The 72,089-nt window shown below is 36.5% G+C and overlaps 2 protein-coding genes and 1 pseudogene across 8 annotated transcripts; 2 read left to right on the top strand and 1 right to left on the bottom strand.

Annotated features, from left to right (window-relative positions):
* Nucleotides 1-19,464: 19,464 nt before the first annotated feature.
* On the bottom strand, nt 19,465-34,679 carry LOC125648173 (phytanoyl-CoA hydroxylase-interacting protein-like). 7 transcript variants are annotated; one of them, XM_048875119.2, is made up of 4 exons: nt 24,914-25,673; nt 24,767-24,818; nt 21,661-21,708; nt 19,465-21,525 (listed from the first exon to the last, which is right to left on the bottom strand). In XM_048875119.2, the coding sequence occupies exons 3-4, from the start codon at nt 21,668-21,670 to the stop codon at nt 20,855-20,857; spliced, it is 681 nt and encodes a 226-aa protein (XP_048731076.1). In that variant the 5' UTR covers nt 21,671-21,708; nt 24,767-24,818; nt 24,914-25,673; the 3' UTR covers nt 19,465-20,854. The 7 variants fall into 7 exon arrangements, with proteins under 7 accessions (XP_048731076.1, XP_048731080.1, XP_048731077.1 ...); XM_048875123.2 differs by lacking the exons at nt 24,767-24,818; nt 24,914-25,673 and adding an exon at nt 34,587-34,679 and having other exon boundaries at nt 21,661-21,687; XM_048875120.2 differs by lacking the exons at nt 24,767-24,818; nt 24,914-25,673 and adding an exon at nt 34,587-34,675.
* Nucleotides 34,680-35,011: 332 nt separating this feature from the next.
* LOC130046894 (uncharacterized) lies at nt 35,012-37,728 on the top strand. The gene is made up of 2 exons (XM_056140409.1): nt 35,012-35,741; nt 35,999-37,728. Exons 1-2 carry the CDS (start codon nt 35,168-35,170, stop codon nt 36,076-36,078), a joined length of 654 nt encoding a protein of 217 aa, XP_055996384.1. The 5' UTR covers nt 35,012-35,167; the 3' UTR covers nt 36,079-37,728.
* A 13,744-nt stretch (nt 37,729-51,472) lies between these two features.
* Nucleotides 51,473-54,194, top strand: LOC125648172 (putative nuclease HARBI1; annotated as a pseudogene).
* The last annotated feature ends 17,895 nt before the right edge of the window (nt 54,195-72,089 follow it).

The raw sequence follows: 72,089 nt of genomic DNA, 5'->3' as shown, positions 1-72,089 counted from the left end.
GGCCCGCTTTTGATAATAAAGCGGACGAGGAGGTTGACTCATTATCTTTGGCTCCCAGTAGTCAAGAGGCATCTTTTCTCAGTGATAATTGCCTATCTCCGGTTCCTTCAGTCGATGAAGTTGGGCTTTCTCAGGAGCAACTTCCGGTAGAGAATCTCACTCTGAAAGCTAAAGTGTACGCAATTCGTAGAGAATTGTCAGGTCCCGATTCTTTAGTTTCTCCTCCCAGGAGTTCTCACAAACCTTCTGATTTTCAGTCCTGCTCTGGTCTTGTGAGAGATTCTTCTAAGTCGTATGCTTCTTTTCCCGAGTCTAGTCATTTTAAATCTGCATTGGCTTCCATTAATTCTCATCTTGTCGACGATCAGATGTCCTCCAATAAGGCATCTAATTTAGTTAGACAAAATCTGGCTTTTAGTACATCTTCTTTCCCTGGTAAGGTTAGAATGAAGTATTTTGATATTCATGATGTTTCCTTGGGAAAATCTCAACCTGTTTTTGGTAAGACTTTTTCCAATCTTCTTGGTGCTAAGTCTTCTGAGGGGGTCAAGTTATCTCAGACTTCTTATTCTAGGTCGGAGAACAATCTTCGGGGTGTTGCCGCAGCTTTACAGTATGCGGAGCACTTTCTTGCTGCTGCAGGTGCCTCTCTTAAAGATAAGGGCGAAGAATTTGATGATGTTCGTTCTTTTCTTCTCCAAGTAGATAGATGTCTTTGCACTTCTCAGCTCTTGAATCTTGGCACTATTGCCAATTTTTCTTTAGCTAGGAGACAAGAGATTCTTCAAAAATCTAACGTCTCTGAGTTTCTTAAAGACAACCTACTTTTTTCTCCTCTTCATAAAGAGCAGTTATTTGGCATCTCTTTACGCAAATTACAAGAGGAATTACACAAAGAACCTCCTACTGTTAAAGTAGATGTACAACTCAACAATGGTAGTTCTAGGCGTGTTTCTTGTTCTTCTAAATCAGACTCTTCTAGAAGTAAGTTGCAAGGTGCTACTAAATCTGGCTCTTCTCTGCAAGGTTCAAATAATCTTAAGAGAAGTAATGAGCATCGTTCTTTCCCATCGGCTTCTGGATCTAATAATAAAAAACCCAAAGTAGCCAAGGGTAAGAAATCTCAGTTTTGATGCCTCTCCCCCCCCCCTCCTGTAGCACAATCCACTCTTTCCGAGGAAGTAGGTGTTCCCTTTCCTCATCTTCCTGTGGGAGGACGCCTCTCTCTTTTTCTTCCTCATTGGTCCCGTCTCATTTCGGACAAATGGGTTCTTTCTGTGCTACGGAGGGGTTTAGAGCTTCAATTTCGAGAACAGCCTCCTCTCTCTGCGGTTCCTCTGGAATTTTCTATGACCAGAGACCCGTGGAAAAATCTGTTGTTACAAGAGGAAGTGTCTCTACTTCTCCAAAAGAATGTATTGGAAGAAGTAAGTCCACCTCTAGGTTGGGGGTTCTACTCTCGTCTCTTTCTTGTACCCAAAAAGAATGGACAAATGAGACCTGTGTTGGACCTCTCTTTTCTGAATCAGTATCTGGTGATTCCACATTTCAAAATGGAGACCAACAGGTCGATCAGAACCTCTCTCCATACAGGGATGTGGACGTCTTCTTTAGATCTGACGGATGCTTATTTTCATGTCCCTATAGCTCCGGCTTATCGGAAGTTTCTTCGTCTGGTCTGGGAGGGCAAGGTATATGCCTTCAGGGCAATGCCTTTTGGCCTATCTACTGCTCCACTAGTGTTCACAAAAAATTTTCAAACAGTGGTTGCGTATCTACACTCCCAGTCCATTTTCATCCATACATATCTAGACGATTCTCTGATCAAGAATTTTTCTTTCAACCTTCTTCATCAACATACTCATCGAGTTATTCATCTTCTGTTGAAGCTGGGTTTCCTTATTTCTTGGGAAAAATCAGAGATAGTTCCCAGTCAGAGTTTCATTTTCCTAGGGGAACAATTTCGAACAGATCTTGGGATAGTTCTTCCTCCAGAGGAGAACTTTCTCAAGCTTCAGTATCTGTTGGATCAACTACTTTCAGCCAAACAGGCTTCAGCTCGCCAGTTTCTACAACTGATAGGTTTTCTGATTTCTCTGATGGACATAGTACCTTTAGGTCGTCTTCATATTCGCCCCATTCAGTGGTATCTTCTGGAATTTTGGGTACCAGCCTCACAACAGTGGGAAGCTGTTATTCCCATTCTTCCCAGATTGTATCCTCATCTTCTGTGGTGGTCAGTGAGAGAGAATGTTATGATAGGTTGCTCGCTAGACCCCCCAGTTCCTTCTATGACCCTGTTTACAGATGCTTCTCTGACAGGCTGGGGAGCTACCCTGGAAGGCAGAGAGGCATCAGGTATATGGTCCGGTCTCCAGTTGACAGAACACATCAATTTACTGGAGATGAGGGCTGTTCTTCTGGCATTGAAACACTTTTCCCAGGTTGTTCAGGGTCAATCTCTGATGATAGCCACAGACAATACAACAGTAGTGGCTTATCTGCAGAATCAGGGCGGCACACATTCTCAGTCTCTTTACCTTCTGTGCAAAGAAATTCTGTTGTTTTGCCGTTCCCTGGGAATTCGCTTGTCAGTCAAACATGTTCCTGGCAATCTGAATCTAGTAGCGGATGCTCTCTCAAGGTCACTGCATCCAGTGAATACAGAATGGGAGTTACATCCAGCAGTCTTTCAGGAGATCTGTCTCAAGTGGGATCGTCCTCATATAGACCTCTTTGCTACGCATCTGAATTGCAAACTGCCAACGTTTGTCTCTCCGATTCCAGACAACAAAGCTTTAGCAGTGGATGCAATGTCTTTCGATTGGAAGGGGATGTTTTCTTACATGTTTCCTCCTTTTCGCCTCCTTCCCAAGATTTTACACAAAATCAGGGTAGAAATTTGCAAGACCATTCTTATTGCTCCAGCATGGCCAAAACAATCTTGGTTTCCAGATCTTCTTCAACTGTGTTGTGCGAGACCAATTCTTCTTCCTCTCAGGAAAGATCTTTTGTCTCAATTCAAAGGCAGGAAAGTTCATCAGAATCTTTCCAACCTCCATCTACACGCATGGTTACTGTCAGGGAATCTCTCAGACAGGATGGCTTTTCTGACAGAGCAGCCAAACGTATCTCTAGTTCAGTCAGAAAATCTACAGGAGCAATTTATGACTCTAAGTGGAACATCTTCTGTTCTTGGTGTTGTTCAAAGGAAATTGATCCTCTCGCAGTTACTGTCCAACAGTTAGCTGAGTTTTTAGTCTATCTGTTTGAAGACAAAGGTTTCTCTCCCTCTACTATTAAGGGCTATCGTTCAGCTTTATCTAGAACTATAGCTTTGTCAGGAGGTCCTGATTTTGGGAAGAATGAGTTCTTGTCCCTCATGGTCAAGAATTTTTGTTTGGAACGACCTAGACAACGTAGGTTGGTTCCATCCTGGAATTTAGCTTTGGTTCTTAGGACTTTACAATTTCCTCCTTTCGAACCTTTATTTTTAGCTCCCTTTAAGTTTTTGACCTTGAAGTGCTGTTTTTTATTAGCTTTAGCTTCTGGTCGTAGAAGGAGTGAGATTCATGCTTTCTCCATTGCAGATTCTTGTCTCAGATTTTCTGCAGATAATTCTACAGTTACTCTGTTGACAGATCCATCTTTCTTAGCCAAGAATCAGTTATCAGACAAAGGTTCTGGACCTATTGTTATTCCTGCTCTACCTAAATCATTAGGTAATCAGGATTTATGTCCAGTGCGTACACTTCAGAAATATATTTCTGTTTCGTCAACGCTCAGACCTTCTGGTTCTACTAGACTTTTCATTCCTATTAAGAAAGGTCTAAGTGATATTTCGACTAAGACTATTTCTACTTGGCTTTGTCAGACTGTTAAGATGGCTTACTAATCTTCATCTCCAGAAGCCTTGTCTCGTGTTCAAGTTCAGGCACATGAAATTAGAGCCTTGTCTTGCTCCTGGGCTATTTTCAATTCCTCCTCTATGTCGGAAATCATGTCAGCTGGTTATTGGAGGTCTGATAGTACCTTTTATAACCATTACCTTAGATCTATGCCCCTTCATAGTGACAGTTTGTTCTCGCTTGGACCTCTAGTTTCAGCTCAAAAAGTGGTTTTTCCTCCTAGTTGTCAATCTCAGGGGGATTCAGCTCTACTTTGAATTCTGCTTATCTAAATTTATAAAGGTAACGTATTTATTGTGATAAATTCTAAATTTTTAGTATTAAAATTTGTATTTGTTAAATAAATACTTACCTTTATAAATCAGAGGTCCCAACCCACCTCCCCTTCATCCCCCTTCTAATTTTTTGTTTTATGTCAAAGAATAGATGATACCGGATGTTGGTTTCTGAGCATGTCAGAGGTGGCGGGTCACGAAGGGTGCTTTTTTGTTTACATGGTTTTTTCCGATACAAGACTACAAGCAGGTGAATATCTAAATTTATAAAGGTAAGTATTTATTTAACAAATACAAACTTTAATACTAAAAATTTAGAATTTATCACAATAAATACGTTACCTTTATAAATTTAGATATTCACCTGCTTGCAGTCTTGTATCGGAAAAAAACCATGTAAACAAAAAAGCACCCTTCGTGACCCGCCACCTCTGACATGCTCAGAAACCAACATCCGGTATCATCTTTTCTTTTCCGCCGTTGTGGAGTGCAGTCACGTTTTTCTCGAGGAGGAAAAGAATTTTTTCTACTTGCTAATTTTGGCTAAGTATTGCATGGTAGTTTTTGTTATTACTTTATTACATTATTAAGCATTATGGCGAATGAAGGTGAAAATGTTAAATTACCTTTTATTGCTGTAGAGGGCGAGTACTGGGACTCTGTTGACTCTAGAAGTTTTGGTCCCATGGAATCTGACCCTTTTCTTTCTTATGGGAATGTCATGGATTCCCCAGGAATTCCTCCTACCCCGGTTACTTCGGTAGGTCAAATTAGAGCTACATCTACTATTACGCGACCTCCTGGTAGTCCGGTGGCTAGTTCTCGCCCTGAGAGTTTTCCTTCGGGTAATCGTAGGGAGACGTTTTATCGGTCTAGGTGGCCAGCTAGATTTCCTCATCCCATGTATTCTGTGCCACATTATCCCTACTCGACTCAACCTGTGTGGACAGGGCAAGGTTTTGTTAGTAAACCAAACTTAATTGAGTCCTCCAATAAGGACGAAATTAAATGTTTGGTTTCCTCTATTCAGAAACTGGAGGCTTCTCTTTCTTCAAAATTCAAGACAGTGGAACGTAGACTAAATTTGATTGAAAAAAGCAAATCAGCTACGTCCCCCACTGTTCCTGGGGCTGCTCTTGTCACCCCTCGGCCCGCTTTTGATAATAAAGCGGACGAGGAGGTTGACTCATTATCTTTGGCTCCCAGTAGTCAAGAGGCATCTTTTCTCAGTGATAATTGCCTATCTCCGGATCCTTCAGTCGATGAAGTTGGGCTTTCTCAGGAGCAACTTCCGGTAGAGAATCTCACTCTGAAAGCTAAAGTGTACGCAATTCGTAGAGAATTGTCAGGTCCCGATTCTTTAGTTTCTCCTCCCAGGAGTTCTCACAAACCTTCTGATTTTCAGTCCTGCTCTGGTCTTGTGAGAGATTCTTCTAAGTCGTATGCTTCTTTTCCCGAGTCTAGTCATTTTAAATCTGCATTGGCTTCCATTAATTCTCATCTTGTCGACGATCAGATGTCCTCCAATAAGGCATCTAATTTAGTTAGACAAAATCTGGCTTTTAGTACATCTTCTTTCCCTGGTAAGGTTAGAATGAAGTATTTTGATATTCATGATGTTTCCTTGGGAAAATCTCAACCTGTTTTTGGTAAGACTTTTTCCAATCTTCTTGGTGCTAAGTCTTCTGAGGGGGTCAAGTTATCTCAGACTTCTTATTCTAGGTCGGAGAACAATCTTCGGGGTGTTGCCGCAGCTTTACAGTATGCGGAGCACTTTCTTGCTGCTGCAGGTGCCTCTCTTAAAGATAAGGGCGAAGAATTTGATGATGTTCGTTCTTTTCTTCTCCAAGTAGATAGATGTCTTTGCACTTCTCAGCTCTTGAATCTTGGCACTATTGCCAATTTTTCTTTAGCTAGGAGACAAGAGATTCTTCAAAAATCTAACGTCTCTGAGTTTCTTAAAGACAACCTACTTTTTTCTCCTCTTCATAAAGAGCAGTTATTTGGCATCTCTTTACGCAAATTACAAGAGGAATTACACAAAGAACCTCCTACTGTTAAAGTAGATGTACAACTCAACAATGGTAGTTCTAGGCGTGTTTCTTGTTCTTCTAAATCAGACTCTTCTAGAAGTAAGTTGCAAGGTGCTACTAAATCTGGCTCTTCTCTGCAAGGTTCAAATAATCTTAAGAGAAGTAATGAGCATCGTTCTTTCCCATCGGCTTCTGGATCTAATAATAAAAAACCCAAAGTAGCCAAGGGTAAGAAATCTCAGTTTTGATGCCTCTCCCCCCCTCCTGTAGCACAATCCACTCTTTCCGAGGAAGTAGGTGTTCCCTTTCCTCATCTTCCTGTGGGAGGACGCCTCTCTCTTTTTCTTCCTCATTGGTCCCGTCTCATTTCGGACAAATGGGTTCTTTCTGTGCTACGGAGGGGTTTAGAGCTTCAATTTCGAGAACAGCCTCCTCTCTCTGCGGTTCCTCTGGAATTTTCTATGACCAGAGACCCGTGGAAAAATCTGTTGTTACAAGAGGAAGTGTCTCTACTTCTCCAAAAGAATGTATTGGAAGAAGTAAGTCCACCTTTAGGTTGGGGGTTCTACTCTCGTCTCTTTCTTGTACCCAAAAAGAATGGACAAATGAGACCTGTGTTGGACCTCTCTTTTCTGAATCAGTATCTGGTGATTCCACATTTCAAAATGGAGACCAACAGGTCGATCAGAACCTCTCTCCATACAGGGATGTGGACGTCTTCTTTAGATCTGACGGATGCTTATTTTCATGTCCCTATAGCTCCGGCTTATCGGAAGTTTCTTCGTCTGGTCTGGGAGGGCAAGGTATATGCCTTCAGGGCAATGCCTTTTGGCCTATCTACTGCTCCACTAGTGTTCACAAAAATTTTTCAAACAGTGGTTGCGTATCTACACTCCCAGTCCATTTTCATCCATACATATCTAGACGATTCTCTGATCAAGAATTTTTCTTTCAACCTTCTTCATCAACATACTCATCGAGTTATTCATCTTCTGTTGAAGCTGGGTTTCCTTATTTCTTGGGAAAAATCAGAGATAGTTCCCAGTCAGAGTTTCATTTTCCTAGGGGAACAATTTCGAACAGATCTTGGGATAGTTCTTCCTCCAGAGGAGAACTTTCTCAAGCTTCAGTATCTGTTGGATCAACTACTTTCAGCCAAACAGGCTTCAGCTCGCCAGTTTCTACAACTGATAGGTTTTCTGATTTCTCTGATGGACATAGTACCTTTAGGTCGTCTTCATATTCGCCCCATTCAGTGGTATCTTCTGGAATTTTGGGTACCAGCCTCACAACAGTGGGAAGCTGTTATTCCCATTCTTCCCAGATTGTATCCTCATCTTCTGTGGTGGTCAGTGAGAGAGAATGTTATGATAGGTTGCTCGCTAGACCCCCCAGTTCCTTCTATGACCCTGTTTACAGATGCTTCTCTGACAGGCTGGGGAGCTACCCTGGAAGGCAGAGAGGCATCAGGTATATGGTCCGGTCTCCAGTTGACAGAACACATCAATTTACTGGAGATGAGGGCTGTTCTTCTGGCATTGAAACACTTTTCCCAGGTTGTTCAGGGTCAATCTCTGATGATAGCCACAGACAATACAACAGTAGTGGCTTATCTGCAGAATCAGGGCGGCACACATTCTCAGTCTCTTTACCTTCTGTGCAAAGAAATTCTGTTGTTTTGCCGTTCCCTGGGAATTCGCTTGTCAGTCAAACATGTTCCTGGCAATCTGAATCTAGTAGCGGATGCTCTCTCAAGGTCACTGCATCCAGTGAATACAGAATGGGAGTTACATCCAGCAGTCTTTCAGGAGATCTGTCTCAAGTGGGATCGTCCTCATATAGACCTCTTTGCTACGCATCTGAATTGCAAACTGCCAACGTTTGTCTCTCCGATTCCAGACAACAAAGCTTTAGCAGTGGATGCAATGTCTTTCGATTGGAAGGGGATGTTTTCTTACATGTTTCCTCCTTTTCGCCTCCTTCCCAAGATTTTACACAAAATCAGGGTAGAAATTTGCAAGACCATTCTTATTGCTCCAGCATGGCCAAAACAATCTTGGTTTCCAGATCTTCTTCAACTGTGTTGTGCGAGACCAATTCTTCTTCCTCTCAGGAAAGATCTTTTGTCTCAATTCAAAGGCAGGAAAGTTCATCAGAATCTTTCCAACCTCCATCTACACGCATGGTTACTGTCAGGGAATCTCTCAGACAGGATGGCTTTTCTGACAGAGCAGCCAAACGTATCTCTAGTTCAGTCAGAAAATCTACAGGAGCAATTTATGACTCTAAGTGGAACATCTTCTGTTCTTGGTGTTGTTCAAAGGAAATTGATCCTCTCGCAGTTACTGTCCAACAGTTAGCTGAGTTTTTAGTCTATCTGTTTGAAGACAAAGGTTTCTCTCCCTCTACTATTAAGGGCTATCGTTCAGCTTTATCTAGAACTATAGTTTTGTCAGGAGGTCCTGATTTTGGGAAGAATGAGTTCTTGTCCCTCATGGTCAAGAATTTTTGTTTGGAACGACCTAGACAACGTAGGTTGGTTCCATCCTGGAATTTAGCTTTGGTTCTTAGGACTTTACAATTTCCTCCTTTCGAACCTTTATTTTTAGCTCCCTTTAAGTTTTTGACCTTGAAGTGCTGTTTTTTATTAGCTTTAGCTTCTGGTCGTAGAAGGAGTGAGATTCATGCTTTCTCCATTGCAGATTCTTGTCTCAGATTTTCTGCAGATAATTCTTCAGTTACTCTGTTGACAGATCCATCTTTCTTAGCCAAGAATCAGTTATCAGACAAAGGTTCTGGACCTATTGTTATTCCTGCTCTACCTAAATCATTAGGTAATCAGAATTTATGTCCAGTGCGTACACTTCAGAAATATATTTCTGTTTCGTCAACGCTCAGACCTTCTGTTTCTACTAGACTTTTCATTCCTATTAAGAAAGGTCTAAGTGATATTTCGGCTAAGACTATTTCTACTTGGCTTTGTCATACTGTTAAGATGGCTTACCAATCTTCATCTCCAGAAGCCTTGTCTCGTGTTCAAGTTCAGGCACATGAAATTAGAGCCTTGTCTTGCTCCTGGGCTATTTTCAATTCCTCCTCTATGTCGGAAATCATGTCAGCTGGTTATTGGAGGTCTGATAGTACCTTTTATAACCATTACCTTAGATCTATGCCCCTTCATAGTGACAGTTTGTTCTCGCTTGGACCTCTAGTTTCAGCTCAAAAAGTGGTTTTTCCTCCTAGTTGCCAATCTCAGGGGGATTCAGCTCTACTTTGAATTCTGCTTATCTAAATTTATAAAGGTAACGTATTTATTGTGATAAATTCTAAATTTTTAGTATTAAAATTTGTATTTGTTAAATAAATACTTACCTTTATAAATCAGAGGTCCCAACCCACCTCCCCTTCATCCCCCTTCTAATTTTTTGTTTTATGTCAAAGAATAGATGATACCGGATGTTGGTTTCTGAGCATGTCAGAGGTGGCGGGTCACGAAGGGTGCTTTTTTGTTTACATGGTTTTTTTCCGATACAAGACTGCAAGCAGGTGAATATCTAAATTTATAAAGGTAAGTATTTATTTAACAAATACAAATTTTAATACTAAAAATTTAGATTTTACTTTTACTTTTATTTCTGGATTTCGATCCCGATGTAAATTATTCACCCGTTGTATTTGACCACGCCCACTTTATCTTTTAGCCAATCACTTTAATGACAGTTTCTATTGTCTAATTTGCTATATAAAGCCATGCAGCTTACTATTCGTCGAAGCGAGACAGCTGGCCTTGCTAGCTACACTTTTCCTTCCATTATTCCTATTTTAGAATTACGTTTTGTTCGTTTACTTTGTCCCTTTTTACTCACTAAATTATTATATTACCTTTAGGTTGGGAGATTTCTTGATAGATTCTAGGCTAGGCTTTTGGAGTGTGTATTTGTCACATTCATACTGGTAATAAATTTGTAGAGTGTTATTTATCTTATTTTCATTTCTATTTGAATCTATTTCAAGTTTAAAATCAGTGTAGTTGGGTCGTTTCGGAGTCGCCACTATCAAAATAAAATAAAACAACCACAACGCGAAGTACAGACTATACGAACGCCAGACCTGCTACAAGTATATGTGGTGTGAAATTCAAAGAATGCAATGAAAATGAGAAATGTGTTGAAAGAGACAAATATCAAACAATCGGGCAAGAACCATACCTGTAGCATAATAACAAATGGCCAGTGAATAAATGTGCCAAGTGCATGACAAAAAGCCTTTTCTGCATAATTATTACTAAATTGCATTGGCGCCAAATTGCATGTTATGCATGGGTGTTGCTAAAACGCGGAACGGAAAATGAAACGGAAGACGGAACGGAAAACGGATTGATTGATTTGCTGTTTTCCGATACACTCAACAATTTTTCATTTATCTGGTGACACCCAGTTTTTATTGGTGGAAGAGAGAATCCAGATACAATGTACCTGGGAAGAGACCACTGACCTTCCGAAAGTAAGTTACATGTAACTGGGAAACTTTCTCACTTACCGACCAGAGGTGAGAGGCCGTGTGCGTTTGAGCGCGATGCTCTAACCACTCGGCCACGGAGGAAAATATTGTAATACAGGTGCAATAATGTTATGAGGAGGTCAGCATTTTGCAAAATTAAAGGTTTATCATGAACAAGGGAAGCAGAAATTACAGAGAGAGAGAGAGCGGTAAGTCATCCACGGAATCCACCGAAAATCGGAAGAAAATACTTTATTATGATTAAAATCTAAATTGTGGGAATTTATTTATTCATAACGAATTTTCTATTTTCGGTGCTGTTAATCTTCTGAATGGGAATTGTTTGAAGTGCGCTTTTAGCTGTTGAAAGGATGATCATATACCTATTTAGAAATACAATTACCGCTGCATAGAATGTGTCTTTATCAATAGAAACCACGTATGAACTTACCCTATGTTTCCCAAACATACAATATCATTAAACTGAATGTCCGATAACAACTGAATAGCCGATAACGCGTTTACCCGTGAGACTGGTGCATGTAATTCCCAATAGTGTAATTTTTGGGAGTTGAACTATGTTCAATCTCCCTGGGTCATCACGCACTTTTCTGCGCAGTAATTTGTATTGATTTGTATAGTGGTCGTCAGCGGGGGTTCTGTGTCAGCTGATTTACTCCTAGGTAAATCAACATAAACTTTTATAAACATCCGCCATTAAATAATCCATGTAACTTTTCTGAATTAATCTAATTTTGATAATTGACATGTAAATAAATGCAATGATATTGTATTCAAATCAATTTGAATACAAGATTTCGATCAAATTGATACTGATCGACATAGAAAAATAAAAGATAAGGTTGAAAATTGTCGTTTGTAGCACAGCGTCACCTATAAACATTGATAGGGAAACGAACGACAACTGCACACAAAGCCCTATTGACACCGTGGCGCGAAATATGGTGCGAAACCTCAGAAAATTTACAAGAAATAACTCTACAACATTGTGTATGTGTATATATTTGGGGTTTTTTTAATGAGATATAAAAAAAATGCTTGATGTTACATGTAGATTGAATTAAAACACGTCATTCCCAGTCAACAACTTTCGATTGGGATCGGAATACGAAATAAATTTTTTTATATCCGGTGGCAAAGTGAAACTGCTTCATGCTTCAAGTTATTGAATTACGTAGTAATTGCACGTTACACATTAGAGAACTGTTCCTTTTAATAAAGAAAGTCACAAAATAGATACAAAATGAGTGTACCTTATTCATTACTGTTACCGAGCTTTCGTCGACTATAATCTCGAAATGGCGTGTTTCGCTGCGCTTGATGATCTGACGGTAAGGTCCACATTTTCTACGTGAGTAGTGTGATATTTGTTTATGAATTTTTTGCGCATACATGGTATGTCTCGGCTAGGAATAATGGAAACTTTCTCACCTATGTATGTAAAGACATATTAATCTCTATTTTTAAAAATGTAGAACACTTTTATCAAATGACAATGTTTGAAAACGCTTAGAGCCCCGATGTCAGAAATTCCTTTTCCAAGACATCAATATGTCAAATTCATTATCCTTTTTGAATAGTATGTACCATATTTTGTACCAGTTATCCATTTTGAATCCCCTATTACAATGGGATTTTGCTGCACTCTGTAATGTTTGAGTGGATGTCATGAGTGTGTGTCAAACAGAAATTTTAAGAGCATGGGATAAGGTGCTGCCATGTATTACTTCACTATCAAAGTTTAACCCAGTTGCCACAATGTTGAATTTATGCTGCAAAAAGGATTGGAAATTGCTCTGGTCAAAACACATTGTTTATTTGTCTACAGATGAAAGAGACATGAGGATTATCCTTCACAAACTGAAAAAAAAAGTTATGGATCTTGTACATGTATAGTTTATTAATCACTATAGATTTCCAGCATCACAAGTCTGATTCCACTATATGCTTTCCATACTGTCAGGTTCATTCACCCCCTGTTTGAGCCACAGTATAATATCCCAAATACCTTGGCAATAAATAACATTATTTGACTAGTGTTTCATTTTTAGCGGAGTTGCCATGAAGTCGAACTCGGCTTATGATCTGATGAAGTGCCTTTGGGCGGGCAGGCGGGCACGCATCAACATTTCATTTCCGCACCATAGCTCTTGAGCAAATTATAGGATCTCATTCAAACTTAGATGGATTGTCACCCTCAGTAAGATGAGGAAGCCTATCGATTCTGGGGTCACTAGGTCAAAGGTCAAGGTCACTGGCTATAAATAGACTGAAATTTGGAGAAAATTTTGTTTTCTGCACTATAATTTTTTAACAAATTATAGGATCTCAATTAAACTTAGATGGATTATCGCCCTTGATGAGACAAAGAAGCCTATTGATTTTGGTCAAGGGTTAAAGTTCAAAGTCACAAAGGATTTAAGTCGGCTGAAATTTATGTACGCAAAATTTTGCTCCCTGCTTGATAATTCTTGAAAACTTTTCTGCCGGTTCCCTCTATGTCCATTCCTTGCGCAACTCGGCTTGTGCATTTCCGATGCCCGACATTTTTAAATTTTTTTGCATTTCATTTATTTTGAGTTATTATACAATTATTTACCATTCCATTGATCCTCTACAGGACTGTAGTATACTCGGGTGACAGTTTAGCATATTGGACTACCTTTTCAAGTAATGAATCCTTAGAATTAGCTATAACTAGGATTAAACTTGAATGTATATATACAGGGGAAAAACTTCTTCATAACTGCAAGGCATTGATAACCATATTGATTTGAATGTTTGGGCCATAATATGTGGTCACATTTTTCATGAGAATATAAAGGGGTGAAATTCTAGAAAACAACAACACGACTTCAGTTACTCGAGGAGCGTTGTGGCCCATGGGCCTTCCATTATCCATGTTTGCTGTTGTAACGCTTTGAAAAACAACAACAGTTGATTTGTGTCTAAAATCATGATAATATTCAGTCATTTATCCCCCTACCCTTCCAATACTATCTTTTCTAACTGAATTTCCACAATGTTCAACTCCCACGAGTACTTTAAGTACTTTGATTATACGAGGTAATCATAAGATAGCAAAAACATGATTGTGTAACATCAGCTGTACCAGTGCACCTACATTTGTACATCTTGCATTTCTATTTTTAGATGTTGTAATGCGATAATGAATTAGAACAATGAATGAATGAAGAGGATAAGAAATATGTTATTCGAATTTTATACAGCTGTATGTATCGCCAATGTAAATTTCTTGAAACCACAGCAAGGTTGTTTTTATTTCTCATCTGCTATATTTCAGTGATAAAATTTAATTAATGTTTATCTTTTAATTAATGTTTATCTTTTAATTAATGTTTATCTTTTAATTAATGTTTATCTTTTAAATGCTAAATCAATTCGAAAAAGAGACATTAGAATTGAAATTCCAATCTCGGCATAAATCCTACGGTTTTATATAGATCCGTTCTCATGTACAAATGTTCCATTCTCCATACTACCCATAGTCCTCTGCGTCTCCTCACACAGAGAGCAAACGACCTCTGGCTGCATGAAGTTTGTTCCATTCTCGTCAAGAATTATTCAGACCTCAACAAGAAACGTTCCATTCTTTTCAATAATCATAGAAATCGCCCAGCGTTCCGTTCTTGTGGTAACCTCTCAACATCCGGGAAAATATCTCCAACGAGACGTGTTTATTTACACAGAAAAACATTTTAATCTGTATGAAGCATAAATAGATCAGAAAACAGACAGCCTATATACTGTCCACAAGTACAAGGTCATAATGCAACGATAATAAGGAAATTGTAACAAACATTTACTTAACACACGAAGTGCGTGGGGTTCGAAAAAATTCGTACTATTGAAAAGAACAAAAAGATACATATTTGTCAAACCTGTATTGACGATCTGATCCGGATTTCGATAATTTCGAACTAAGTGTAACAAACATAAGAGGCCCATGGCCACATCGCTCACATGAATAACTCTGGGCCTGCCGTTGTTCATTTGTTGTGAAATTCAAATGTTTTTTTTTTGATAATTTTTATTCCAATGAAGAATTTTGACCCCATATTATGGCCCCAACTTAGCCTCAAAGGATCACAACATACCTGAAAATGAATTCACATAACACAGAGATGCCTCACCACCAATATGACTATCATGACCTTGCTGTTCTGATCTGATCTGGATAAGACCAAGGTCACAAGGTCAGATATCATGGTATGATAAGAAAGACCTTGCCATAAGACATCTACATACAAAACATGAAAGCTCTATCTTAAATAATTCAAGAGATGTCAAATAGGTCAGATTATTATCAAAAGTAGGTCAGACTTCCAGGTCAAGGTTTCTAGACCAACACCAAAGTATAGCAAGGTCTTGCCCTCACAAAGGTATATACAAAATATGAAAGCCCGACTTTAAATAGTTTCAGATATACTTAATAGATTATGTTTTCTTAAAAGTAGGTCAAACACCGAGTTCAATTTTACAAGGTCAAAGGACATGGTATGAAATGAAAGATAATGTCATATGAAATTTATACGCAAGATATGAAAGATCTATCTTAAATTGTACAGGACATATTGAATAGGTCAATTTTGTATCAAAAGTAAACCAAACGTCCAGGTCAAGGTACAATATCACATATTATCGCATCACATGAAAGGTATTGCCGTAAAGAATGTATATAGAAAGTACGAAAACCCTAGGTTAAATAGTTCAAGAGATATTTTCATAGATTTCCCCTATACATGTATATATCAGCATCTCCTATTGTGGCGCCACCCTACCCCCGGGGACCATGATTTGAACAAACTTCAATTTTCTATATGTCAGGAAACTCTCATGTAAATTTCAACTTTTCTGATCCAGTGGTTATTGAGAAGAAAATTGTTAAAAATGTTCCCAAATATATCTGAATGTAAATCTTTGATCCTCTATTGTGACCTCATCCTACCCTCGGGGACCATCTCTCTCTCTCTCTCTCTCTCTCTCTCTCTCTCTCTCTCTCTCTCTGGATACTGTTAGTGATTGTTATCACATCAGTGCCGCTATGGTATCCCTCCATGTCAAACGGTCTTTGGCTATATTTTCGGCCTCCTGATATGTTAGGCCCGCAGTTGTAAAGTTTCTTGCCAGCGTGTCTCGCCATCTCTCCCGCTCGGGGACCATGATTTGCATAAACTTGGATCTACTCTATGTCAGGAAGCTTTCATGTAAATTTCCACTTTTCTGACCCAGTGGTTCTTGAGAAGAGTTTTAAAGACTTTTCCTATTTATTCGCATGTAAAAATTTGATCCCTTATTGTGGCCTCACCCCACCCCTGGGGGCAATGATTTAAAAAATAACTTGAATTAAAACTATGTCAGGAAGCTTTCATGTAAATTTCAACTTCTCTGGCATAGTGTTTTTGATCCGTTTCGACCTCTCATGCAGGAGTTTGCTCCTCTATTTGAAAAATAAATGTTATATGGAGGGTCCATAATTTGTCAGGCGAACTCCTTCTGCAATTTTCTAGTGAGGGCCTTCTTGCTTTACATAGTGTTGATTTGTCATTGAAGATGTGCATGTGGCAAGGGTTTTGATTTCTATTAATTTTCGAGAAACTTCTTGAACTTGGGCCGTTTTAAGGAAATATTACATAGGTTTGTATCTCCAACTCCTTCCACAGTTTTCAAGTGAAAACCTTCTTATTTTACAGAGTGTTTGTATGGGCATTTAAGGCGTGAATATGACAAGGAATTTAATTTTCTTTAATATTTGAGAAAATTACAGGCTGTTGAACTTAGTCTGTTTTGAGGAGCAAGAAGCCCACAGGCCTTATCGGTCACCTGAGTACTAGTTCAAAGTATCACTTGTCCCAAGAGCTATGAAATCTAGAAAAAAATATCCTATTCTGAACATCTAAGCTAAATTCTGATCTTCGGCAACAGTATAAAACAAGATGTGTTCTTAAAACAGCTTCAATGCCCTCAAAAGTGTATACACTGATAAAAGGCTTTACGTAATATAATATATGTACTAACATTAAACGATATGACTCATGTGGACCCATCCTAGAGTCAAAACTCTGGGGTTGCAAAATTCACCATTGTTTGTACATTCTTTTCTGCTATTCCTAAATATGCATTTAGATTTTATATGGCATCATAAAACTTCAAGAAGTCCTTCAAATCATTATAATAATTTTGGCACCACCCTGAAACCAAAGCCTTACCTTACCCCTAGAATCAGGAAATTTACAATTTTGGTAACGGGTTACCTACTTCTTCTAAATATCCATTTAGTTTCAATTTAGTATCAATGACATTAAAACATGGATCATTATATGTTTGGACATACACATTATATCATAGACCTAATGCTCTACATCTATGATTGTATATACCAAGTTTCGCCCTACCCTGGAGTCAGAACCTCTACCCTGGGGGTCCTGAAAGTTACAATTTTGGTAGAGGCCTTCCTGATCTATATCATTATGCATTTCATTGTTCTTAAAGATATGCAGTTGTAGAGAATAATATTTTTGAAAAAAATTGTAAATTTTGGGCAGTTTTGCCCCATCCCTAAGGCCCCAGGGGTGCAGGAATCCTGAAATTTACAATTTATGTCCCCTTGTCCTAAAGATGCTTCATACCAAATTTGAAAAGAATTGGAATGATACATGTAATTATCAAGAAGTTATTCTATTGTTCACACATTTAATAACTGACCATTTTGGCTCCACCCTGATACAAAAACCCCTACCCCTGGATCATCAAATTTACACTTTTGGTAAAGGACTACATGCTCTATTTAAATATTTATTTATTGTCAATTTAGTATCAATAGCACTAAAGAAGATGTTATTTGTTTTACATATAAACACTATATACCAAGTTTGGCCCCTCCCTGGGAATCATGAAATTCACAATTTTAGTAGAGGCCTTCCTGCTCTAAATCATTATGCATTTAATTTTTGATAAAGATATGCAGGTGTAGAGAAGATTTAGGAATATTGGTCAATTTTTGGCAGGTTTTTTTTTTGCCCCATCCCTAAAGCTCTGAGGGTGCAAAAGTCCTCAAATTTATGATTTATGTCCCCCTTGTCCCCAAAATGCTTCATATCAAAAAAGAATTGGAATGGTAGTTATCAAGAAGTTAAAAAATTCTATTGCTCACACATTTGATAACTTACCATTTTGGCCCCACCCTTATACCAAAACCCCTACTCCTGGGATCATCAAATTTACAATTTTGGTAAAGGACTACCTGCTCTTTCTAAATATTCATTTACATTTTATTTAGTATCCAGGACACTAAAGAAGATGTTATTTAAGTGTTTTAACATAAACACTATATACCAATTTTTGTCCTGTCCTGGGATCAGAACTACTACCCCGGGGATCATGAATTTACAATTTTGGTAGAGGCCTTCACTATGCATTTAGTTTCTCTTACACATGTGCGGTTGTAGAGAAGAATATTTATGAACATTGATTAATTTATGACAGTTTTTGCCCCTTCCCTAAGGCTCCAGGGGTGTAGCAGTCTTGAAATTTACAATTTATGTCCCTCTTGTCTCAAAGATGCTTCATACCAAATTTGAAAAGAATTGGAATAGTATTTATCGAGAAGTGAACAATGTTCAATTGTTAACACACGATGACGGACGACAACCAATTGCAATATGTCACCTGAATTTACTCAAATGACCTAAAATTACATATATAGAAAGTATAATATACATATACATTTTGTATTATGATTTGTCTCTATCTCCTCCCACAGTTTTCTTATTTTATGGTATGGGTATGCAAGATGTGCATGTGGCAAGGAATTAAGAAATGAAACTTTATTTATTTATTATTAATTCTTTATTTGATGTATGCTTAGCGCATTGATGAAAAACTTTTCCGTCCAATTTTTCGTTTGATACATGCATCAAGTAAAGAATTATAACTTTTATTTCTTATCATTTAATTATGTTTTTAAAATAGAAAAACAAATAGTTTCTCAAATCAAAAAGCTTGAATTAACGTTTTTGAAATGGCGCGTAGGAATACCTATACGTAATTAATGAAAACAATAACAAAACTGCCTGTGCGTTCAGGTCAGGTAGAGTTACTGTACAGAATTACATGTTAATTGATTATACACCAAATTAAAGGTACAATGGTTAAAAGATGAATTAGATTTAAAGGAGGAGAACAAGAGGTGACTGGATGTATGCTGCAATGCATTCGAGGAGACATTGAATACTGGTTGTATCGAATGCGACTCGGCTCCATTTTAATATCAAGTAGGCCTTAAAAGCTCAACACCTCTTCATCTAAATTGCCCCCGTTGACTTAGCCCCATATAACGCAGTTCAAAGTTGCTGCTTGTTCCATCATGTTATCGAGCTTGTAAAGCAAAAGATACATACGGAACTCGTGTAGTCTGTCTACTTCTACCAGTCAGTGTCCTACGTCATCAAGTTGACTATTCTGACAGGTCATCACTAGGCCTATGTGTGTTGTTTCTTTAAATTAATTTGTATTTCAAATTATTGTTTATTTGCAGGTCTATTCATCAACGAATTGTTTGTAGTAAGCTAAGCAATAAACTATTGTTTATTTGCTGATCTAGTCTTTAACGAAATTTTTGTAGAAAGCTGCCCCAGCCAATTGATTTTGTATATTTGGTTTATTACGTCATTTGGCTTCACGATGATAATAAATGAGATATGAACAAAAGCTGTTTTGTTATTTTATTTCATAGTTAAATTGAATAGTCAGTACCAAATACTGAGCTGCGGAATTCCAGAGCTTTTTCTCTTATGGGTATTCTTGGGTTTAAATAATACAACATTCTGCATCTTTTGCAGAATTCATTTATAAAGTTTTTGATGGAAATTACACGACTTAACAGAATATAACAGAAAAATACAATGATATAAGTCCTCCGACACACACGAAAAGTGACCAAACACTCGTCTCTTTATGGGTTTCACAAGTAAACGGTGGCTCATACTGATTACATGTACCTTCGATCCATGAAAAAATTATAATTTACCGATCGGTTCTAGGGTGTAATATGATGCTTTCTTTAGCGGATATTTGTTTATTCTCTTAAACCAATATTGGTACATGGAGATACAATAGTAACATACATGTATGTAGATTAATAAATAAAACTAGTCAGAGGTACAATATATAAAAAAGAGACATGACAAAAAGTAATTCTAACTCTAGAAATCAAGGAGGACAGGACGCATAAAATATTTCGAAATAAAAAGTTTTTATGAGTTTCACAATTAACCAGTGGCTATTCACTAATCACCTTCGGTCCACGAAAATATCTCTCAACTGATTCGATACGCAAGAGCTTGTTCTGCGTATGGTCAGCTTTTAAATCGAGGCAAGCTATTGACAAACAAGTTGATGGTACAGGGGTTTCAATAGTCTCGATTGAAATCAGCACTTCGCAAATTCTATGGTCGTTATAACGATCTAGTTCGTCAATACAACCTATCATTGGGTCAAATGCTGTCTGGCCTATTTCATACCGATTGTTAGGCCGTTCTTGGCACACTGATTTTGACTACGACGGATAACTCCATTTACCTGATCAGGATGTAGGGCTCACGGCGGGTGTGACCGGTCGACAGGGGATGCTTACTCCTCCTAGGCACCTGATCCCACCTCTGGTGTGTCCAGGGGTCCGTGTTTGCCCCACTCTCTATTTTGCATTGCTTATAGGAGTTATGATATTGATTAATGTTCGTTATCGTCACCTTTCATCTATAATATTTACCGATAGGTTGTATAGTGTGATGCTTCCTTTGACTGGATATTTGTCGAAGACAGAGATATTCAAAAGAAAGAGTTACACTTCCAGTCACTCCACCCAAAAATAATGTGAAAGCAGATCACAGGTACATGTAAATAGAATTGTTTTTAATTCATTAGCAGCAATAAAAAATTTATAGGGGCCAGTAAAATACCAATACTTTCCTCACGCGATTATCATCATACTATTCATGTTTTCAATACATGTTTTTAAAGATTCCGAAACGGTACCAGAAGTGAGTACGACCAATACAATACTGCGTGACCCCTAAGTGAATACCGTTCTCTGGATTTATAAATTGCAAATGTTGCATACATCTTTTTTGGGGATTCCATTTTTGCGACTGCGTCCACGACCACGTGACTGGACGTTCATCAACCGCCCCCTTCCAGTACTCAGCAAACCTGGAATATTCAACTTGTCAGTAAAAAATAATTCTACTCGGACACCAAGGGTAACATAAACGGAGTTTCTTCCTCTGTGATTATAAAGAAACAACAAAGGATTATCGAAAAGGTCAAGTTGATAAAGGTCATGATTCCTGCAGAATATATCCTGCTTTGACCCCTCATTTGTCACCACCAATGTCGCATAGTGATTGTAGTAGTGACAATAAAAATCTGCAAAATACAAGTTTTTCGATTCGTTCAGAAGAACGCCAGCGTCTACAAACAGACGTTTGTTTCCAAAGTAAGAGAAATATGGCGGTCGTTTGCTCTTGCGATCAATTCCACAACTGAAGAAGAGACCTTTAATGTTTCCGTTAATGGCGGACCTCTTATCGCCATTGAAGTCTTTCATGTAAGGGATCATGAAGCCTCTTTTCTTTTCAAATATATCCTTCCAGTAATGCTCGGGTTTGTCCCGCCACATCTGAGGTAGAAAGGCATATCTGTCGTCTGTTTCTTCTGCAAAATCTACACACCTCTCGTACAGATCATAGATTTCATCTGCTGTTAGATCTAAAATATTGAATTTACATGATGGTCTGGCATCAAGTAGTTGATCTAGGTATATTTCAACAATATAGCAATAAATCAAGGAAATTGATAGTGTGGACACAATATTTCCTCAACAGAAATTAAAATGAAACTTACAATTAGGCATGACAGGGTCTCCAAATTCTAAAAATATACATGTACAACCTGTAGATGGAATAAAAATTAATTTAGCTTGTGTTCAGAATAAATATCAGAGAATATATAAGTAAACTATTTATTTTTTATTCAAATCTACACGAGAAATAAAATGAATATAAATTTTACAATCGTGTAGTAGTGGGCTTGTCTAAGAAAAACTAAACATTTTCTGTGCTACATGTTTAATGTGAGGCAGTCACATGATCAAATCCAGTGAAGCCCAAAGGGCTTGACAGTATAAATTTGATTACGTATTGCACCTCATATCCCAATAAAGTTTTTAAATTGGTCGAGATTTTAAGCTTCGTCCTAACCTTTATCATTTTGTGTGCTACATGTTTAAAGTGAAGCGATGATATTATAAATTCCAGTGAAGCCCAAAGGGCTTGATAGTAAATCTGATTACGTATTGCACTTCATATCCCTTTGAAGTTTTCAAATTGGTCTATATTTTAAGCTCCGTCCCAAAATTTACCATTGTCAAAGTTGAAAGAGTCTTGGGGGATTGATTTACATATCCATTAAAGCACCACAATAGTTCCTGATATACTCGATAGGTTAAAGTGTATATGTTTTCTTAAAAGTATGTCAAATTCTGAGCTGGAGGTCACAAGGTAAAATATCTTGCCATAAGAAATCTATATACAAGATATAAAACATCTACCTAAAATAGTTCAGGACATATTGAATAAGTCAGATTTTTTAAAATTAAAAGAAGGTCAAACTTTCAGGTCAAAGTCATAAGACCACACACCATTGCATCACATGAAAGGTAACTCACTTGAGCTTTCAGCTCAGGTAAGCTAAACAGGGAGATTTTTTTAAAAATTGAAGGATTTCGAACGGTACGCAGACTAGGGTTACCGAATTCTGGTGCTGAGCGGTTATCATTGAAAAAATACTACTGACCTAACTTTCCTTTGTACCTTAGCCCTATGTTTTTCATGATCGACGTGCCTGCTTCGAACCGCGGCGTCTATCACTCTGCGACGTTTGACTCCTACAATCTTATTCTTTTCAGAACGTTGTTTACATCACCAAAAATCGTTTTTGAACAAATAGGTTAAGGAGGTATGCTACACCAGAGAAATTTGTTGTGGATGAAAAGTGGAGGATATGTACAACAATATTTTGAAGTTGAAAATTTTCAAATTTACTTTATTTTGTCAAAAAATACAGTTTTAGTAGAAGGTAATCTGAAAAAAATTTAAAACCCCGCTGGACTCGAACCAGCGACCTACTGAGCTACTCGGCTATGTATTTATATGGAAAAGGAAAAGTCAAATATTGCTGATATCGATTTTTTCATCCATATTTTTAAAGGAAGTCAGCCATTATGACGATGTAGAGTACGACCTTAAACACGTTTACCTACGTAAACGTACGCGGATAGATACACCTCAATACACAAAATCATATTCAATCACAAAATACGAAATATTTAATATTTCCTGAAAAGTTGCAAGTACGTCATCCTATTCGGATTTCATGATATCCTGGGTGTTGGGGGTAGCCTTGACAGAGCAATAATACTAATGCAACAGATGTGTATTGTAAAACAGATTTTTAAATGTGAATTGACATACACACCTCCTCTACATAAATAAAGAAACCCTTCCTCTACACAGATAAGGAAGACAATCAATGCAGTGATACATTTTCAACGGTGACTCAATCTTCTCCAAACTGCAATGCCTTGTGAACATTTAAGGACGTCGTAGCGGCCCGTAATTCATAATGCTTACTTCCTTGCCATGGTATGACAGGACGTTATTGACCAAAACTGGCTGTGCTTCATAAGTAATATCTTTGGCTGTAGGTATTTGACGAATTATGTTTAATACAGCGTGATACAAAACGATACAAATGTTGCATGAATGGGATATCATTTTCTCAGGTACAGCAAAACACATCGAGTAATATGCATGTAACTTCAGATGGTATATCATATAACAAATATATTTAAAAACGTAACAGACTGCGCCTGTGTTTATATCTCTACATTCCCCTAAATCGTCAACAAAGAGTATATTTAGTAGTTCCAAAACTCTCTCTCTCTCTCTCTCTCTCTCTCTCTCTCTCTCTCCATGTAGTGTCCATTTTTAATAACTGGCCTTTTTTGTGCGCCACCTTTTTGATATCATTAGTGTTTTGTATATTGACTGTGATCAATTTGTGTAATTTACATGTTTATTTGCTCATTTACAAACCTAGTCATTAGTAAACGGTTGTTTGTATTAAGTTGTCCCAGGCAATTTTGAATATTTTGGTCTACCTATTACGTCATTTGTTTGAAATTGGTTTATTACGTCATTTGTTTGATCATGATAATAAATGACATGTTCACTTAAACTGTTGTGCTATTTCATTAGACACTTCAATGATTATCTAGTAACAAAAACTGAGCTACGGAATGCCAGAGTCTTTGCTCTGGCATACAGTGAAACTTCTCCAAACCGGCCCCTCAGAAAACCGGTTCTCCCTGAAAATCGGCCGATTTTCGAAGTTCCGGCAGAAATCTTAACATTTCCTTACAAAGAAAGTCTGACAAAACCGGACACCCCTGAAAACCGGACATCGGCCCCTTTGTAAAGTACATGTACACTGTATATGGGTTTTTCTAGTTCAAAATTGCGGAATATAAATGAAAATTTTCAGTCGGTGTGCATGTCATTGTATGCACCGACATTCAGTCTAAATCTAACATTGCATAGTGTTGCTGTTGTAAACACATCAAATGTGTTTGAATATCCATGTATCTGGTCTAACATTAAATAGTGACCCCGTTAAAAAAACGACCCCAGGGGTCATTTCTTAACGTTACAAGTTGACCCCGATCAAATTCTGATCAAACGCGGTCGTTGAAAATGGACCAAGGTGGAATTTTGATCAGTAATGTGGTCATTTTTAACAGCTACTTAAATGTTACATATACATAATGTAATTGTTTGAAATGGATTGTCAGAGAGAGAGAGAGAGAGAGAGAGAGAGAGAGAGAGAGAGAGAGAGAGAGACCCAAGAGATCATTAATTTCCGTGCAATTCAATCACTAAAAAGAATTTACTCTGTCTTTTCCTTTCTCTCTCTTCTCTTGGAGCTGAATCTTATACTTCAATCTAATCAAGATAAGAATAAGGACATTGAAGATTTTTTTTCAAATTTAAATAAATTTATTTATAAGCCAAAATATCAATCACTAAAGAGAATTTACTTTGTCTTTTCCTTTCTCTCTCTTCCCTTCGAGCTGAATCTTATACCTCAATCTAATCAAGATAAGAATAAGGAGATTGAAGAATTTTTTTTAAAAATTTGAATAACGCCATGATCTTCCTTGAAAGGTTGTGCTGAGCATATTAAAATGGATCGCACGTACGTAAAGATTTTGTTAATTTCTTTTATTTGAAATGTTCATTAGCAAAAGAGCATAAATCTAACAACTGATGCCAAAAGGCTCACTCATTCACAATTCCAAATGTGCTGTATCTATACAATTTTTGAAGAAAGAAATTTAAAGAATGTCAAGTTTGAAAGCTACAGGTATGGATGAAATTTCTGTGAAATTACTGAAAGTGAGTATTGATTTTGTAGCCGACATTTTGTGTTTCATCAAGAACTTTTCTATACATAGGAGGGTGACGTTGTAAATGAATGGAAAAAAGCTAGAGTTTCTCCGATTTTCAAATTGGACATACACTGTAATTGATTACAGACCTGTATCTGATTAGTGGTTTACCTCTCAGAAGCAAAATTATGGAAAGACATTATTTTAAACACTTTTTACAAGTGTTTGAATGCAAATAAGCTGTTAAAAGAGCATCAATCAGGTTGTAAACCACAACAAGCGAAACGAACAGTATCATTGACAAATGACTTGAAAACATCGATTTGGGTCCTCTGTTTTCCCCCTTTGCAAATGGCTACCTAACATGTCTGAAACACTCTAATTCTATGGAATGGATGCACCCCCCCCCCCCCCCCATAAAACCTGACAGCAAATTTAAAGAAAACACGATTCATTTTAAAGGAAAGTTCACAGAAATTAATTATCGAAATGTAAATAACTTAGTATCAATGTTGGTGAAATTTTCATAGAAAGTGTTAAATGTGCCAAACTTCTAGATGTTTACACCGGTGAACGTCTTATCACATAGATACCTTATGTAAACAAGAGGCCAATAGGCCTTATCGGTCACCTACGAATTAGTTATGATTACATGTATCACTAGTCCCAAGGCCTATGGAATCTAGAGCGAAAATCCTGTTTTGAATACTAATTTTCAACAAAAGTACATGTATAAGTTTTAAGTACACATCTTTTTTTAAATGCCCTTGAAAGTGCCTGTAGTGATAAAATAAAATGATTATGTAACATTAACACGATGGGACTATTAGAGTCAATGCCCTGGGGCTGCGAAATTAACAATTTTGGTACATCCTTTTCTGCTTGTCCTAAATATTTAGTTTTTACGAAGTGATTTGGTCAGCCTCCTATAGTTAGCGTCCAATTGAAGATGGCGGACCGCCGATTTACCACGATTTTCATTTTACCAATTTTCTTGAATATTACGACTCTTTCAACTCATCTCCCACTGGATCATGAATGACAGTTTCAATATACTGATATAGGATTTGTCCCTGTTAATTTTCAAAATGAGATAAAAAATTACAAATTTTTGATTTGTTTACTTTTATTCGTGAGCTCTGAAAATAGAGTTCATGGGGGTAAAGTAATAATTTCTTCCGAAAATAGTTGCCATTTCAAGTGACAGTCACGTGTTCAGTTCAGGCTTTCATATCATCGGTGGTTTCATCTGTGTAAAGCTGTGCATTTTGTTACAACATCGTGCCATAAGTTTAAGAAAACTAAAAATATCAAATACCTCTTAGTAATTCGTTGTTTTCCGCTTTTTCAGCCTTAAAATTGGACATCAAATACCTCTTAATAATTCGTTGTTTTACGCTCTTTCAGCCTTAAAGTTATACAGTTGCGTCTGACTTTTATACATGTACATCATGCTGGAATTCTCCTTACGCGCGTGTGGTTATTTATAGACGCCTACAGTGTATGATTTATGCGTACCCGTAATATTTACTTTCTAAATAATTTTCTCACTGTTTTCAATAATGTAATTAAGGGAAAGTTAATAATTTTATAAACTTATTAATCTGCTTAAAAGTAATTCTTTACAAAAATGATACATGACATCGGATCATAATGAAATCTCTGCTTTAAAATCAATCAAAATGATCGGTTCAGCTGCTTTATATACCGTGGATTTAAAATTAGATGTATTCTTCCGCAATCATTTAACATTCTAAAATCTAAACAATGACAGCATATGGATTTTCAAAGTTAGATTTAGATCTGCTTCCTGTTTTGTTTTGCTTTTCTTTCTTTTTCACCTTCAAGGCTTCAATTCTTTCCTAGCAACATACAGTGTGGGTTGATTGTATGGAGTTTAACGCGTATTGGTAATATTGTACCCATTTTACGGCGGTGAACTAAATAGATATGATCGGGAATCATGAAATTTACAATTTTGGTAGAGGCCTTCCTGCTGTACATCACTATGCATTTAGTTTTTCTTACACACTTGCAGTTGTAGAGAAGAAGGTTTTTTTAAATTTTGTCAATATTTGTCTTCATATCAAATTGAAAAGAATTGGAATTCTAGTATCAAAAAGAAGTTAAATATATTCAATTGTTAACGGACGATGACAACCAATTGCAATAAAGACTTGGTCAGAAACTCATATTTCCAGGGAATGGCAGGCGGTGAGAGACAGTATCATTTTGTTAGTCTTATATCAATACATTCTTAAAGAAAACGCTGAAAAGTAGTTTTACACGATGAATTACTTTTTTAAAAAAGTATTCAGACGTTCCCTTGTAAAGAATATGGTTATATTCATGGTGTCTTGAGAGGGAAAAAAAAAGGGGGGGTACCACCAAATTTCCAAACGTACCTGAATGACTTTTAAAGTAATATTGTGTGGGTTTTTCTCCAAGTAATCTAATATATGTGCGTATACAGACATGAAAAATAACTTTTGGTATTCCATTGAAACGATACTACAAGTATAACCCACTCATTGTATTTGATATGATATGCCAGTTTGATCTATATTGTTTTGTTTGTACTTGCAGGTCAATACCTGGTCTGGTGTAAAATAGACTGTGCATGCCCAAGGATTCAAATCAAATGGGGCAACTGTTGAATTTGTTCATTTTCAATTTTTGCAATAAATTAAAATGTTCGAAAAGTTTTGTTTTATAGTGTACCTTTTTTTTTTTATTAACTTGCAGCTGACGTAAAGAACTTATTGTATCGACGGTAACTAATGTAAATCAATCATCTTGATTTTTAATAATTTCAGTGTGACTAAATGTATGACTAAAGGACAGTCATTTTAAGTAGGAAATGTGTCATATTGATTACTGCTTCTGTCACTATAAGAATAATGACATTCAAAATTAACCCTGGGGCCTCCGTGGCCGAGTGGTTATAGAGCATCGCGCTCAAAATCACACGGCCTCTCATCTCTGTCGGCGCGGGTTCGAATCCCGCTCGCGCCGGTAAGTGAGAAAGTTTCCTAGTTTACTTTCGGAAGGTCGGTGATCTCTTCCCAGGTACATTGTATCTGGGTTCTCTCTTCCACCAATAAAAACTGGACGTCACCAGATAACTGAAAAATTGTTGAGTGTGGCGGAAAACATCAATCAATCAATCAAAATTAACCCAACCAGCCAAGTCATAATCACTATTCTTCAAAGTCAATATGAACACCTATATCAGTCAGCGTCATTATTTTCACATAGTAGAAATGACAAATATATCGTCAAAATGACTAACTGCACTGGACAATCAAAATGACTAATTTTGGGGACCGTAGTGACAGACTTAGGTTTTCAGTGTAATTGTTGTACAGTATGGCATGATGCCAAGAAAACGTTTTAAATTACAGAAGAGAGCGACAAGGATCATTTTACACATCAGAATACCTCATTCAGTGTCAACTTCATGTATGCATTTGTCTGCCTATTTTCATATATCACAAAATTGTTCATGCATGTAAAGTTTTACATCGTATGACACCAGAGTAATTGAATGTTTATAGATTTGTGAATGAGTTAAACACAAAAAATACAAAACAGAACTCTAATAATTTTATTTATGTTACACGAGCCAAAACAGAATATTTTAAGTAGTTCTTATGTGTATGTGATGTTTTCATCTTTTGATGATATATCTATATGCTCTCGATAGGGCCACAATGTATATGTAAACTAGTTTATGTAAGTAATCGTGCAATTCTGTAAAGACAGGATAATATTTATCATTATCACATGTATTATTTAATTGTAGCATAATAATGATAATGATAGCAATTATTTTGCAATATTAAACAATTCGTTTCTCTTACCGTATAATAACGAAAGTACCAATTCAAGGAAACGTTACATCATGTGCACATGACTCGACTATCTAGCCTAGAGGTTTTTAAAAAATCAATATGCAGTTACGTATATGCATGCGAAACTAGAAAAGGGAGATAAAGCAAATAAAAGAAAAGAACAACTCTCCCCCACCCCTCTCTCTCTCTCTCTCTCTCTCTCTCTCTCTCTCTCTCTTTCCCCGTAAAAACGGAACAATCAAACATCATTTAACACCAAATAATATTTGAACAGCATTTAAAAGGGGTAAGCTTGTGGTTTTTATTCATTCATTTTTTAGATAGCAGAGACCTTAACTAAGGTTAGATACACGTATATGACCTACACTTCATACCTCACATGGGGGACACATGAAGTTTAGGTAGATCGATTAGATGTCAAACAGCTGAACAAATAAGGATTAACTACCAAGAGGCAGATCAAACCGAATTGTATTCACACATTCAATTATGAATTTTAATATATAACTAATAATTACGTACGTACGCACAGACTCTCATGCACGTTGTATGCCAGTATCTAGATCAATTTGTATTTCAACTTGAAAAGCTTACTTGCATATCAAATTAAGTGACTTGTACGTTTATGTTAATTTAACTTGACATTACATAATCAACCATTTAAGGATCTTTATACACTGTAGTTAACTTGCATTCTCCTTTCATTGAATTAAGTCACATTTACTGCGATTCCCTACTGATGAATATTTCATTGTGAACATACAAATTACATGTATATTTCAGAATATTCATCTGCAGCGCTTTCTTCTAACTGTTTCATTTGGTGTCATCGCCGGAATCTTTTAATCATATCGAGACATCATGCAGTGAAAAGTCCCTTTCTCTGAGCTTTAGACTAATGAGCAACAAACATTCTTTACTCTTCAACATAGTGCTGTGAAGCATACCGAAAAAGCTAAAACAAATTGATTGTTCGTTTTACGTGCCGTCGAGAATTTTTCACTCGCATTGAAAAATCACCAGTTGTAGCATCTTCACAAGTCAAGGGTCATTGCACTAACTTAGTGCGAGGTAACGAATCAATAACCCTTGACTTGTGAAGATGCAGTTGTAGGTGGCGTACCACAAAGTTAGACATGTGCCTAACGCTCAGGACCGTAGCAGTAATGGTTCTTTAACGTACCAACGCCTGCTACTAAAGGAGATATCATTTAAGTGTTTTACACATAAATAATATATACTAAATTTGGCCCTATCCTGGGGTCAGAACCCCTACCCCGGGGATCATGAAATTTACAATTTTGGTAGAAGCCTTCCTGCTTTACATTATTATGCATTTAGTTTTTCTTTCACATGTGCGGTTCTAGAGAAGAATTTTGAAAATTTGTGCCTTGACCCAGGAGTGCAGGAGTCCTGAAATTTTCAATTTATGCCCCCCCCCTCCCGTCCCAAAGATGCTTCATACCAAATTTGAAAAGAATTGTAAAGGTAGTTATCAGATTAAAATCAAGTTAAAATTTTCTATTGTTCACGCATTTGATAACTGACCATTTTGTCCCCACCCTGATAACAAAACCCCTACTGATGGGATCACCAAATTTACAATTTTGGTGAAGGACTACCTGTTCTTTCTAAATATCCATTTAGTTTCAATATTACTAAATAATTTAATTCTTATTGTATCCTTGTCTCTGATTGGTCAAATTCCAATTGAGGAACGCAGGGTATTTTTGTAAAACCCAGTGGAGGATTTAAAGGGGGCGCACCCGGCGCCCCCCCCCCCCCTCTAAATTTTCAAATTTTATGTAGTATCTAGTTTAGAAAAATGTATTAAACGATAGAAGAAGCATAATTTCTTCAACTCCCAGAGAAATAAATGACAAAATCTTTTGATTTCTTGAATTACTTGATTATGAAAACTGAATTTTTTCCCAAAAACCCTTAAAATTTGCGTCATTTTATTAATTTCACCTGATTAAAAATGATAAAATATAGTACAAATGACTAAATAGGAGACATATTTCAGGCCCTATAAAATCTGTAAAATCCAGGAGCTTCGCCCCCTGGGCCCCCACCAGGGCTTCGCCCTGGACCCACTGGGGGCCTCAAGGCGGCCCCCCAGACCCCCTGCCTCATACAGTGGCGCCCCCCCCCCCCCCCGTAACCACAATTCCTGGATCCGCCCCTGTAACCTCGTTTGGTATGGGGACACATCCCCTTGACAACCAGAAGCCGGAACTATTTTTTTCCTTCTCTCTCTCTCTCTAAATTTACATCGTTGCACTGTTTTCAGCCTTCTATGGAATAGAAAGTCAACGTGTACAATAAGATACTTCGGTTTGATACACATACTGTTTTCTCGTTGTCAATTAGCATCTACTTGTACGCTTATCACTGTTGTAAATCATCTTTCTCTATATGACGATCGAATAATACGCAAGATCGTAAATACCGAGTTAGTGGAACTCTCTTGTAAAGAAGTCCGGAAAAGCGTGTCGATCTTGGGCATTTTTTGTTTATTCAAAACATGGCATCGGAAGACGATTTAACCTCCACGTGCTTTCCACAATTAAAAGCATTTTTAGATGAAAGGTGTGTAAAAGCGTCTGGATAAAGGAAAAATGAACTTCTGAATTTAGCTTGGGAATTTCCTGGATGACAGCAGTGGGCAAAAATCCACCACATTTCCATTAAAATATATCAGTTGTGGATATTTCTGCGTATTATATTTCTTTCTTGAATCATTAACTAGTCTACTGCAATGCAATGACAGTACGCCATTGTTAAAATCGGGTGAATCGATCACGACAAAAGTTGCAGAACTGGTATTATTTACCAACATGCCCAAATTCTCGCAAACTCTGAGTCTCGCGAGACTTTGAAAGGGGAAAGTAAAATTTAAAACCAAGACAGAAAAAGTAGTCGCGATCTTGCGTATTGGGGAAAGGGTGTGCGTGTTTCATTCCTGATCTGCCTTTCAACAAAGCAAACAAAAAAAATCATACGTCACATTTTACCACATGACGTCAGTCACATTGACATGTGGATCACGATTTGTCACTTGCTTATGTATTTTCTTATGTTGGATTTACTATTAATGACAACTTTGCATGCAAGGGTAAGTTTTCATGTAGTAGAAATTTTCACAGAGTTAAAAGCCGCAAATTATTGCATTTTCTGATATTTGAAGACTTGCTTCGCGGATTATAAAGCGTAAACTGACCCAAACCAGGTTATACTTGTATAACTTGCCCCAGAATTAAAGTCATTCCTTAAATATATTACAGAAAATGTTACTTATGTGCTTTACACATAAACACTATATACCAAGTTTGACCCCGCCCTATGGTCAGAACCCCTACCCCGAGGATCATGAAATTTACAATTTTGGTAAAAGTCCAGAAAATATTTGTCCTACTTTTAGCCCGAAAGAAGGTCACGGTATAATAATCCAGCTGAAATGCAAACTCACTCTTACGCTTCTTGAGGAAGAAATTGTTAGCAAAGAACCAGAGCCACGAATAGCCAAAAATGATCCTTAGTCAGAACATGATATTATTCTCGGGGACAGAAACCAAGAATATCTATTTTTCAAATATGTTATCCTTTTCCCGATATCTTTTCATTTTTTTTTTTAGTTATTGACCTTCAAAGTACCCATTGTTTTGGCCAGATTGTTACTGACATCGCAATTTTGCAACGTAACGTCACAATTTTACAACGTTTCATGTACTTTCACGTGAAAGTTCTCTAGGTATAAAAGTGAAACAAAAACACTATTCAGTGCAATTTAATTATGATATTGTAAATATTTAAATCTGTCTATGTTAATTCTATATTAAAACACACACCTATATAGTATAATCGTACATCTCTTTCTCCTCTCTCTATTTGTCTCCTTCCCTCTCTTTATATTTTTTAAATTTTTATATATGAAACCATTCAACAGTTTTAAAGTAATATTAATTCAGTACCTCTTTACTTAGCTTTGTTATTCAAGTATGACATGAAGATAAATCCAATCCCAATATTTTAACTGTATAACCATTTATTGCACATACCGATATTTTTTAGGGAGGGGGGATCTTAAAATGTACACGAAAACACGGTGGGCCCAACCGTTGACTTACGAATAAGATCTATTAACCTATGTGTGTGCGTTTCAATATTGCATGTAGTTTATGTTGCATATTGATCACTTCTTTTAACAATCTTTTATAAGTTTGCGGATTTTTATATTTATTATTTGTTTGGGGGGGGGGGGGTGTTATTATTATCCCGCATGTACATGTAATCACACCAAAAACAGTAATATCCAGGCTTCGGATAGCGGCGTTATTTCAGACGCACTTTGCTACATGTATAACTTTGGACAGTGAGTAAACATTTTAATCCTATGTTTCACACTTTTATTTGTGTTTTGCTATATAGGGAGTTACGTTTATGATGTGTGTGTGTGGGGGGGGGGGGGGGGGGGGGGGTGGTAGGGAAACTGTTACAAAAGTAGCCGTACATGTACAGAATAACACATGAACATTTCGTTTAGCCATATGGATATAATTTATTTTACATTAGGCTAAGAAAATGTTCACGTGAACTAATAATCAGGTAAAATATGTTCCATTTATCTAATTTCATTAGTTTCCTATCCGGATCATTTATTACAATAATATCTAGAACTGTGTGTATTTCAAAATGCCTTAATTATTATCATTAACTCCATAACATATATGAAACGAATTCATTAATTAAAAAGTCTTATTCTGATACTGCTACATATAATAGAACCAAACTCCCTCCTCGCATGTATTTGGTTAGTGTGCAAACAAAATTAAGCGGATGTTATTTTCACATAAATAGAAACAAGAATTTTATCAATCAAGGGGTTAACACCATAAAATTTGCTTATTTTAACACTTTCATATTTCTTCCTGTCACTAGGTTTAGTTCTTATCTTACATAAAATGCATGAGGGAAACCTTTTTCCGTTATCAGACACTTCCTCCATGTTACAAACACTCAAACTAAATTAAGCAGGACAGTGGTTTAATAATGTGTTCAGTTCTTCCTTCTATAATGCTTAGTAATATTTTACTTAATTATGTAGGATAATATAATCATTTAATAACTTTTAAAGTGATGACTTATAAACGATGCTGATTGGTTGAAAAATTCGTTTGATTTCTCTGTCAAAATTTCTGTCAAAATTTCGTTCGGAGTTCATCTGCACTAAGCACGCGGGACTGCTTTTCTCTGGAATGCGTCTTCCCCATTTCTAATTTTAGCGCTATTTATAGAACGAGATTTTCCACACAAGCATTATATATAACGAAATGCATTTGTTTGATTTTTGTTTTTCATTGCTATCAAAAATTAGCACAACTAAAGATATGAATAAAATACAAATTAATTAAAGAAACAACATACATAGGCGATGACGTGTCAATTTGATGACGTAGACCACTTACTGGTAGAAGTAGACAGATTACACGAGTTCCCGGTGTAACCGTGGTGGCTGTCGCTGGTGACCAGAGTCGCTCTTAATAGAATATATAGGGAAAAGAACTACTCGAATCACCGGCTTATGCGCATGCGTGGTGTTTAACTCGAAGCGGTGCCCCATTGGTTTTAAATCCATAGTAATAATAAACCCCCTTCTCAGTTTTCTGTTTCGTATGCACATCATAACTTGAAAGATACAAATTAACTTGTATTATCAAACTCCAAAATTGATATTTTAATGCATAAGATTTCTGAATTATGTCTAAGATATCTAATAACGAATAAACAACTTGAAAATAATGGCTTTTTATTCAAAGCATATTTACAATAATGTTATCTCCATAACAATTCCTAAGTCATCTTTTATATTCTAATCACATGATAGTTATAATTATATGCGGGTGTTTTATAGGTAGTCGGGTTCGAATATCATTTGTATTGGTCACGTGGTGAAGGCATATAAATAGGCGAACATGTGTTTGTGCGGCATTCTAAGCACGCTCGCTAGTTCTACGTACAGGTAAATTTTACACACTACAAAAACTTTATGGCTGAAAGTGACCATTGCATGGAAACTCCGGGAGAAGAATTTGGTTTATTTAATGAAGAGGCCGTTTCTTTATTCAGTTCTTCACTGAACAAAGCTTTAGAAAGGCAGAGCAATGTTATTGTGAGCACTATAACGGGCCTTACAGAAAAGTTGACAAAAAGCAACGCGGGGAAAAACGTGCCGCACGTGGAGGAACCAACAGTTTCAGTTAACGGGTCACCAGGATTCGAATTCAAACACGAGGGACACAAGATTCAGTTTAACTTTAATCAAGCAAGATATTCCAAGTTGTCAGAGCTAGGAAAGTTGATTCAGGAGTGTGATTTTCAGAAAGCAGCAGACATCGTAAAAGAGGAACAAGCAGCAATACTTCAAAGAAACAAGATTTTAAAGATTGCAGACCGGCACGGATGGGATACCGTGAGTGAATACCTTGTCGACCCCTTAGCGGACGACACCGAAGATGCTACTAAGCTTCGTTACGCTGTTAGTCGTGCTGCTAGGAAACGCTCCTATCGAAGCAAGCCCTACGACAAACGGAGAGGCAATTTCGCGCCAAATGACTTTTTTCGTGGCTTTGGCCAATCATTTAACGCCTCAGGATCGGCGTCCAGATCCAGCACAGGTAGAGACAAAGATAACCTCCACCCGTGTTGATTTGTCGAGTACTTACGCACTTGCAGATATGTAAAGCTTTTGGTACACTAATTATTCCAAAATGGAAATCTTCAATGTTTTGGCCTCTGATTTGGAATGCAAAGCAAAACAATTTTCATTATTTTGTAAAAGGATTTATTGAGTATAATAATCCAAAAATTTTTTTCAAAGCTGGATCAGATATAAACAGTATTTTTGCGGCATATAAGTTTGCTAGTAATGTTCTAGTGCTGAGAGTTGATTTTAGATAGATCATATGGATGATCAACAAGGTTCCATGAACCACATGGCATATCTTGCATGGCACCATGTGCATAATGAATTCTAGAGCAGTATTTTGAGCACCATGTGCATATACCTTATGAGCTACATATGAAATTGTAAACAAAGCACCATGTGCGTTTTCTTGTGTATACTAAGAGAATTTCGAATTGAAACGAAGTGGGATTTTGTGAGCTAAATATGAATTAGAGATAAGGCACCATGTGCGTTTTCAGAAAATCAAATGTAATTGAATGGGGCATGCATGAACTATATCTCAAGTCTCAAGGTGGAAAGTTGTGGGACAACTTTGCAGTAGAGACAAAGATAACCTCCACCCGTGTTGATTTGTCGAGTACTTACGCACTTGCAGATATGTAAAGCTTTTGGTACAATAATTATTCCAAAATGGAAATCTTCAATGTTTTGGCCTCTGATTTGGAATGCAAAGCAAAACAATTTTCATTATTTTGTAAAAGGATTTATTGAGTATAATAATCCAAAAATTTTTTTCAAAGCTGGATCAGATATAAACAGTATTTTTGCGGCATATAAGTTTGCTAGTAATGTTCTAGTGCTGAGAGTTGATTTTAGATAGATCATATGGATGATCAACAAGGTTCCATGAACCACATGGCATATCTTGCATGGCACCATGTGCATAATGAATTCTAGAGCAGTATTTTGAGCACCATGTGCATATACCTTATGAGCTACATATGAAATTGTAAACAAAGCACCATGTGCGTTTTCTTGTGTATACTAAGAGAATTTTGAATTGAAACGAAGTGGGATTTTGTGAGCTAAATATGAATTAGAGATAAGGCACCATGTGCGTTTTCAGAAAATCAAATGTAATTGAATGGGGCATGCATGAACTATATCTCAAGTCTCAAGGTGGAAAGTTGTGGGACAACTTTGCATTGATAAAATTTGTCTTTTTTATAGCTTCAAGCGGCGTAAGTGACAGGTTGTTAAAAATTCATGGTCGATGGAAATCGGATTTTTCAAGGGACAACTACATTAAAGATTGTGTGCAAAAGCAACTTCATGTTACCAAAGATTTGAACATATGAAAGGTTTATATATTGTTCACTTTTGTTTATATAATTAATAACAAATGCGTTACTTCCGCCATTAGATTTTTCTCTCTTTGTTTTTCTAAGTGCTAGCGAGCTGCCATCCTACTTATACTATATAGTTTCTTGTTTTTTGGTAATTAGCATCTAATTAATTTATATTCGGACGAACAAAGTGAGGGAGAATATAATTATAATTATATGCGGGTGTTTTATAGGTAGTCGGGTTCGAATATCATTTGTATTGGTCACGTGGTGAAGGCATATAAATAGGCGAACATGTGTTTGTGCGGCATTCTAAGCACGCTCGCTAGTTCTACGTACAGGTAAATTTTACAATATTTCTATGGCGGATAGTAACCATTTATCAGATGACATTAATCTGTGTATATATTGATGTGTATTAACATGAGTAGTTTTGTTTGCGATATATTTCTTAAGGACATTATGAGTGATGAATAAAGTGCTAGCGAGCTGCCATCCTACTTATACTATATAGTTTCTTGTTTTTTGGTAATTAGCATCTAATTAATTTATATTCGGACGAACAAAGTGAGGGAGAATATAACAGGTGTGAACAAGGCACAGCTAGACGTCTTAAACTTGGATTAACGTGCAGGTGTAAACTATTACCTGTAAACACCAGGTTATTCTACTGTGACCAACCTTCGTTATCATATAATTACAAGTACCACTCGACCAACTTACGAACAATATTCATCATTGTTTCATCATTCATTTATTTATTTTGCATAGTATTTTTCTTCTCTCACACTCTTTTATTTCAAATATATTTTCTGATTATCTGAATTCAAATTATCTCCGATATGCGAACAACCACACATCTACTATATACAACTCGGAGGTTTACTTTGGGTATTTTTGTACAAAAGTGGACGACTTTCCTAATACGAGATAATTGTTTTTATGTTAAAATTTAACCAACTAGACTCTAGATACATATAGCAGGGTCGTGTATAGGAACCAGCAGGCATGAGGGATCGTGCCATCCTTCTTATTCCCAATAAAACCCATAAGACAACAAAACTAACGTCTGGCGGCTTTTTCTTCTTTATTTACCTAATATCTATTTATTTATTTTCAAGGTCAACGTATATGTGTTCACTTATACCCCCAACTATGATTGCTTATTGTAACTTTTTGCCCATGGTCATATTGGCCGTGACTTTTTGTAATTTGTAAAGTTGTAAATGGTTTGAAAGGTTCATAATTTCAGCACAATGTATATATTAATTATGACTTTAAAAGTTGAAATATTTTCATGATCCTGGTTCTAATTAGGAACATTTATTTGAATCATTTTTTATATATCATAAAATTACAATTTTCTTATATCAAATTCATGACAAGGAACTACGTAAAAATGAGTAGTACTTTGAGTGAATCTCACTCTTTGCAGTCAGCCAATTATATATACAATGTTTAATATCATCATGAAAGCTGCCGTCTTTGGATCGTCTTTTGTCTCGCGTCTCGGAAGATCTACCGAAGCAGACCCGAAAATAAAATATTTTGGAGTTGGTGGCATGACAGCAAAGGAGCCAAATCAAACCTGCCTGCAAAATCTGCTTCAGTATTCCCCTGATCGAGTTTTCGTTCATCTCGGTGGAAACGACATCAGCGTAAAAATCCACAAATCATTTGTTTTCAGTCTTATAGCCCGAAATATATGTATAAAATTAGCATATCTTTTTAAAAAAAAAAATTGCCAAAGTAGAAATGTTATTGAAGAAAATAAAAACATATCCTATTGCAATTGGTTTACAAAATATTTCCAAGAGCATGTCTACAGCGATCAATACCATAATTCAAGCGTTCCATAATCACATCATGAAGTAAACCATTTGTTTCACTATATCGCAAAACACGCACCATAATATAAATGTTAGCATTAATTAATTAAAATATGATACAATTACATTTAAAGAGCATCAATGCACTTTGTTACGTAGGACTTATATCTTATTGTATACAATTTCATAAATAACATATATACAGTAAGGCGTAGTGCAGGAGTGCAGATGATACAATAATCACAATCAGTATTTTACAGACACTTAGGATGGGTTTTGAAAGGAAGGGTTGACAGAAATATAATTCACAACTATTATCTAAAATATAGCTGACAAGCCAGTAAAAAGAATTTCATGAACACGAAAATTCGCTTTCGGTTGAATTTTTTGGAGGGGGGGGGTTAAGTTCCGACTTTTCTGAAATGAAAAGAAAAAAATGAATTCTATTATACATTACGACATGAGTATTTGACTGCTCAGCGACAAAAAGTGGGAGGATTGGGGGACCAGCCTGTCAAGGAACATTTTCATTTTAAATTAAAAGTATAATTTGCAAAATATGCTTGGAGAAAAGGAAGAACATCCCCTAGGTATACGGACGGAAAGTCACAAGACAAAAATTCATAAGACAAAAAGTCACAAAATCGGTAGGACAAAAAGTCGCAGGACAAAAAGTCACAATGATGATTTTTGATCAGAGGCGGTTTTTCTTTTTAAAAAGTAGGGACATTTATGGTTATATTTCTTGGTGCGAAAATGTCTTGGACATTAAATCCCTTATCAGCCATAATACTATCATATGGATCACAATTGTTGAGCAAAGACCTGTCTGTCGCTTGCACTACCTCCATATGCACTTGACACAAAAGAAACTAGTCCATCAGGTGTTGCACCAACAAGAACTTTGGACGTGTTACGATTTTTATAAAAAGAAAAAGTTAACTGTTGTGCTTTCGAATTTGTTGGTTTTTTGATAGGACTTTCTGTCCCGTCGATTATAACTCTAGTTTTAGGGTACGACCTTTTAAATCCAGATGGGGTAAAATGGCGAACTAGTTCTTGTATGGGCTAAATATTAACTTGTCGCCATTGATAAGGAATTAATCCACGTAATTATGATATTTTGAACTACTGTCTCCAATATGCCAAACATGCGCGATAGCGCAAAATTTGTGGTATTTCTTTTTAATTTCATCAGCGAAAGAAAACAAATTATTTGGAACATCCAACTTTACAACCTGGTTATGCATGTAAATTAGGCAATATACCACAGGACCCAAAGTGTATAAAACAAAATAAAATCTCTTAATATCCTCTAAACCAGTGTAATAATGCACACCAGCAGGATCATTGTCAACATTTTTTATAAAGAACATGGGTAGTTTATGAGTTTCAGGAAGGGGAGGGGGGGGGGGGGACTGGAGTCGTACTTCAGGATGACCATTTCATATTTTGTCAGAACTGACTAGTATATGGTCTGTAAAAGGTGCAAGTAGATGGCGGTTTGATTTGAACTAGATAATCTAAGTGTAGTTTCAGAATTCGGGAGAAATAAAATGGGAAAAATAATTCTTTTGAATTAATTATGAGCGTCGGTGACTGGAGTCGCACTTCAGAATGACCGTTTCATATTTTGTCAGAACCGACTAGTGTATGGTCTGCAAAAGATATAAAAGGTGCAAATAGGTGGCGGTTTGATTTGAACTAGATAATCTAAGTGTAGTTTCAGAATTCGGGAGGGGAAAAATGGGAAAAATAATTATTTTGAATTAATTATGAGTGTCGGTGACTGGAGTCGCACTTCAAAATGACCGTTTCATATTTTGTCAGAACTGACTAGTGTATGGTCCGTAAAAGTTTTAACAGTTGCAAATTTGTGGCGGTTTGATTTGAACTAGATAATCTAAGTGTAGTTTCAGAATTCGGGGGTGGGTGGGTGGGAAAAATAATTATTTTGAATTAATTATGAGCGTGGTGACTGGAGTCGCACTTCAGAATAATTGTTTCATATTTTGTCAGCTGATCCAGCTGCTGGGTCACAGTTCAGTTCAATGGCATACACATCTGTACTGTATATGCCTCAGTAACAAATATTTGCTCTTGGTCTGTAGTTGATGTCAACCGTGTTATGTTTCAAGGCCATACCCTGCATACTAATCAATTAACTTCTTTACACAGGGATTTGTCAAACTCAGACCTTCGGCTAGCTATTGATGAATTGCCAACACAGCCAACCATCCTCATTGACAATTCACCCTTTTCTTTCCAGGTTGAGAAATCATCTCCAGCATTCTTTCTTTTTCAGGATTTTCAGTCGGAGTTCATCCCAGTCTGTACTAAGTTTTAAACCAATTTCGAACACTGCTTTTCTGTTACTATAATTCAGAAAAATATACTGACACCAGCATATTTTAGTGGGGGGGGGTGTCTTCTTTTTTGTTTTACCACACCCAAACATATTTATAAAAGATGCGGTGACTACAAATGAAGGGAAGAAAGATAACAAATTTCAGTCTAAAATGCATTAAAATGCACCATTTTAAATCATTCTTTTTAAATGGGTTATCCTCCCCCCCACCCCCCCACAGTAAGGTATAGATCTGCCACTGTATTTGAGTGCAACCTGATGTTATAATAGAACAGACGTAGCTCAAGAATTGCAAATTCACATGAAAGTATGCTACTCTAAAGATTTCTTCGAAAAAAAATATAATTCAAATCCAACAAAAAATCAACAGACTGATTGAAATGGATCACAGATTAAAATGTATCACAATGAGGGAAATTGGGATGTTTTGGAGAATTGACAAATTCAATGCATAAAGAATTAAAAGGATCAGTAAATGATGTCATAATACTTGCCCTTTGACCTCTAAATATCAGGGCTCTACCATATAGAAATCTCATGCAAATGATTATGCACATTTTTAATGTAGGCTCCAGAATGTCCAATATATAGGATGTTCACAGGGTAAATAATTCATATCGTTCATTCCAAATATAACTGATTATTGCATTAGTATACCTTTTTTCTAGCATGTTTTCAAAGAAATGAATTTAAACTAATTTCACGTGTTTTGAACTACGTGAAGTAAATTACTTTAATGGAGTATGAACTCCACACCTCCATTCTTAACATTAATTCATCATAAATTATCCACATTTTCGAATACTGAATGTCTGATATTATCATTGAAAAAGACTAGATATCTATAGATATGATGTTTACCTAGAAATGTAAACCTGAGTCGGTCAAAAACAGGCACCTATCTTCTTAGTCAGGTTAGTGTTACATAACTATGATAAGTTTATTGGATTGACTAGTTGTGCTTTGTGCTCATTTAATTACAAATGAAAATTAGTCATGGGGCATCGATTATTCTGACCACAAACTATGTCGAAAATCTGCTTTAAATTCATAACTAGGCATAATTGCTCAAAAAATTAAAAATAAATACATAAGTATTTCAACACCTATATAAAAATACCTCATTGACATAGTTGATATGAAAAAGGTAATTGCTTTTCGATATTAAAAAACACAATAGGGGAGATTCGAGTCACAACTTTGTTTAGAAATAGATTGGTACAGTGTGATCATAATTCGCATTTATTCATACTAGCAATTAAATCATCGACAATATAAGCAATAATATTTACTTTTTTTTTTAAACCACTATCTTACTTTCAAGGTATTGTTATCATAATCATAATGGAATAAATCAGTCGAGACTCGAGTACAGGACATTAGTGGGATGCCGATCTCGATGATTCTTGCATGTAAAATGAATAATTATTAGTAAGTTTCTGTTGATTTTTTTCTAAAGGAGCTGCACTAGTTATATAATTTAATAGATTAGTTAAAATGCACGTCTTCTCATTAAAACATGTACATAAATGAAGTTCATATGCCGATCACAATTTCAGATGTAGAATTAAAAACCAAAGCATTTTCTGGGTTTTTGAAACAAAATAATTCAATAATACAAAATGTTTTATTGTCTTTTGGTTTTTTTGTCATCACCATACTTCAAAAGAATTGCTGGTTATAACCATATAAAATGTTTACAATTACCTATGGGTCGAATTATACGAGCGTCGAACAGCAGGGCTACCGCTATATTTAGAGCGACCCTGAGTACCAGCGACAGCGATCACCGCTACACCGGTATGAATCGTCTGCTTTACGAGATCGATAACATGACGGAGCAAGTGGCGACTTCTGATCGGGTAAATATCAATGAAATTGAACTGCGTTATATGGGGCTCAGTCAACGAGTGCGTTTTGAACGTTTTCCTCGATATTGAAATTGAGCCGAATTGCATTCCACCGTTCCAACGACACAACCAGTGTTCAACGTCTCCTCCAACACGATGCAGCATCAATCCAGTCACCGCTTGTTATCTTCCTTTATATTTAATTCAGCTTTTAACCATTGCACCTTTAATTTGGCGTATAATCCATTTAAATCTGCACAGTAACTGTTCCTGACCTGAACGCACAGCAATGCCGTTTTGTTTTTTGTTTTCATTCTTGTCTATATGTATTCCTAAGCGCCATTTCAGAAACGTTAATTCAAGCTTTTTGATGGGAGAAACTATTTGTTTTTCTATCTTAAAAACATAATTAAATGATAAGAAATAAAACTTATAATTCTTTGTTTGATGCATGTATCAAACGAAACATTGGACGGAAAACTTTTTCATCAATGCGCGTAGCGCATTGATGAAGTTTTCCGTCCAATGTTTCGTTTGATACATGCATCAAACAAAGAATTATAAGTTTTATTTCTTAATTTAAAAAATAAATACATCAACTTTTACTTCAGGAACGAGTGTGATTCATATGTTCACCTCTATTTTAATCAGTATTAATGCTATCGTCTTCTTTTTTCCATTTGTCTTTTTTATTTTGTGAAAAGATTTGTGGTTTTGAATATTTGCTGTTAAGACTGAATTTTCAATGATAAATATAATTGAAACAATGAAATATACACTATTTTCGTTAATATTCTTTTTACATTTTTTTTTTTCATTTTCGAATTATTCATTATTATTATCCCTTTTTATTAACTGCCTTGTATTTTTGCTAATTAGATCAAATGTAATTCTGTTTGTCAATGAATTTCATTTAAAAGCAAAACAAGATCCATATTGCTAGATCTATTTTTCGTATTCATATTTGTATGTATTTCTATATATTGATTTCTGACGGATGAAATATGCAATGGACCGGAATAGCTGTGTGTCGAAATATAACGGCACCCGATAACGTATGTCCAAACCGGTTGTAACACGTAAACAACGGAACGAATGTTGTAGATCTGAAGCTCAGAGACTTGCATCGTCGGAAACCCAGGGTTGATTACGCTTCGTTCCTCTCTCCATCACCCGTGGGTCCATTCGTTCCTACTCGCTCGTTCTCATGAATAATTAATGAGACAATTTGATTGGGCGCTCATGGAAAACCCTAAGCGAATTTGTCCAATCAAAAAGACGCTTTCAGCCCAATTTCAGTATGCAATTGCTGTGATAGCAAAGTTAAGTTAGTGCTACCTTTAAAAACAGAAGAGTTACATTACTATAAAGATTACTTTGATTGGACGATATTTTAAAATATTTATTCATGAGAACGAGCGAGTAGGAATGAATAAACCCACGGGTGATGGAGAGAGGAACGAAGCGTAATCAACCGTGGGTTTCCGACGATGAGAGACTTGTAGCCTACAGTCTATTCTTTATATTGTTATGTGGACGCCTAATTTTTTTCTGGTACCCATATATTGTACTATAACTTTAGAAATCATTAAACAATACGGGATAGGCCAATATATCTTCGCATCTAAGTAGCCTATCGAGTTAGGCACCCCATCGGTCCTCCAAGTCTTTTTATGTACTGCGATTTCAACATGCTCATCAGTGCCAAGAAAACTGAATGCACGGAGATGAAACATGTGAAGCCAGATATTTATTAAATTCAACGACCTTCAGATAATTAAAATATATATAGTGTGATAACGTATAAAGAACATGTGTGGAAGTAAAGGCGCGGCGCAGACGATGGGTGGATCTCGGTTGTATCTGGAGTGGGTTGAAGAACATGTGTGGAAGTAAAGGCGCGGCGCAGACGATGGGTGGATCTCGGTTGTATCTGGAGTGGATTGGAGGACTTAGCTTCGTAATTGGTTGATCAAATAACTAAAACTGTTAACTAGTGCAAGGTTTTTGTAACTATCCCTAACATGGTTACATATATATTCAAGTTCATAAATTGAGCATATAATCTATTTGAAATTTTGGGGGCAAAATCGATTGATGTACATAGCCCGATTCCGACGATGGCGCGGATCCGGTTTTATTTCAATAATATTGTTTGAAATAAATATTTTATTAACTTTGAATAATTACTGGTTTCGTAAAAAAGACAATGGAACAATCCCCAACTATAATATTTAAATATTACGATTTGTATTAAACCTATAGTTTGGAAAAGTATTCGGATTTCGTGTATGGAATGTGAAATTCCGGTTATTTGCAGAACATAAAAAGTAAAAATTCACTTATCCCCCAGACCTCGATCCAAAAAAAACCTCTTAACTTCTATGCAGTATGTAATATACTAATTTACAATTCATTAAGATTTATTGGATCGAGGCCCGGGGGTTATACAAATATTTGGTGCATTTTGTTGGATATTATCAGCTTTTACAAAAATAACACAACTGTTATGGGTTCTGCATGTTATAATTTCTATATGCGTGAATTTTCGCGGAAAAAACACACTGGATTTATAAAAAAGAAGGTCTAAGCTATTTCATACCATGATGAAATATTGGAATGAAGATGCTTTATTTTACTCAAAATCACAGGGCCATATTTGGGTATCCGTGACTCTTGTTCTTTCAACGCTGTACATTCATCTGTTACGGATAAAGTCTGTAAAACATTACCTTGCCACAGACAGACCAATCCAGCTGAAATGCAAAGTGAACTTGTATTCCTCCGAGAGGAAGCTTATGACTAAATTTCAAGGCAATATGTATAAGGTGTGACCGTTGAGACGAGCGAAGATCCATGGCATCTTACAACACGACTTTAAGCATTTCATTTAACACGGGAAATATTACGCGTTTGATGTAAACAGTGCATTGTGACGTCATCATTAGCTGCGATATTTTTTTCCTTTCAAACCAATCAATTATTCACAACAAAGCTTGTTTGGAATTTAAAATCATTTGTGGTACTTTCCAAACTATTTATTTGTTTTATCTACGGGGTTGTCAATGAAGTATACCGCAGTGACGGTGACATTTTTCCGGAGGCATTATGGGTAGTCCCCATCATTTTTCAGCTGATGAAGAGCAAACCACGTGACTCAATTGCGTAATCATTGGAGCGAGCTCGTCGCGTCGCGAAGCGACGCGAGCTTCGCTCGCTATTATCTGTATCCGTAACGAAAAAAGTCCGGAAAACTGTTTACCCTACTTATAGCCCTAAAGTAGGTCACAGTGCATCAATCCACCTAAAATGCAAACTCATTCTTACGCTTCTTGAGGGAGAAATTGTGACAAAATTTCAAAGTCGTACAAAGGGTCCAGAAAACATTACCTCGGACGGACAGCACCATAACATAATACTATCACGACGGATGTATGAAAATCGCCGAAAATGGAGAACCTCTTCAGATCCTATATAGATAATATGCTCCTTTGAAAACAATTCTTTTCTGAAAGTATGTAACCCTTAATGTAAACCAGATTGTTTGGCATGAATACATGGAGACCTTTTTGGGTTTAGAGACAAACTTGAACTTAAAATTTATCATTAAAGTATTGTTAAAAACTTCGAGAATCCTACAAACACAATAATGAACATTTGCAAACATGTAACTCAACCCTTTGATTATATATGTAGGACTCCAAAGTGCGATGGGCACGCCAAAATGCGATGGTCTGCGCCAAACCCGATGGTGTGACACGCCGAAGTGCGATGGTCCACACTCATGCGCCAAAGTGCGATGGTCTGACACACCAAAGTACGATGATGTGAAAGGAATGCACTATAATGCGATAGTGTCGACATGACAAAGTCCGATTATGCATACTAATACAAAGTGGAGCGCCGAAGTCCGTTGGTTTGTAAACGGCACAGTGTTTTGGTACAGACTGTACCGTGTGTTGTTTCAACAAAATATCAGTGCAAAATCCATGCCCAAAAATAAGGATTTACCATTTAGTTGCCCTGTTATTAAACACAAAATTTTCCAATGCGAAATCGTATGGAATGTTTTGCATTATAGCATACCCTCAGGAATTTATTACGTGAAAATCACAAATAATAAATGATCATAAATTAAAGAATGTTCGGGCGAAGTAGATACGCGGGTAGGTTAAGGATTCCCTTATAGAACGTTATGCCTTTACTTCTCTGAACTACCAATATATGACGTCATCATGGAAAATGACGTCAGGTCACTGCAAACTTGAGCTGTTATGACGGGGAGAGTCAATCTCTACCCAGAGTTGTCGTTCCTTGCTCTCACTTACACCTCTGTCAACGTCTCAAGGGTTTTACAAGATGTCAAGTCTTTTTGTGATACAAGAAGCATTGATTTGGGTTGAAACGTGCATATTGGGTTGTTCTATTGCACCGGGCCTAGATACATACATGTAGGTACATGAAGAATATAATATAGTAATGGAAAAAATTCTACAAATAGTTTCTTGCCTACATTTTCCCAATATTTTATAAAAGTTCTTAGTTTTATTAGCCGTAAAAAAAAAAGTGGATTTACATGTGGAATAACATTGCTTATTTTGAGACGTTAACAGAGGTATAATTATGTGAGTGTAAGTAACGATAACTCTGGGTAGAGATTGGGGGAGAGTGTCAAAAACTTTAGACCTTATTTGAAACTGGCTATAAGATGTCAGAACGCTATTGCAAAATTCACGTGTCTGAATTGTATTTTAATAGCTTATATGTCCGAATATTTCAAAATTGTTTAATTACCCTTGATTGAAATTCAGCGTGTTTACACTGCTTTCGAAAAATATACTTTTGAAATGTACTGTTTCATACCAGTCATAAGAGGTAGAATGTATGATGCGTTTATAAAAGAGTCTAGCGCAGGTAAGTTATGAGAATTCATTTGAGATTTATTACGGAAATCGTAAGAGGAGTTTGTTCTCTACGCGAATCTTGCTTGGTTAAATGTATGATGGCTTTGTTTGAATACAGATTGCCCTCAAATGTGTAGGTAAGTGTGTCGGTAAGTTGAACTCTTCATGAAATACGTGTATTTTGTACGCAAGTAATACTACCATTTTTCCCAAGCACATTTCGGGTACACAAGGATACGGTGAGTTCATTTATCAAACAAAAAGGTAAAAATAATTGTTAAATGAGCTGCGCTGAAGCGAATTATGTGAAACACTTCAAACAATTATAAATGACCGTCACGTGATCAACGAAGTCATGTAATATCACAACAGATATGCTAATAAATTGTCTGTACTTAAGTATATAAATTACAAGTTAAAACTAAAAACCGACCTCGCAATCCAATGTATTTTTTGAACGCATTTCAAACTCCGGGAAGCCTCCCAGATAGCAAGCTTAAATTGGCCCAGTGTTGGTATATGGTTGGTAGATCGGATACATATCTCAGTTGGCAGAACAGCATTGGACCAACGTTGGACCTACATTGTAATTATCACTGTTGGATCATTGACATTGTTCCAACATCGGACCGATGTTGTTATTATCAATGTTGATGGATTGACATCGGCCCAATATTGGACTGACATTGTTGAACAGGTGTAATTGCCGAAACAAAGATCAATGCCCGCTCAACGGTAAATGTCGCGCCCACGGAATTGTTTATTTAGCTAGAGTCAGAGCCGACAATGGGCAAGAAGAGAGCTACGTGGGACTAGCAGACACCGAGTTCAAATTAAGATACGCCAACCACACTCATTCATTCCGTAATCCCACGAAAAAGAATACCACTGAGCTCAGCAAATTCTTATGGACATTGAAAGACAAAAATATTGACTACAAAATCAAGTGGGAAATTTTAGGAAAAACATCATCATACTCAAACATTTCCAAAAAGTGCAACCTTTGTATTCTAGAGAAATTCTTTATAATATGTCATCCCGAAAAATCTTCATTGAATAAGCGTTCAGAACTTGTCAGCACTTGCCGTCATTCCCATAAATTTCTATTTACTCAATCCTGTGTGTAATCATGCTTAGCAACTATCCAGTATGTTTCTGTGTAACATATACTCAGCCATGCGGACGTTTTTCGTTAGATGTCATTTTTCTCCCGACGAGTGAGGGGAAACCATCCCCTTACGAAACAGCCTGTAGAGAAATAAATGTTATGTGATTGAACTCCATCTGATCATCAATTTATATATATATATATATATATATATATATATATATATATATATATATATATAATCCGGCATCCATTTATTTGTTTGTATCATCTGTCATTAAGGTTTTTATTAAATATTATTTGATATTATATTGTACTCATAATTTTTTTCAGAAGGAGTTCGTAGAAATAGACTATGCTCGTTAGCTACGGAGTCAGAGATATTCAATATCAGTAAAGAGTGGTTTCGCTATGCATCCGACAGGGAAGGGGGGGGGGGAAATTAAGAGAACAGAAGAAGAGAGCAAGAGAGATGGAAGAGGAGAAGCAAACAGAAGAAACGGAGGATTAACACTTTGAAATATGAATTTCAAACACACAATTTGACAAATCAAATAAATTTGATAATTGATAAATGTTTCAATAGTTATTTTTTATCCAATGAATTTATGGGATGATTACCATGGAAGTTTTTATCACGTTTTTGCAACAATTTTAGTTTAAACCATATTTTTTATTTGGAAACTACAAGCATATCACATGTACATAATGAAATTCATAAAGGATTCAGAAACAAGTTATAGAAACTTATATTAATTTGTCTCCTTGTGGTTTGTTAAAGTAACGGATCCTTATTGGATAGTACAGGATCCAGTTGCACGAACGTTAGTTATAGTTAACTGGATCCAGTTGCACGAACGTTAGTTATAGTTAACTGGCCGTTAAAATTGAGTTAACGCGCCGTTAAAGTTAACGGCAAGTTAAATGGGTTGCACGAATTTTAACTGACGGTTAACGCTCCGTTAAGTTGCTAATTTAACAGACAGATTTAACTGAGGTACGAGAAGTACATTAAACTATTTAACTAACAGTTAAAACAGGAATGGCGGACTTTTTATTGTTTGGCAACTTGTGGGAGGAAAGAAAAGAGCGGATATACAGAGAAAGACAAAGCATGGAAGACCTCAGCGATAAACAAATAACTTCAAGATTTCGATTTAAGCGCGAGTCTATTGAATTTATCTCGGACCTTTTGCGTAATGACTTAATGAGAGCAACAGGACGTAGCCAGTCCATCTCGGTTGAGATGCAGGTAATTCTTTTCTTTCTAACTCGCATACTATAGATAGTTTGAAGTTACCAATGTACAGCGGAATTCCACATTCAACAATCACATGTGCAAAACAACGAATTAGCATATTTTTATATGGCGGAATTGAAAAACTGAAATTCAAGTGACGTTGATTAACATGAAATATTATAAACACATAATCTCAATATATAATACAATATTTAGTACAATGCTAGCTTGTACAGTTAGTGTAATTTGAATAGGCCTTTGTTTCATACTATGACAATTGCTTAAAAAAGAATTCGAATATATGCATACACGTCGTACCTTCATTTCTTATTTGAAAGCAGTTTACGTGCACATATACAACATTTGAAATTCGATTATAAAGGGGTTTTAGCAGACTGTGTATTACCTTAGAACTGACTATAGAAGTACATGTAGCTTCTAGTTAATCGATATTTTGAACACGTCAACCGTTTTTGTTGTTGTTTTTTTGTTTGTTTTTTGTTGTTGCAAAAATATTACGTCACTTTGAAGTGAACAGTGACATCACATCTGACGTAACAATTGTACTAACTTGTAAGCTTATGATCAAATTTACTTCTATTTTTCTAAATTACTTCATAAAACGTACCGCGCCGGTGTTGTAGTGTAGACTTTTCCTTCGCATAAACTTCCCCCCGAATAAACGGACCCGGGATAGATTTTCCCCCATAGGGGGGAAAGCGCACCAGCATATGATTCCCCCTATGTACAAAGTCACTATAGAGTTTCTCCTTGGGCGGAAAAACCGGCCTAGTATTGAATTTTGCCCCTCCTATTCTATACTGGTACGGTTTTCCTAGGGGGGATTGGGCCTGGATTAATTCTTCCTAGGGGGAAATTCTATGCCAGGCCCATTTTTCTGGGGGGATGTCTATCCCGAGGCCGTTTTTCCGAGGGGAAAGTCTATGCAGGGGAAAAGCCTATACTTCAATCTCCGTTGTGCGTACATATGTAGTAATTTATTTTTTCCATGTTGTAGGTAATGCTTGCTCTTCGATTTTATGCTTCGGGGAGTTTTCTTGAGGTAATTGGGGACACGATGGGTGTAGACAAAGACACGGTAAGCAGAGCAGTCACCAATGTCACCGAAGCTCTCCGGTCTAAAAAAAGACCAGTTTCTGCGGGGGCCTACACAAGATGATATGATGAAGTCGAAGAGAGCCTTTTTTATGCGTGGAGGATTCCCAGGGGTAATTGGATGTGTCGATGGTACTCACATAAGGATACAAGCTCCAACTTTAGACGAACCAACTTAGTCAACAGAAAAGGGTGGCACTCAATCAATGTGCAAGCTATATGTGACCATGAAGGTAGATATACTTCATGCCACAAACCGTGAATTTCATATTTCCTTTTCAACCGGTTACGATTATACATCTTATATGTAATCATTACAATACGTACTCACATAAGGATACAAGCTCCAACTTTAGACGAACCAACTTACGTCAACAGAAAAGGGTGGCACTCAATCAATGTGCAAGCTATATGTGACCATGAAGGTAGATATACTTCATGCCACAAACCGTGAATTTCATATTTCCTTTTCAACCGGTTACGATTATACATCTTATATGTAATCATTACAATACGTGTTACTGTACCATATCCATCATCGTCGTATCAGGAAAAATCATCAGCATATTTCATGTAACAAAAATATATCATTGTATTTTAGGAAAATTCATTAACATTGACGCTCAATGGCCAGGAAGTACACATGATAGTCACATCTTCCGATGTCAGTTTGTCTCTCGAGAGCCACAATCGAAGCGTGAGATAGAATTCTATTGGGCGACAGTGGTTACGCATGCTCTCGGTATCTGTTAACACCATACCTGCACCCTGCAACACCCTCACAAGAAGCATTCAACTCGGCCCATTGTAAGACCCGTAGCACCATTGAAAGAGTTTTTGGTTGGTGGAAGAGGAGATTTCATGTTTTGCATGGTGAAATAAGAATGAAGCCGGATAAGGTTTGTAGAGTCATTGGAGCCTGTGCCATATTGCATAACATCGCACTTCTGTTAAAGGAGGACATGGAGGGCGATGACCAACAAGACGGAAATGGAGTAGGCCATATCAATTACAATGGACCCGAGGACGGAAGAGTTGTGAGGAATTTCATCACCACAACATATTTCTAATTTCAAGTTGAATATGTGCCATGGGGTTTAACAACAAGAATAACTCTTGGTGCAGGTTACGATTTCAGTTATTTTATTCCAACATATGGTGTCTCCATTTATATGTATGACGATGACCTATAATGAAAATGAAACATTCGCACATGCAATGTCTCTCACATACGATAATTTGAGCAATAAATTAATATCATATAGATTTAAAACGATTTAATTCTTATACCAGTAATATGTCGTCATTTCCCATAAAGGAATATGTAGCTGCATATATAGTATATCGGTACGAGATTCAACCTGATGTACTGTGTTACCAAAGTCAATCTTGTAAACTCTTAATTGATTAGTGTTAATCCTCTTTGTATAAGTTCCCATACATGCGTTCACAACTACCACTCCTTAAAAACTCGTTCTTCAATTTCTGATAAAATACTCATCCTACAAATATCTATCTCAGCAAACACTATTCACAAAGACATTACATGACACCACGTACAAAAGAGTTAAAAGACGAATACGATGACTATGTATAAATGGATTAGTAACAAGGTGAAAGAATGAATGAAATTGAATTCAACCGGCTGATGATTCTCTAACTTTTCCCTCTTGAACAATGTCACCTAAATTTCATTGATAGCCTGTAAGGCAAACATGGCACTTTCATTTTGGCTTACAGTCTGTTTTAAACATTCAATCTCCAGAGACAGCTTTACATTTATTAATCTCAAGTTTTCTTTTTCCATATCGTCTCTGTCCATTTCCTTTTTTAATTTCATAGTCTGGAGCTCGAAGTGTGTTTTCTGACAACGTAATACCTGTAATGTTTAATGAACGTAGTATATTTTCAAACTCAAGGTTTTGCACCATACTAGTAATTTTTTAAAATTTGATCTATTATTATCAATATTATTGTTTATTTATTTTTTCTTCCTTTTTACATACTTCTCTATATTATTATACGTATATGTGTCACCTCATATTGCATTTTCTGCAATTCCTCCATTGGTACTTTTTTCCTCCTCTTTGGTTCACTTTCTGAATTTTTGGAGACAGCAGGTTCACGGATTTCATGTATCTCGTCTGCTTGGGGTGCAGTCAGATTACTAAATCAAATGCAATATATTATTTAATTTAATACTTACAAAGAATTGTCTGGTTGGGAAGATTTATGTCAGTCTCGGTTGATAGTTAACAACATTTTGATTTTAGCCTGGACATACCATACTAAACTTTCATTATACTTTTAAGATATACCTTTCACAATTCGAAGTACATGCAGGTTCAGGTATGGAAGCTGATACTGAGTCCACAGGATCAGTTGTCTGCATCTCAGTAATAGTGAGTCAAGAAGGATTTTCCATCACGGCTGTACTTAATGAAACTTGAAAAATAAATTATATCTCAGCAATGTTATAGTCGACTTGGTATAATCTTTAAACATGCATTAAAAAAAAGAGAAGAAATTGCATTATACTATACTAATTATTTGCATTCACCTCAAAATCAGAAAATTCGTCTTGAAATGTCATTTACAATCATGTTCTTCAAGTCAAAATTTATGTTATGTATGTGCACATTACGCAATGCATATTGTTTTATCCGTGAATAAAGATTTATTCAATTCATTTAATTTATTTATTGATTCACTTTGCACGTTGGGATAAAATCACGTTGCACATAATGAGATTGATTGATTGAATATTGTTTAACGTCTCACTCGAGAATATTTCATTCATATGGAGACGTCACCACTGCCGGTGAAGGGCAGCAAAATTTAGGCCTATGCCCGGTACTTATATGACCATTGAGCAGGGAGGGATCTTTATCGTGCCACACCTGCTGTGACACGGGACCTCGGTTTTAGCGGTCTCATCCGAAGGACCGCCCCATTTAGTCGCCTCTTACGACAAGCAAGGGGTACTGAGGACCTATTCTAACCCGGATCCCCACGGGACCACATGATGAGAGATATATAAATAAACTAAATATTTCTAAAACATTTATATATTTTTCTTCTTAACAAGTACATTGTACGGTTGAAAAGCTACTTACTCGATGTATAACTTTCCACTAGACCTATTTTGCCAACTATAAACTGGCTGGACAGGAACGTAGTGTCGCCTTTTAAATTTGTTGGGGGGGGGGGGGGGGGGGGGGGCAATTGAAACAACAATTGTCTAAAATTTTAAAAAAAATTATCAAGCAACATAAAAGGAATGATAAACCCTAAAGATGGTCTTTGGTTCAAAATTCTAACTCTTTGGAGGGAGTGTTGGGTGTTCGTCCTTCACCAGTTGTTCAAGCTTGCAATCACTTATACTGTCAAGGGGGGGGGGGGGGGGGGTGTCAAGATATCTTTCTATGAAAATGACTGAATTTTATCATACGTTTAAAATTAACGGAAATTAAAGAAAATAAGCCTTGTCACCCCCCCCCCCCCCAATATTACAAAAATGTCTGATGCCGGAATGCAAGGTGGTCGATATAAATGATGTCACAATTTTGTAATATGTGTGGTGATGATGAGCTGTTTACTTTCACAGTGTCAATCTCTACTCAGAGTTATCGTTCCTTACACTCACTTACACCTCTGTTAACGTCTCAAAATAAGCAATGTTATTATATACTTTCAATTTCATCTCTTCTTTTTTCTTTAAAAGTTTGCGGGCATATATCACACGATATATGCCCGGAAACATTCCGGCCCGCAAACATTACGTCACAATCAAATTTCTACGCCGTTAATTTTCAATTTTTTTTTGGTGTTTTTCCATATTTTACTCAGTTAAACCGATAAAGTTATTGTTAAAAATAAAATTATTGTTGGTTTCTAAATGAAATTGAAGGTATATAATAAAAAGGTTATAGACTTTGTATGGGAAATATGACGACCTCGTTTTTTGTCGCGAACGAACCTCGCAAGCTCGGTCCGTCTACGCGCCAAAAAACTCGGTCGTCATATTTTCCCATACAAAGTCTATAACCTATAATTATTCCACATGTAAATCCACTTTTTTACGGCTAATAAAACTAAGAACTATTTCATAAAATATCGGGAAAATGTAGGACAAGCAACTATTTGTAGATTTTTTTTCCATTACTATATATTCTTCATGTACCTATGTATAGGCCTGCTACAATAGAACTACCCAATATCCACGTTTCAACCCAAATCAATGCTTCTTATGTTACAAAAAGACTTGACATCTCTTCAATATTTATTTATTTACGTATATTTTTGTAACTGTAGTCAAAACCATTACGTTATTTGAGCATACATGCCATTTTACAAAAATCTTTTAAAACCCCTGAGACGTTGACAGAGGTGTAAGTGAGAGCAAGGAACGACAACTCTGGGTAGAGATTGTCACAGTGTAGGCCTAGTCTGAAGCGAGTTAAAGACCTTCAAAGGTTGATCTCATCGAGAATTTATTCGGAAATGTAGCAGACAGAATGATTACTTCGTTTGTGAATGAAATAACTGGACTTTTCTAACAACAAACTAGATTATTACATAGCTCTCGAGTCTCAGTGCAGTGAAAGGGGTTTTATAGAGCCTTGCAGGTTTATAAAGGGGCTATGCATATGATACCAGTCTTACTATCGCAAGTACTCTTAGTTTGATATCGATATATATATATATATATATATATATATATATTCACATTTGATGTAAGAAAATTTAAAGTTTGTGTTATAAGCTCTCAAAATCCTAAATGTTTGAAATGGCGGGCACCTCCATGCTCTTTATATGACGTCATCATTTTGTGTGTGTTTTGTCAAACGACAACGTAAATTTAGAACATAGACTGTCAACATTCTTATGAAATGAACTTGTAAATAATATTAAAAAGCAATTTCAGTGCTTCAGATATAAGAATTATTTTAAAATAATTCAGAGTTTAATTGCATAAAGTCATACATAGGCCACGAATGCGTATATTACGGTATATATGTACCTGTAGGGGGTGGCATTGACGACTCGAAGCCACCGACAATGCCACTGAAGTTCGGCCTGTCTTTCATCATTCCGATGATTTTCTCCTCAGCGGCAGTCGGTGGCTTAGGCGGGGGGCCTCCACCTGTCATCTTCAACGACTTCTTCGCTTCGCTGAAGCTCTTCTTTGCCCCCTGCTGCAAATTCCCCCACTTAAACTTGACCTGACAGCTCCTGCCATTTTGCGTTTTTCTTAGTGTTAGTTATTAGATTCGAATGCTTGGCCTTTAAAAAATGTTCATTTTTTTCAACAAAATCCGTCAGCGCGCTTATCTTTGCTAGGCTCCAATTACAACTTCTGCTCTTTTTAATAGTGGCCATCTTTTTTTTTTCAGTAGGGAAGGTAAATGCACGTGCAGACGGATTTAACGAAAGTTTAACAGAGTTTCCTCTGTTAAATAATAGTTAGTTAATTAATAGTTAATAACTTTTCGTGCAACTCAATTTTTTAACTATCTATTAGCTAACTAACAGTTTAAAATTTAACTATTAGTTACGGACTTAATTCGAAGTTAATTTAACTAACGTTCGTGCAACTGGATCCAGAATAATACGGTTGAAACAATTCATAATAGAAGAGAATATACATGTGTAGTTTGGAATCATACATACATGAGAATTTCTAAATACATTTTTGAATACTAGTAACATATTTTTAAATATAATTTTATGTTGGCCCAGCATTGGTACAACGTTGAATAACTACAATGGGCCAACAGTATAACGAGTAACTGCATTGGGCCAACAGTAGAATAATTATTGTACAGCAATGGACCAACGTAACGCCAACATGTTGGTGCAACGTTGCGTCGATGAGCAAAATTGCATTGGCCCAATATAATTTTCCAACATTGGACCAACGTAACGAACAACAGTGGCCCAACATTGGACCAATGTAAGCTTGCTATCTGGGCTTAACATAGCTGCGTAGTTCGACAACAAATGTACTTTGCCGTTCTCACAATCCTCAACATTGTAAACCTTGCCGTTGCTGTCGTCCATGTTAATCTTTATCACCCGTGCCTTCCTCCAATATATCCCCAAAAAGTTGGTGCCAGCACTGCAGCAGAAAGAAGCTTCATTGGTGCAAACTGACGTTACATTTCTTCGGTACTATTTAGAAAGACGTTAAGAATGACGTCACAATGACGTAACGTCACAAACGTTACTGAACCCCGCACCCCAAACTTCCACCAGAGTTCGTTTGCTCACAAACTCCCCGTCGAGGCCTCATTACGTCACATACGAATAAACGTATTTATGAAACGAATTTGTGAGCAAACGAACTCTGGTGGAAGTTTGCCCCGCACCATCGGACTTTGGCGTGACCATCGCACTTTAGAGTCTTACATATATAAAGTTGCTTGACATACATGTAAATATGTGGGACATTTACGAGTTCTGGGGCTAAAATATGATTTTTGTTTCTTGAAAAAATTGCCGAAAATGGTAAACATTTTCAAATTCTATTTTGATAATATGAACCTTTGAAAACACTTATTTTCTGAAAGTATGTAACCCTTTAATTGTAAATGATATTGTTTAACATTAATGCATGGAGACCTTTTCGAGTTTGGGGGCAAAACATGAACTTTGTCACCATTTTTATTTTAGATATGAGAAAAACATCTATTTGACAAGTACACTGTACTTTCGGTTAGACGGCGCAGTAATTTCAAGAGTGAGGTGCTTATGTATTACCCATTTGTCATTCGTAGATGAGGCACATAATTATGTCCTGAGATTACGCTTTGACGAACCTTTTTGCCCTGGAAGATAGAGATAATGGGTTGTCTGATACGACTCGATAGAGATATGTAGCGGTGTATGGTTTGGTATTGTATAGGGAATTTTTAATACTTGTGCCTGAACCTTTTGTATATTCCAAAATTATTTTCAAAAACAACAATGACAGCTCAAATATTTTAGAATGATCAATGTTATTTAATTAATCAAGTTTCCTGATAAAATCGCATGCGTGGTTCATATCCAGAGGCTTTGTGTAAATGGAACATCAAAAACAATGAAGAAACAGTCCATTGTATCTTTGAAGTTCTCTGTGTCTTCTACTGGTTTCATAGGAATAATATACACAGTATTCCAAACGAGATTACACAAGTGTTTGAAGTATCGAAAAACAAAAGAAATATGAAAATACTTCAGGATGTACTAATTAATCAACTGTCAATGTTTAACATAGCATTACCCGGTATCCCATTGACTGTTCTATACATCATAGGTAGAGAGTGAGCGTACTTCTCTAGAGGACAAAAATCAATGTATTATTTAGAATCTGCCTCAAATTCCAATTAAAATTAGCAGTAACAGAATGAATTCATTTGCGACAAGCCACATATTCATTTGCAGTTAACGCTAAGATCGGAATAGAGATGTCTGTCCCGGACAATATTGTTTGGTTGATGGTGATTTGCGTTTACTCGAATTACGAAGTATGTGGACAAAATTATTCAAGGAGAGGTAAGATTTTCATTATCAATTATTTTAATTTGATATCATTACGGAACAAGAGTACCGCCAACGGTAATATAGGGTGTTTTTCTTACACCATGATTTGTAGAACTTGGCTTCAAGTAGTATCAGCAATCATCAGGGTGTGACATACATGTACATTCTTTGCATCGTAAAAACAAGACAAATCATGTACTCTCAATGAAATTTTTTTCACTTGGCATAAGATGAATGTGTGCCAAGTTTGATGGTCCTTGTCCCAACGAATCGGTCTGCATCCTGCTACAACGACCTTGACCTTTGGAAACAATAGGCGTCTTCCACTTAGCATAATGTGTATGTGTTTAAAGTTTGACGGTCTTAGGCCCAACAGTTCGGTTTGTATACTGCATAAAAATGATAATGTGACCTTGACCTTGAAAAATTATAGGCACTTTCCTCTCATAGTGATCAAATGTACCAGCTTGTAAAATCTTGTAGCTTATGGTTCGGTTTGTATCCTGCCTACGAACTTGACCTTTGACTTCTAACCTTGAAAAACATTAGGCATCTTCCTCTCATCATGGTGATCAAATGTACCAAGTTAAAATATCATGGAGCTTACGGTTCGGTTTGTATCATGCCTACAAGGTTTTCCTACTAAGTAATACTACGACAATGACTTTTGACTTCTGACCTTGAAAAACTGTAGGCATCTTTCTCTCGTGGTAATCAAATATACTAAGTTGTAATACCCTGGAGCTTACGGTTCGGTTTGTATCCTGACCACAGGGGTTTTCTGCTAGGTTTTCCTACTAAGTGATACTACGACCTTGACATTTGATCTTGGAAAAAAATAGGCACCTTCCTCTCGTCATGGTGATCAAATGTACCAAGTTGTAAAATCCTTGAGCTTACGGTTCGGTCTGTATCCTGCCCACAAGGTCCGGACGAAGTCATAGCATAATTCTTCGACAGGCGTATAAAAATGAATTATACATACAGCTTTTTTTTTTTAAAGACGTATGAAACCCGGACAGGTTAATTTTTGAGAAAGTGAGAAACAAATAACTCATTTCGTATCTCGGATTAATTGTCTCGTCATAACTAGTTACATGTATATCTTGGCACACTGATTTTGACTGCGGATTATAACTCCGTTTACCTGATCAGGATATAGGGCTCACGGCGGGTGTGACCGGTCAACAGGGAATACTTACTCCTCCTAGGCACCTGATCCCACCTCTGGTGTGTCGAGGGGTCCGTGTTTGCCCAACTATCTATTTCGTATTGCTTATAGGAGTTATGAGATTGATCACTGTTCGTTATCTTCGCCTTGCATATGCATGCATTTTGTTATAACGGTTAGTATTTTGTTATAACAAGTTATACCTCAGTATTACGAGTTATAGTTTTCTTGTTGTACCAGTAAGTACCTCGGGTTATTTCGTACATGTAATAACGAGTTAGTATCTTGTTTATTACGGGTAAAAATTTCGTTAAAACGAGGTAGTATCTCATTAATAAAGTTGCTGTATTTCATAATAATTAAATGATTATCTCGAGATAATCACTTCGTTATGCGACGAAACACATATACATGTTACTATCATTATCACCTTGTTCAAACAAGTTGGAGATTTCCTTAAAACGATATACATGTACTTCCAAAATTTCTGAGGCATGAGTTTACATAAATAAAACTGCTAACGTAAAAAACAAATCAAATTGAAATGGTATTGCATATCATCCATATACTGTGAATCTGATGATTTTGAAAATTTCAGAAAATGTTATAAAAATAATATGAGTAAAATTAAAGACACCTAATGTATATTTGTTACGATAGAGTAGTATTTCATTACTACATCTATGTCAAGTGACGATGCCTTTGGGGGGTGGGGGGTGGGAAATGCATTGATTCAATCTTTGATCGCTAATAATAAAAAAAATTAATGGACTTGGTTTAATTCCTGCTGTTTTCCAGGAATGAAATACATTGATTTTATTTTAGCAGACCTGTAAACTCCATTTTAATTTCATCGATCCCAAAGACATCTACAATTAAGGATGACGGGCCTATAATTCGTTTCTACAATAGAGATTTTATTCAAATTTTGATGTAAGGTAAGGCATGTATTATGATGAGACAAAATCAATGAATAAAACATATTACGGTCATCGTCTTTGATTATAAAACGTAGGCTATAAAAATCTATAATTACAATGGAAATAACGGAAAATTTTCCCGGTACAATATAAAAGCTAGACTTTAAGAAAATCTACAATCATAGAGTTTTAATCCAAATCAAAGTATGGTTTTAAAGCTTACTAATCATCAGGAAAAAATATGGGTCATCGGCAAAAACATTTAGGGGAGCATGTTAAAGGACAAGTTTTGGCCAGTTTTCAAGGAAAATGAAGAAATTGATAAGTTTTCTACCTGCACTTTCATGTTTTCCTTTATCACCGTGGCCAAACGTCATTTGGATATAACCATTCCTACACAGGATTCAATTGTGTTTTAAGGCAGAGTACAACCAACCCTTATGGCAATTTACTATTTAGAGTGTAGATGTCCGTGAATAGGGGTTAGAAAGTGACCCATAGTTTTCTTTATACAGATAATTCTTAAGAATTATATAGCCTATCGGATGACGCAATGCATTCTGGTTCGAATGATATATATAGCATTCAGTCAGATCCCCTACCACTTGCTCAAACACTTCAACACAGTTAGAAAATTTCGTGTAAATTGGTCTCTGTCGTTCATTTTCTTCACATTTTTAGAAAACAGAAAAAACCCACCTAAAATTCAAATTACATCAGTGAAAAGACAACATCATTACAAATGTAGACCATAAATGTCAGGAAGAAAACTGCAATTAAGACGTTTATTAATGATAATTAAAATATAACGCTCTATACAATCATTCTATGAAAATATAACGTAGGATACAACTATTCCTAATATATTGACAATTTGCAACGATGCATGCTTTTTAAAACGCCTTGTGATGCCATCTTGCGTTTTCGTTACGTTTTTAAAATTTGAATATTGAACTTCATTGTTTATTACAAGATATAACGTAAATCATAACGTTCCAAAGGGAACTTGGGCCACCTCATAACCCCTCCTCACGGATATCTACACTCTCCATAGTAAATTGCTGTATACGGGTTGGTTGTACTCTGCCTTAAAAGCACGATTTTATCCTGCGTAGAAATGGTTGTATCCAAATGACTCATTTGCCACGGTGTTTGTACTAAATAATCATATGGATTAGGAAAAAGCTTATCAATCACATATATGCGAGGGCTGTTCGATATGTAATGTGTATTGTACCACAGCACGATAACGCCTTGCACGATTTCGTGGATGATGATACTCTTGAATAGCTATATTCAATACCTTTCCAACGGAATAAACACGAGCCTTCAGCTTCACATAGTTTTAAACTTATAGTCATTTCAATAGAATAGGTCGTTGACCATTGTTCAAAACATGGTTGGGAAACGGGTTGAGAATATTGAAGAAATTAGAGCTTGCACAAAAGTTCGCACAAAACTCATTCATTCGAGAGGTTTATGGGTCTGATAAGGTATCTTATGAGAGTTCGTAGGTGGAGGAAGAAATTTCTGACTGGCTCTGAGTCCGTCAAAGATGATGCAAAATCTGGCCGACCTGTGACTGTAAGAGGCAAGTTAAATGTCTCAAAAGTCAGGGAAATAATTGAAAGTGAAGGCAGATGCACGATTCGTGATATTGCCAAAGCTATTTGTATATCGCTATCGCGGGTGCATTTCATTTTGAAGCGTATTTTGAAAGTACGAAAGATTTCTGCCAGATGGATACCGCATATATTGACAGATGACCAAAAACGGGTTACGAGTACAAACCGCTATGCAATTGCTTAAAATGTTTCCCAAATTCAATCAAAGACAATTTGCAAACATTGTTACTGGTGACGAAACATGGGTTCACTATTTCGAACCAGTAAGAAAAGTTGGAAACAAAATATGGCTAACTAAACACGGTAGAAGGCATGTAGTTGCCAACAGAACCACAAGCACAAAGGAGGTTCTTTAATTGCATATTCTTCTCATGTGATGGTATAGCCGTACAAATTCCGGTGTCGAGGGGCAAAAGTGTTACAGGTCAGTTTTACGGAGATGTTGTACTAAAAAAGCTCAAGAAATATTATCATAAACAACACCCTGTGTCAGGATTTAGGCATGTTCGTCAACTTCATGATAATGCTCCATCATATACATCTGAGCTTGTGAAGCAATTTTTTAAGTCGCAGAAGGTTACCGTCTTGCCATACCCACCATACTCTCCAGATCTAGCCCCTTTCGACTTTTTCCTTTTTCCAAAAACTTAAAAAGTTCTTATCTGGTCGTCATTACAAGTCCCGACAAGCCCTTGGCTCAGACATCAGTCAGTGCCTTAGAGGTCTACCTAAATCAGCGTACCGTGACGCATTTCAGAAATGGATTCAGAGATTGAAAATATGTATTTCAAACCGCGGAAAATACTTTGAAGGGATGTAATGTTTATTTCACTATTTGAGTTGAATGCTTTAGAAATATCGTACGTACAATATACGTTACATATCGAACAGCCCTCGTAAAACACTAAGTCCTTGTATAATATTCCAGGGGTGGTGTCAAAATATGTAATGTACATATGCATGAACTGTCACATATTCACTAATCCCGATATAGAGTTCAGTATGCAGCTACAGACAACAGATTTGTATGTAATGTATACATTTTTTTTTTTCATTTTCATCCTCTTTAACCTTTTTAAATAAATTCAAAATTCAAATGTCTGAATAAATTTGTATTGATAAGAGACCAAATACATGTACTTCAAATGTCATCGTACATGTATTTTTGAACGTATTTCATTAAATCCAAATGTATTATAAGGATCGGAAATAAGTACTGACAACTTATTAAATATAACAAATGATTGACTAATCTCGTTTGAGATTCGGCTCGGCTGAATATTTGAACTGACGACTTCACCGAATCGCCGAGCAGTCCCTCATAATTCATGTCTGGAAATTTACTTTCAGCTTCAGCCGGTTCTAGCATTTAATGTGCACTTTGGTAACATTGCTGTTCGCTTCATAAAAGTGATTTAACTGTAAAACTAACTCTCTATCGCTATCAATTTTGCATTGCTTCCCGTTAAGGTATAAGAATCCAAAAATGAAAACAATCACCAAATTTCCCGTTCAAATGAAGACTTCCATAGTACAATATTGTATCTTCTGAAATTGAAGAGTTTCTATGGTCTGTTTAATCTAGTTACTGATACAGTGTATCTCCACAAACCTATACTTGTACAAAACTAGTTTTAAAAAAAAAACTATAGAAACTCTTCAATTTAGGGAGATAAAATATTGCGCCCTGGAAGTCTTCATTTAAAGAGAAAATTTAGTGATAGTTTATTTTATGGCATTTGCATACTTAGGCGGTAAGTCATGCAGCATTATTAGTGATACAGAGTTGGTTTGATAGTCAACTAACTTATTTGAAGCGAACAGTAGTGTCGCCTAAGTGCACATTAATCGCTAGAACTGGCCAAAGCTGAAAGTAAATTTCCAGATATGAATTATGAAGGACTGCTCCGAGATTCGGTAAAGGCGTCAGTCCAAATATTCAGCCGAGCCGAATCTCAGCCGAGATTAATGATTGAGATAAAGTATTACAAAACTACACCCGTGTTGTACAAGTATAGATATTATATAAATTATTTGAATCTCCAAAATCATCTCTACATTTGTGTACAGCAGCAAGTATGTTGTGTTCAGCTTTAAAGACAAATATCATTCCCTAAAAGTAAAAGATATGTGTTTATAATATGTGAAAATGTATTACCCCATTACCATGTCTGATCACTATACAATGTGGTTGGTTGGAGGTTGTATATTAATTGTTTAACGTCCCTCTCAAGATTTTGTCACTCATGGAGACGTCACTGTTGCTGGTGATTTAGTCCAATATTCGGCGCTGAATGCCTTTGAGCAGGGAAATATCTTTAACATGCTGTACCTGTTGTGACACGGGGCCTCGGTTTTTGCGGTCTTATCCAAAAGGACCGCCCTATTTAGTCGCCTCTTACGATAAGCAAGGGATACCGAGGACCTATTCTAACTTGTTCACAGAACCTTTACCGTGCCACACCTGCTGTGACACGGGGCCTCGGTTTTTGCGGTCTTATCCAAAGGACCGACCCATTTAATCGCCTCTTATCTAGTCTTACAACAAGCAAGGGGTTCTGAGGAGGTATTCTAACCCGGGTCTCCACGGGAGCAATACGCGTGTCAAGAAAATCCATCTGTGTGGAAGCCCAGGGAAACATACAGAAATTCAATATTGAGATTCACGCTGAATTTGACGAAATTGAACAAATTTCATGATCGTGATCCCAAAATCGCCCTAAAACAAGTTTAGACTTTATTCAATGCAGTAAAAACCTAATGCTATTTAAAGTTAAATAAATAACCTGGTCTATTATAGGTAAGGGTCTTGTTTTTCCATAATTTCTTTTTGCCGGCACAATGGACGAACTAGTATGTGTTAAAGGATGAGGTGAAACAGCTATTAGAGACGGCCCCCTTTTCCGTGGTCAATAAAAGTAATTCGACTGTACAAAAGTCTACCGATTAGTTGTCGGTCTCAGGCTGATGGACACGTTGCACTCTATGAACTATAAAATTCAATATGTACGTAGACAGAAATGTAACTTTTACGTCCAGTTAACGTTTGATCGGGGTGTTTGATTAACTCTCCTTGTGATCGTTGTGTTTGTAACACGTAAACGCACTTGCAGAATCGGCAGCAAATTATCAATAAATGAAGTAATAAACTACAACCCATTTAACCTATTTATTTCCTCCAGTGGATCAAGAGTACAGACACAGCATGAAGTGAATTCACATCAAGCTTAATTAAAAACAGATGAAAAACATTTTTATTTATCTGCATACATCCATTATGATATTGAATTTAAGATGATAGAACATAAGAAAGTTTTTCTCATATACACGCACGTAAATATAAATGTTCGTGTGTTAAATTCCCTTGGGGATCCGGGTTAGAATAAGTCCACAGTACCCCCCTTGTTTGTCGCAAGAGGCAAATAAATGGGGCGGTCCTTCGGATGAGACCGCCAAAACTGAGGTCCCGCGTCACAGCAGGTGTGGCACTATAAAGACCCCTCCCTGCTCAATGACCATAAGCGCCGTGCATAGGCCTAAATTCTGCAGCCCTTCACGGGCAGTGGTCACGTGACGTCTGAGTGAAATATTCTCAAGAGGGACGTAAAACAATGTTTAATCAATCAATCGAATGTTAACTGAATTGTGTTTAGAATTAATATCATTAACTTTCTCTCTTTAATTTTTCTATGTATGCTGCAACTTTTATACTGATGCAAATACCGACCACATCTGTCACTGTTGACAGTTTTTAAAAGATATGTCACCGTTGACACTTAAAGTTTGTTGTTTACGTCAGGGATACACATATTTCTACAAGTGTTTGCCCAACTCTTTATTTTGTATTGCTCATACGAGTTATGAGATTGGTCACTGTTCGTTATCTTCACCTTACATGCTAATCCCATTCATTTTATCCGGTATATTTCTATCAATTTTTGCACATGACGTTTAAAACTACACGTAGTAGAAACGCAATTTTCTATCTGTAGGGATCCGGGTTCGAATAGATCCTCAGCATCAGCGACACTATCATATACCGCATTACACATACCGTTTTGAGATAATGTACATTCGCAATTACAACGCAGCCTAAATACCACATGCATTTGTTTCTGTAAATGACTTATGACCTCTGTATACTAATAACAACACAAGGTACCTAGCTTCAAATGACACAGAATGGCACCCCCTGAGAATGTCGGCCTGTTGAGCCTCCTGGGAATATGCGATGCTAATGTATTTACTACCGTTGTATTGTACAATCATTCAACTTAAAAACCATGTATGACATGACTGCATTCATTGCCTCTTATCGCCGAAAACTGCAACAACAACAAAATGGATTTTCCGTTTTATACCACGAAGTGCTATGTACTGATACCGCACAGAATACGTGGGCGATTTTGACTGGCTAGCACGCTCTTCTAAAATTACGTTTGGAATTCTTTAGAGTTATTTATAGAAAGATAGAGCAGTTTTTGGTGGGGGGTTGGGGTTGTTTGGTTAAAAAACCCACATCGTTTTAACTCCAACAATGAATATGAAAACCCGAAACCTTAGTGCACATCCACACTTCAAACAGATAATTTGACTACAGCTCAAAAGAGGAAACAGCCGATTCATATAATAGACTGGTGTGTTATTTTTAAATATAAGGCCAACATTTTTAAAGTTTCGTTAACCGAGATAAATAACTGTTGCAGTTTAGCATTACTGACATCTATATGAGTCGTTCTTTAATCAATATACCATGTTCCTATGTGGAATGATGAACAGTACAATATTTTCATAGGTGCACTCATATCACACAACCCTTTACATATGGCATTCTTAGCTCACTGTCTATTTCTGACATGGCCGCAGCACCTTTGATACATATCATCAGTGCATTTGCCTTTGGTTGATAATTCGAGTGTTTAGCTTTGCCTCAATATCATATGACAGTTGCTACTTGAGTTTTTATACATGTATTTACTTTTGAGAAGTCAAACTGTATAACAATTATTTTCCTCCCTTGGCCTATTTTTACTTATTACACGCTGTGCATTTAAGTCCGTTTTCTTGTATTTGTTTAGCTTTTCGTCAGTCACATTACGGTTTGAAAATCCTGTGCACACAGGAACAGCCAAGTGTAAACAAACGGAACTATACAGTGATCTCAGAATAAATTCCATTTCTCTACGTCGTAACTTGCAAACATTGGAAGTTATGCTGAAAATTATATATAATATTTGTTAAAATATATGTATCATTTAGAAGAAAACGACCCAAATAAAAAAAAAAAAAAATGAAAAGCAAACAAAAAAAGTTTGGAAAATAAAGGACTTGAACTCGGAATGTATGCTTTAAGTGTAAGATTACCGAGCACCTAAACCACTAGGCCACCCAGGCATGTAAGTTTAAAGGTTTCACGTTTGACACGCTGCTAAATCTCCAGGTAAATTTTGAGAACGATTTTTTTCATATTTTAGCCATTTTCAACAAGAGTGCCACCTTAAACCAAATTTCTAAGTACAATCATACACAAGTAAAACAATTTCAGTTTCAGTGTTTTATTTCTAGTTTAGGGTGGCCTTTTGCAACAGTTTGCAATTTTTTAGGCCCATTACGTTACATCTACTACATGTATATACTCTTTGTGATCACGGTGATGTTTATGCTGATCAAATAAAGATACTATCAACATATAGATATTTTTATTGAGTAATTTGGGTAAACAGAAGTATTAACTGACATTGTATAGCAGAATATTCGTAAAAAATTATATTCAAGAAAAAAGTATTTATGTAGGCGAAATTGCGTACCAAGTGCGCTATACTTCTTTAAGAAGAAAAACGTCGTTTTCAACCCCATTTGGCCCCCAGAGTGAAAATGAAAATTCCGAAAACTTATTGCACATCTTCAGGACACCACAAATCATCTTTCAGATGATGATTTTGGTATTGCATAACATATATGAGGAGTTCTTAAAAGCAGTTTTGTTTTCTTTTTAGAACGAAATATCATTTAAACCCCGATTTTGCTCCCAGGGTAAAATTGAAAAATCCGAAACCGTATTGCACGTCTACAGGACACCACCTACTAAAATATTAATTGGTAACTGCTTAAAATAAAACAGGAGTTTCAGGAAGAGGAAGTGTGACATTCGGACAGACAGGTCAGGGTAACAACAATTTACTCGAACTTTCTATAGAAAGGGCGGGTATAAGGATTGATTAGCGCTACATGTACCTGTTCGTGTGTGAATTCTGACATTTCCATGAAATATGTACATGTATTTACTTTGCCAACATTACCCAGTTGTGCTAAATGTGATATCCAACACAAACGTCAAGTTGTATGGTCCGAATTACGACAATTTACCCCCATCTTTCTATTAAATCATTGCACGTATGTAGTTATGAGGCTGTGTGACATGTCATACATTATTTCACCTGTTTTAACCAAAATTATTTGATTTTAAATCGGTGTTTACAAACAACCGTGTCACTCGGTCATTTCAAGTGATAGTCACGTGACTAGTTCAAACTTTCAGATCATCGGTGTTCGTATCTGTGTGAAGCTGAGTATTTTGTTACAACAGTACCGTGCCATAAGTTTATTAGAAATAACGAGAGGCCCATGGGCCACATCGCTCACCTTGGCCCATATCTTGATAACTGAAAACAATATGTAAAAATTGGAACATGTGTTTCTGATATCTTGCCTGTCATAGCAGGAGTTCCACAAGGTTCTATTTTAGATCCTCTTTTATTTTTATTTTACATAAATGACCTTCCGTTGCATGTAAATAATTCAAATATTGACATGTTTGCAGATGATGTTACTCTGCACTCTTATGGTCATAGTACAAGATGTTTAGAAAATGTACTCAGTTCAGATATTTGTGACATTGAGAATTGGTGTTCTCAGAATCAAATGGTGCTAAACGTAAATAAAACAAAATGTATGCTTATGGGTACACAGCAAAGAAAATCCAAATTAGAGGACCGAAATTTAAAACTTCTTGCTAGAAATAATTCAATTGAAAATGTTCAAACTGAGAAGCTTCTTGGTGTACACATTGATGATAAATAACTTTACACCAATCATATTGACTCAGTATGCAAAAACGTAGCTACAAATTATTTACACTAGTAAGCAAAGATAAAAGTTTCTACCCCTACATACCAGAAAGCTCTATTACAATGCATATATTCTACCGTCCATTAACTTCTGCTTGACTATTTGGGGTAATACATCCAACCTTAGTATGGAAAAAATATATAGTTACAAAAAAGAGCTGCAAGGATAATTCTGGATGCAACCTCTTCTAAACCATTGTTTGAGAAACTTGATTGGTTGACAGTTTATGAGCTAATTGATTTACACAAATATATTTTATTATCTAAAAATTTTCGCGGTTTGGCTCCCGATCATCTTGGTGATTTATTTGAATTTCAATCCTCTAGATCTACTTCTTATCGTCTGCGTTCTGAATCAAATCACGATCTTTGATTGCCAAAGTTTAACACGTAATTATTCAAGACCTCTTTACAATACTCAGGTGTGAACCTGTGGAACAAACTACCACAATGCATAAGGCTCTCTCAGTCTCAACATATTTTTAAAAATAATGTAGAAAAATACATTATCAGCTGCCGTACCACTATTCAAACATGCTTTTTTTCTTCTCGTATATAAATTCTATGCACATGATGCATTTGTCTTTTATCGCAATCTGGAATATTAAATTTGGTGATTATTAATCACGGATATCCAATTATGTAAAGTGATATAGATTGAATATTGTTACATAACCTTGTGTTCATGTTTTTGAGACTCTGTTTTAAATGATCATTCTTATACATAATTGTATGTATCAAATGTAAGGCCTTGGGGAAGAATAGTTCGTGCACTGATCAGGTCACCTTCTTGAAATAAAGTATTATTATTATTATTACATGTATCTGAAGACTTTCCATGTATATTTGCATGAAAAACCTTAGTCCCTATTTTGGCCCAAAGTTACCCCTGGAGGTCATACTTTTTACAAACTTGAATCTGCACTATGTCAGAAAGCTTTCATGTAAATGTCAACTTCTTTGGCCCAATGGTTCTTGAGAAGAAGATTTTTAAAGATTTTCTCTATATATTTCTATGTAAAACTTTGATTCCCTATTGTGGTCTCAATCTACCCCCGGAGGCCATGATTTGAACAAAATTGAATCTGCGCTATGTCAGGAAGCTTTCATGAAAATCTTAGCTCCTCTGGCTCAGTGGTTTTTGAGAAGATTTTCCCTATATATTTCTATGCAAAACTTTGATCCCCTATTGTGGCCCCAACGTACCCCGGGAGCCATGATTTGAACAAACGTAAATCTGCACTATGTCAGGAAGCTTTCATGTGAATCTCCGCTCTTCTGGCCCATTGATTCTTGAGAGGAAGATTTAAAAAAAATTCTCTATTTATTCCCATTTAAAACTTTGATCCCCTATTATGGTCGCAACTTACCCCCGGGGGCGATGATTTGAACAAACTTGAATCTGCACTATGTCAGGAAGCTTAAATCTTAGGTCTCAGTGGTTCTTGAGAAGAAGATTTTTAAAGATTTTCCCCTGTATATCTCTATGTAAAACTTTGATCCCCTACCTCTAAGGGCCATGATTTGAACAAACTTGAATCTGCAATATGTTAAGAGGCTTTCATGTACATGTCAACTTCTTTGGCCCAATGATTCTTGAGAAGATTTTTAAAGATTTTCCCTACACATTTCTATGTAAAACTTTGATCCCTTATTGTGGCCCCAACCTACCCCGGGGGGCCAGGTAAATGTCAGCTCTTCTGGCTCAATGGTTCTTGAGAAGAAGATTTTAAAGATTTTCCCTATATTATATTATGTAAAACTTTGATCCCCTGTTGTGGCCCCAACCTACCTCTGGGGTCCATGATTTGAACAAACTTGGATCTGCACTATGTCAGGAAACTTTCATGTAAATGTCAGCTCCTCTGGCCCAGTGGTTCTTAAGAAGATTTTTAAATGACCCTATCCTAATTTTGCATTTTTGTGATTATCTCTCTTTTGAAGGGGGCATGGTCCTTCAGTTGAACAATCTTGAAAGCCCTTTACCCAAGAATGCTTTGTGCCAAGTTTGGTTGAAATTGACCCAGTGGTTCTGGAGAAGATGAAAATATGAAAAGTTTACAACGACGCCGACAGACAACGGACAAATTTTAATCTGAAAATCTCACTTGAGCCTTTGGCTCAGGTGAGCTAACAATATGAAATACCTCTT

The sequence above is a fragment of the Ostrea edulis genome, chromosome 6 (genome assembly GCF_947568905.1).
Source record: "Ostrea edulis chromosome 6, xbOstEdul1.1, whole genome shotgun sequence".
Classification (NCBI taxonomy): Eukaryota; Metazoa; Mollusca; class Bivalvia; order Ostreida; family Ostreidae; genus Ostrea; species Ostrea edulis.
This window is presented reverse-complemented; position numbering and strand designations above follow the sequence as displayed.

Excerpts from the sequence above, each read along its gene's own strand:
- LOC125648173 (XM_048875117.2), bottom strand. The coding sequence starts at position 22,648 with ATGAAAAACATAGGGCTAAGGTACAAAGGAAAGTTAG. Across the intron at positions 21,709-22,611 it reads AAGGTACAAAGGAAAGTTAG|GTTGTACATGTATATTTTTA; the intron begins GTCAGTAGTATT and ends TTCCATCTACAG. Across the intron at positions 21,526-21,660 it reads AGACCCTGTCATGCCTAATT|ATCTAACAGCAGATGAAATC; the intron begins GTAAGTTTCATT and ends TCAATATTTTAG.
- LOC130046894 (XM_056140409.1), top strand. The coding sequence starts at position 35,168 with ATGGCTGAAAGTGACCATTGCATGGAAACTCCGGGAGAAGAATTTGGT. Across the intron at positions 35,742-35,998 it reads CGCGCCAAATGACTTTTTTC|CTGGATCAGATATAAACAGT; the intron begins GTGGCTTTGGCC and ends TTTTTTTCAAAG.